This window comes from Humulus lupulus, chromosome 1 (genome assembly GCF_963169125.1).
Source record: "Humulus lupulus chromosome 1, drHumLupu1.1, whole genome shotgun sequence".
Lineage (NCBI taxonomy): Eukaryota > Viridiplantae > Streptophyta > Magnoliopsida > Rosales > Cannabaceae > Humulus > Humulus lupulus.
Window position 1 is genome coordinate 269117019 of NC_084793.1, and position 72089 is coordinate 269189107.

Below are 72089 nucleotides of genomic sequence, written 5' to 3' on the forward strand. Positions count from 1 at the left end.
CTTAAAAACTGCTAACTGGGAGTATTGATAATGCTTCTGAAAATGCTAACATAGCTCGTATTATTAAAAGTCCTGTCTTTTCTATAACAGTATTCAAATGTTATGTTCGATGTTATCTTAAACTATTCAATAACACATTTTTAGTTGCTATAATATTAAAATAATAACATTTAGTTAGAGTATTTGGTTATAAATTTGAAGTTTAATCTTATACTTTATGCATAACACTTTCCAACTGTTATGAAAATTGTAATATTTGATCATTTTATAACATTTTTAGTTCATTCTATTATATAAATCATAAGTTTTTTTCCCAATTATAATATATTATACAAAACAACCATAATTATTGTAAATTCTCCCAGTAATAACATTTTGTTATTTTGTAGTATGCATTTTTAATTGTTGTAAAAAGTTTTTATTATTGTATTTTGATTAAAAAAATCACAATTGATCACAAGTGTAATATTAAATAGATCAAAAAATCTAAAATATTCAATATATATGATAAATCATGAGTATTTTTACATTTCAAGACGAACTACTTCAAACCATGACACTGTCCACTTCAAAAGTTCTTAGTTCTAACTTGAGTTTGAAAGAATACATAATAAAATTCTATAGTGTTGTACATCTTTTGCTTCAAAAGTAAAAAATAGAAACATAACAAGATACACAAAAAGTAAACCATGAAGCTTGCTCCACCCTCCAATTCATCATCCATTCCATTGTGCACTTGTCTTTGTTGTGAGGTTGATTTGCTTAGCTGCAAAAGAGTTTAAATAATTAATAGTAAACTAAAAGTACAAAAAGAAAGAAAGTTAATAACCTCATTACGACTTTATAAGCTGGCCATGCAATTACACTAACTACAGCACATAGGCATGAAAGATTGAAGATTTATGCTTGGTAAAATATTCATTAGAAAAGTTAGCTCAAACACTTTATGATTATGAAATGAAAATGCAAATGATACACCAACAAAACATATACATATATATATATACAATAAAACAACTAATTTATAAAGAAAACCCAATAGCATAGACACATGAACTAGAATTAGATCAAATATAAAGTTCCAAATAACAAGAGTAATGGATTTGCCATTTTTATTGTAGATTTCACTACTGGACAATTAAAGGTTTCTCAAAATCCTGCAGACCTAGTTTCCATAAGCTAATCAACTACATTAAAATGTCACAATAGAGTGGAGGTATTGTTCTGTTGAGATTATATCTGAAACACCACAAATAGTACAAAGCATAAACTAAGCACAAAGATAGAAGTCAAAGATAAATGTATTTCTAAGAATGAGACAAATTAAAAGCATTTAACAAGATGGTATTTAAAAGAAAAGGAAAGAGACTTGACAAGATGCTCATCCAAATAATCATAGATTCTTTACACATGGTTAAGAAACTAAAAGGCATCATGTATTAAGATCAAAAATTGAGAACATGGAAGGATTCTAAGGCATCAAGGCACATAGAATGCAATCAGGTATCATCTAAGCACCTACACATCTGATATACCTGAATAAGGTGCCAAATCTTCTTAAAATGAATGGCTTTTCCACCAGATGCATCCAGACCTAAACTTTCATAAGCACCCTTGACAGCTGTCGCAGGCTAACAACAAAAACAAGCCATTAGATAGGTACTTATCTCACTCAGCATAAACAAAACTTGACAACAATCTCTAAAGCATCACTCCCTTAAGGTGTCTTTTTCATAAAGTTAAAATAGAATTTAAAGCAGCAACTTAGTAATTTGTCAAAAAACTAAAACTCCACAATTCAAAGCTGCAACTCAGCCATTTGTCAAAAAACTAAAATTAACAATCCACTAAAGATTAAATGCCTTTCATATAATGGTAGGAATCAAATATATAATAAGATCGATTATATACAGGGAAAAATTGTTTCAACTTAGTTTAAATGGTAAGCCACGTTCTGTTGTATCATTCAGATTCTTTACTGTAATGCCCCGAATTCTCCGGTATGGTTTAAAGGCGGGATTAGTAGGTCGGGAGGGCCATACTTGTTTAATTGTGCCATTAAATGATAATATGCATGTATATGTGAATTATATTATGATACGATGTTATATGCGTGCATGTGGGTCCACATTTGAATATTATGCTGTTTTAGTAATTTTGCCCATTGAGGGTGAATATGTGTATTTGGGGTGCATATTGTGAATTATGAATGAGATTACATTATTAAGGAGATTTATTCGAGCTATTCGGCATGAGACGGTCATATATAATGGATTAGCGGTTTTATCATAACGGGTCAATTATGGGGTAATAGAAATGTTTATTTGATGATAAATTGGGAATATTTGAGATCAAGTGGAAATTTCGGAGGTTTTGACTATAATGTCCTCAGGGGTATTTTCGGGACCCCGAGCACTAGGTTTTATTTGAGGTTACTTAAGCATGAAGTAGCTTATCACATAGAACGTACGTTAGAAAACCTCTCGTTCTCCCTTTCGTTAGTTCATTTTACCGTTTGAGACTTTTTGAAGAAATCTCGAGTTCTAGGAGTCAGAATCAAGCGAGGATTGAGGCATAGCGATCCTAGGAAAGATTAGAAGCTTCTTAACAGAAGGATTTGACGGAAAACAACCCAATCGAAGGTAATCGAAGTTTAAGTTTTGAGTTTTTCGAGTTTCTAAGCTTTGAATTAGATTTTGTAATTGTTGAGTTTTTGGTTGGTTTGAACCTTGGGTTTTGAGGGTTTTGGAGCTTTGGGAAGCTTGGGAACTTTGATTTGATGATTGGGGAATGTTTAGGTATGATTTTGGAGTGTTAAAAACACGTTTGGGAATGGCCCAGAGTTGAGGGCCGCAGCCCTGTTCTTGGGGGTGCCGCAACCCTGTTCTTGGGGTGCCGCAGCCCTGCCTTGAAGAAGCAGGTGGGAGTTCTGAACCTGCTGGGTGCCGCGGCCCTTGATGGAGGGTGTCATGGCCCTTTCTTCAGAAATTTTTGGGGGCCGCGGCCCAAGGTGCTAGAGCCGCAGCCCTTGCCCAGTTTTCACCCTGTTTGCATGTTTTGACCCCGGGAACTTGGTTATAGGCCTCGGGAGTGTTCCTACTACTTGGATTAGTTTGGATTGATCTTCCAGAGGCTAGATATTGGTTTGGGGAACCTATGTTGATCAATATTATTAATGATGTCCTGTGTTTGGTTATGATTAGGTGACCGCTAAAGGACTAAAGGTTGATCGTTCTCAAGGGTCGTTCTTTTTATCATTCTAGCTCGAATCTGAGGTAAGAAAACAGTGTATGAATACAATTATACCCTGTATATGTATATGACATGCGTGATTGTTGTTGAGGCATGTTGGTTGATAAATGTGGACATGGATTGCATATTATATGCTAGCGAATGTGGTATACTTGTGTATGTACTGACTAGTCAGGGATGCTGACCTAAGAGTCAGAAATGGCATAGCGTTATGAACGCCGGGCCAAATGAAGATTAGATCTAATCGATATCAGCATTGAATGGCTCTATGGAATTAATGCTGGACCGACCCTAAGGTCGATGAACTTATAAGCGCTTGGCTAGTCTAAGACTGGTTACTCAGAGCCAGGGCATAAGGCCTCGGTGACTGTTGTCACATGGCTAGGGAACGATGTTCCAGGGTTATGACTCTATGGTCACGAGGAAGGTTATGTTGGTGACTAGACACCATACACCTATCCTGTTCAAACTTATGAAAGGTTCACTTATCTATTAAGCCCGAGTGACCCTATCGTCACAAGGCTAGAGGGGGCTGTACCCACTTTTGTGACTTTTGCGACTGTCACCTATCTTTTTTGGACTGATAGTCCTAAATGATTATTATGATCATTGTTGATATTATATCATGCCATATTGTGTTTTCTTGCTGGGCCTTGGCTCATGGGTGCTATGTGGTGTAGGTAAAGGGAAAGAAAAGCTTACTCAGCCTTGAGTGGAGAGCTTAGGTGGTGATGTGTACATATGCGGCCGCTTGACCACCACGGCCAAGGTGTTCTCAGAGGAACTAGGGGGTTCACCCTATTTTTGCCGCTTAGGTCGGCGGGATTGTAAATTTGAAACGGTAATGACCATTTTGTACTGAGAACAACTTATAAATGTTTTGATTAGCTCTGCAGAGCAGTTTGTAACGAAAAATATCCTTTCTTTTTTTATTGGTTTTTCCACCTTAACTTATTAATCACATTTAGAGCACGTTTTTAACCAAAGGACTCGGGTAGCGGGTCAAATTTCTGGTTCACTGTTCACCATAACTATTCTGGGATAACCATGGCGTTACAACTTGGTATCAGAGCAATGCCAAGGTTAGGGTTCCTGTAGACTGGCTGGGCATGTACACACATCACTGAAGTCAAGCTTGACTCATGGTTTGGTAACTATTTATGTAGTTATATGTATGACTGCTTAAATACAGTATATATGCTTTACTTGTATGCATAAGGCACTATGTTAAACCGGTGCCCTGAAATATTATATCCTCAGCAACTGTGTGCTTATTAGTACTGAAATTGCTGGAACATACTTATAAGTATGATTGATTGGGAACTATTATGTGATACATGTTGAGTCCTAAATGCTATAGGCATGTATCTGCCTGTATATGTGTATGACTGTGGAATGTGATAATTGTCTGCTTGTTCTTGGACCGTAAGGCGGCAAGAGGTTTAGTTATTACTACCTGACTGGCCGTATTGATCATTATTTCAGCAAGGTATCAGTGATAGAATTATGAATCCAGGGTAGACAGACACTTCAGCTGGCCAGAGTGATCAGGGCCAGAATAAAAATAATAACAGTCAGGGTCAAGAGAATGACCAGTCATAGATTCCACAGCCATCTCCTGTAAACTGGCAGCAGATAGTCAGTGATCTGCAGGCTACAATATTAAGACAGGGGGAAGAGCTTCGTCTCTTGAAACAACAGCAAGTGCTTGCAGTGGCTAGTGTATCAGAGGCACCTCCTGTGTCGGTGCCAGTAGCTGGGAAACTGCCTGAGGTTGGAAATAAATGGGAGCCTCTCTATGAAAGGTTCAGGAAGCAGCAACCTCCAGTATTTGAGGGCAGTGCAGATCCTGCCAAGGCTGAACAGTGGATGAGCATGATTACCACTATCCTTGACTTTATGAGGGTAACTGGTAATGAGAGGGTGGCCTGTGCCACTTATATGTTTCAGAAGGATGCCCGGATTTGGTGGGAAGTGATTACCCAGACCAAGAATGTTAATGCTTTGACTTGGGAAGAGTTTCAGACTCTATTCAATGAAAAATATTATAATGATGCTATTAGAGCGGCGAAGGCCGAGGAGTTCATTAGGCTACTGCAGGGGAACTTATCAGTCACTGAGTATGCCTAGTGCCCACTGATGGGACCAGGAGAGAGAGATTCTTACAGGGGCTACAACCCAGATTAGCCCGAGATGTACGTATCACCACTGTGGCAGGGGTTACTACCTATGCACAGGTGGTTGAGAAGGCACTCACAGCTGAGAGTGCAGAGAACAGAATCTGGCATGATAGTGCAGGCAGAAAGGAATTCATGAGGCCAGGTCCTCCATTTGTGGGTTCAGGTAGGGGTGTTGGCCCCAGTGATCAGAAGAGGAAGGTACTTGACACCTTCCCAGTTCCAGGTCCTGATAGACGGCCCCGTGGTATTTCTATGGGTCGTCCAGGTGGGGGTGAAGCCTGGAAGTCTTATCCTGAGTGCCCCAGATGCAAGAGGCATCACTTGGGAGAGTGTAGGGCAAAGGCCTGCTTCTCATGTGGAGCAGTGGGTCATCTTAAAAAGGATTGCCCTAAGGTAAGAAAAGAAGAACCCAGAAAAGCGGACAGCTCGGCCCCAGCTCGAGTGTTCGCATTGACTCAAGTAGAAGCTGAGGCTTCTCCCTCAGTTGTTACAGGTCAGCTTCTTAGTGCTGGAACCCCTTATAATATGTTGATTGATTCTGGTGCTACACATTCTTTTGTTGCTAGTAGTGTTATTGATAGACTGTGTAGACCTTGTGATTTTTATGCTGTGGGGTTTGGTACCTTGTTACCCACTGAAGAGTTAGTGGTATCCAGGAGGTGGGTCAGATCTTTGCCAGTGTCAGTAGAGGGCAGAGAGTTATTGGTGGATTTAATAGAGTTGGTTATGACTGACTTCGATATGATATTGGGTATGGATTGGTTGGCAAAGTATGGGGCAACCATTGATTGCAGAAGGAAGATGGTCACCTTTGAGCCTGAAGGTGAGGATCCTTTTGTGTTTGTTGGTGCTGTGCATGGACCTCGCATTCCTATGATTTGTGTATTGAGGGCTAGGGATCTATTGTAAGGAGGTTGCATTGGATTCTTGGCCAGTGTGGTTGATACCACTCAGGTCGTGCCAGTGAGACCAGAGGATACCAGGTTAGTTTGTGAGTTTCTGGATGTATTTCCAGAGGATTTGCCAGGGTTGCCACCACATAGAGAAATTGAGTTCATTATAGAACTGGCACCAGGGACAGAGCCAGTGTCTAGAGTGCCTTACAGAATGGCCCCAGCTTAGTTGAAAGAATTAAAAGTGCAGTTGCAAGAACTGTTGGATTTAGGTTTTATCAGACCTAGCTTCTCACCTTGGGGTGTGCCAGTTCTGTTTGTAAAGAAGAAGGATGGTTCTCTGAGAATGTGTATTGATTACAGAGAACTGAATAAGCTGACAATTAAGAATAAGTATCCTTTGCCAAGGATAGATGATCTGTTCGATCAGTTGCAAGGTAAAAAGGTATTCTCGAAGATAGACCTTCGTTCTGGTTATCATCAGTTGAGGGTCAAGGAAGGAGATATACCCAAGACTGCTTTTCGTACCAGGATTGGGCATTATGAGTTCTTAGTTATGTCATTTGGACTGACTAATGCCACTGCTGCTTTTATGGATCTGATGAACAGAGTGTTCAAGGATTATCTAGAACAGTTTGTGATTGTCTTCATTAATGATATTCTGGTATATTCTCAGTCAGATTCAGAACATGAGTATCACTTGAGATTGGTTCTACAGAGACTAAGGGAACACAAGTTGTTTGCTAAATTCAAGAAATGTGAGTTCTGGTTATCTCAGGTATCCTTTCTTGGACACATTGTCAGTAAGGAGGGGATTATGTTAGATCCAGCAAAGATCGAAGCGGTCAGAGATCGGCCAAGGCCAAAGAATGCTTCTGAGGTTAGAAGTTTCCTTGGATTGGCAGGTTACTATAGGCGTTTTGTGGAAGGGTTCTCAAAGATAGCTATTGCATTGACTGAACTGACACGCAAGAGCCAGAAATTTGTGTGGTCAGATAAATGTGAGAACAGCTTCCAGGAACTGAAGCAGAGGTTGATTACAGCTCCGATTCTGAGTCTTTCAATAGATCAGGAGAAGTTTGTGATTTACTGTGATGCTTCTCATCAGGGAATTTCCTATGCTTCTCATCAGTTGAAGGAGTATGAAAAGAGGTATCCTACTCATGATTTAGAGTTGGCGGCTGTGGTTTTTGCTTTAAAGATATGGAGGCACTATCTCTATGGAGAGAAGTGTGAGATTTATACAGACCACAAGAGCCTAAAATACTTCTTCAGCCAGAAAGACTTGAATATGAGGCAAAGGCCTTGGCTGGAGTTAGTAAAGGATTATGACTGTGAGATTTTGTATCATCCAGGAAAAACCAACGTGGTAGCTAATGCTTTAAGCCAGAAGGGTCCGGGACAGATTTATGGTATGAGGTTGATAGCCAGGCAGTTAGCTAATGACATGACCAGAGCTGGTATAGAGTTGCTGGTGGGCCAGTTGGCTAATATTACGCTACAGTCTACACTGTTAGAGAGAATTAAGGAGGGTTAGCTGAGTGATCCACAGCTGATCAAGATCAGAGAGGATGTTCTGGCTGGAGCATCTAAAGATTATACAGTGTCTGGGATGGGCTTGTTGAGATACAAGGGGTGGATATGTGTTCCGTTAGACACTGCATTGAGGCGAGAGATTATGGATGAATCTCATACTACACCTTACTCTTTGCATCCAGGCACCACAAAGATGTATCAGGATGTGAGATCGATGTATTGGTGGCCAGGGATGAAGAGAGATGTAGTAGAGTATGTGGCTAAGTGCTTAACATGTCAACAGGTCAAGGCTGAGCATCAGAGGCCGACAGGTTTGTTGCAGCCTCCGGATATCCCAGAGTGGAAGTGGGAAGACATCACAATGGATTTTGTGGTGGGCTTACCCAGGACTGTTGGTCAGCATGATTCTATTTGGGTGATAGTGGATCGCTACACCAAGTTAGCTCACTTTCTGCCAGTGAGGACTACTTATACAGTTGACCAGTATGCAGATCTCTATGTGAGAGAGATCGTGCGACTCCATGGTGCGCCTAGGTCGATCGTGTCAGATCGGGACCCTACTTTTACTTCCAAGTTCTGGAAGAGTTTGCAGAAGGCCATGGGGACACAGTTGAAGTTCAGTACTGCTTATCATCCTCAGACAGATGGGAAATCTGAGAGGACGATCCAGATATGGGAAGACATGCTGCGAGCATGTGTGCTGGACTTTGGTGGATCTTGGAGTAAGTATCTACCTTTGATAGAGTTCTCCTACAATAACAGTTATCAGTCTACCATTGGAGTTGCACCTTATGAGATGCTGTATGGTAGGAAGTGTAGATCTCCCATTCATTGGGATGAGACAGGTGAAAGGAGATACTTAGGTCCTGAGGCAGTTCAGAGGACCAATGAGGCCATTGAGAAGATTAGAGCTAGAATGCTTACTTCTCAGAGTGGACAGAAGAGCTATGCATATCCCAAACGCAGGAACGTGGAGTTCCAGGTAGGAGACTATGTCTTCCTTAGAGTCTCACCATGGAAAGGGGTGAGAAGGTTTGGGAAGAAGGGCAAGCTGAGCCCCAGATATGTAGGTCCATTTGAGATCCTGGAGAAGATTGGTCAGGTGGCTTACAGGTTGGCTTTGCCTCCGGCGTTATCGGCCGTGCATAATGTATTTCATGTTTCAGCTCTTTGGAGGTATATGCCTGATGTTAATCATATTTTGAGCTATGAAGATCTGGAGCTCGAGGCAGATCTCTCCTATGAGGAACAGCCTGTACAGATACTTGATAGAGAGGATAAAGTCCTCAGGAATAAGATGATACCTTTGGTTAAGGTATTGTGGAGGAACAGCAAGGTCAAGGAAGCGACCTGGGAGCTGGAGTCAGATATGCAGAATCAGTATCCCGAGCTGTTCAGGTAAATTTCGAGGACGAAATTTCTGTAAGGAGAGGATAGTTGTAATGCCCCGAATTCTCCGGTACGGTTTAATGGCGGGATTAGTAGGCTAGGAGGGCCATACTTGTTTAATTGTGCCATTAAATGATAATATGCATGTATATGTGAATTATATTATGATACGATGTTATATGCGTGCATGTGGGTCCACATTTGAATATTATGCTGTTTTGATAATTTGGCCCATTGAGGGTGAATATGTGTATTTGGGTGCATATTGTGAATTGTGAATGAGATTCCATTAATATGGAGATATATTCGAGCTATTCGGCATGAGACGGTCATATATAATGGATTAGCGGTTTTATCATAACGAGGTCAATTATGGGGTAATAGAAATGTTTATTTGATGATAAATTGGGAATATTTGAGATCAGGAGGAAATTTAAGAGGTTTTGACTATAATGTCCTCGGGGGTGTTTTTGGGACCCCGAGCACTAGGTTTTATTTGAGGTTACTTAAGCATGAAGTAGCTTATCACATAGAACGTACGTTAGAAAACCTCTCGTTCTCCCTTTCGTTAGTTCGTTTTACAGTTTGAGACTTTTTGAAGAAATCTCGAGTTCTAGGAGTCGAAATCAAGCAAGGATCGAGGCATAGCGATCCTAGGAAAGATTAGAAGCTTCTTAACCGAAGGATTTGACGGAGAATAACCCAATCGAAGGTAATCAAAGTTTAAGTTTTGAGTTTTTCGAGTTTCTAAGCTTTAAATTAGATTTTGTAATTGTTGAGTTTTTGGTTGGTTTGAACCTTGGGTTTTGAGGGTTTTGGAGCTTTGGGAAGCTTGGGAACTTTGATTTGATGATTGGGGAATGTTTAGGTATGATTTTGGAGTGTTAAAAACACATTTGGGAATGGCCCAGAGTTGAGGGTCGCGGCCCTGCCTTGAAGAAGCAGGTGGGAGTTCTGAACCTGCTGGGTGCCGCGGCCCTTGATGGAGGGTGCCACGGCCCTTGGTTCATGAAGTTCTGGGGGCCGCGGCCCTAGCACCCCTTGCCCAGTTTTCACCCCGTTTGCATGTTTTGACCCCGGGAACTTGGTTATAGGCCTCGGGAGTGTTCCTACTACTTGGATTAGTTTGGATTGATCTTCCAGAGGCTAGATATTGGTTTGGGGAACCTATGTTGATCATTATTATTAATGATGTCCCGTGTTTGGTTATGATTAGGTGACCGCTAAAGGACTAAAGGTTGATCGTTCTCAAGGGTCGTTCTTTTTATCATTCTAGCTCGAATCTAAGGTAAGAAAACAGTGTATGAATACAATTGCACCCTGTATATGTATATGACATGCGTGATTGTTGTTGAGGCATGTTGATTGATAAATGTGGACATGGATTGCATATTATATGCTAGCGAATGTGGTATACTTGTGTATGTACTGACTAGTCAGGGATGCTGACCTAAGAGTCAGAAATGGCATAGCGTCGTGAATGCCGGGCCAAATGAAGATTAGATCTAATCGATATCAGCATGGAATGGCTCTATGGAATTAATGTTGGACCGACCCTAAGGTCGATGAACTTATAAGCGCTTGGCTAGTCTAAGACTGGTTACTCAGAGCCAGGGCATAAGGCCTCGGTGACTGTTGTCACATGGCTAGGGAACGATGTTCCAGGGTTATGACTCTATGGTCACGAGGAAGGTTATGTTGGTGACTAGACACCATACACCTATCCTGTTCAAACTTATGAAAGGTTCACTTATCTATTAAGCCCGAGTGACCCTATCGTCACAAGGCTAGAGGGGGTTGTACCCACTTTTGTGACTGTCACCTATCTGTTTTGGACTGATAGTCCTGAATGATTATTATGATCATTGTTGATATTATATCATGCCATATTATGTTTTCTTGCTGGGCCTTGGCTCATGGGTGCTATGTGGTGTAGGTAAAGGGAAAGAAAAGCTCACCCAACCTTGAGTGGAGAGCTTAGGTGGTGATGTGTACATATGCGGCCGCTTGACCACCACGGCCAAGGTGTTCTCAGAGGAACTAGGGGGTTCACCCTATTTTTGCCGCTTAGGTCGGCGGGATTGTAAATTTGAAACAGTAATGACCATTTTGTACTGAGAACAACTTGTAAATGTTTTGATTAGCTCTGCAGAGCAGTTTGTAATGAAAAATATCCTTTCTTTTTTTATTGGTTTTTCCACCTTAACCTGTTAATCACATTTAGAGCACGTTTTTAACCAAAGGACTCGGGTAGCGGGTCTAATTTCCGGTTCACCGTAACTGTTCTGGGGTAACCAGGGCGTTACATTTACAACTTCAGCATAGACAGCTGCCTTTTTCTCAAGGACAGGCTTGTTAGCAATAGGTACAAGCTGCATTCTAGATGCACCAGATGAAGCTTGAGGGCTAGAAGTCATCGACACTATCTGTCCAGAGCATTAAAATTTAAAAACCATCAGGATTCAAAGCTCAACAACAATGATAATCACTGCATAGCATATATTTATGCACACATAATCTGTCTATAATTTGTTCATTATTCAGCTCAATGATATAAACACCTTATAAAACTTAAACTTTTTTTGAAGTATATTAGATTAATAACCAAATATTATTCATCACGTATGCGCTCACAATATCATTGATTGATTAGGGTAACATTCTTCATATCTCGTGTGTCATACTAACCTCCAACACTTCCAACATGTAATCATTAAAACTTCTAAGGTTATCCTTTTGAGCTTCTTGGACAGCTGAAATAATAGCCATTTCATGGACCTGGTGCATAGGTATGATTAAGAAATCCTTATCAGTCACAAACATGGCCAAAGTATATCAAGTTGTTAGAAGAACAACTATTTTCTCATAATCAATTAAATTTTCAGTCTTGCTTGCGGCTATATATTGAATGATTCTCTCTTCTTAACAAAATATAAATATATATTATAAAGGAGAGAGAGAGAGAGAAAAGAGACTATATAAATAAGAGGCCAAAAATTGAATGAAAGTTAATAGAAGAATTAATAAACAGATCAACAAATAGCTATGTATGAAGATATCACGCCTCCATTATAGAAAGAGAATAAAGAAGATTGACAACATAAGTACAATCAAATTCCAAGGGAAGATAGTTTTAGTTTCTCAAGTCAGCATACTCAATTGCAATCATATACTGAAATATCATTTCATTGATAGCTCAATCTTTCTTGTACTGGCTTTAGCTGCATTGTAAATTTAAATTGTATGTAGGTTAGTTTAGTGAATCTAATAGACTGTATTTTATCTTTGACATAACTTCTTCTTTATTAGATAGCTCATACTCAACCTACAAATTTGCACACCTGTACATATATCAATAGTGGAAAAAATTTGTTAGACATATGACAAATAAAAAAAATAAGAAAACATGATCAAAGCTTCTGAGTGGTGCTTTTTGCATAATATCACTTAATATCTGAGTGGTGCTTCCACAACAAGCAGCAATAATTATATACAGCAACAGAACAATCAAGCAATGGCTACTAGGTTCAATGTTATTCATAAAATAAAACTACATTTTAAAGTAAAGAAATTAGGAAAAAAAGTTTTATCAATCGTTTTTTTTTTAGTTTAATCAAGAACCATTCAGGAACTACAGAACTAGCATACACCTTTATATATAACATATACCTATATTATATATTTTTATAAATATATATGCATTAAATTAGAAAGTAGAATAAACGAAAGATAACAAAGGAAAAAATCTGTATAGAATAAAGATAAAATAACAAAGAATTATAGCTACCATGTGTAAGTGTAGCCTGTTGTGAGTTGTCTTCTGAAAGCTAAGTGCTAACTCTGAAGAAATTTCTGGATCTCATCATGAGATGATTGTATCTTCCAAACAAAAGGGAAGCAAACATATAATTAAATACAAATTCATGTTGGCGCAATGGAAGTTATCGCAGAGGAAGAAAAAACACACTGACCAGGACACAAATACCTTCTTGCTTTCAAAAAATGCCATCTGCACTAATACAATGCAAAAGTAATGCCATCACAAAAAAATAAACCAAGCTCTTCTCTTTGTTGTGTAATAATGACTAAATGATATTCACATTCAGTCATAATACAAACAATATATAGCAACCACCAAAAAAGTCTATTTGAAAGGGTTTGTAAAATTCTTTAACACTAAATGTGCATAAGGATGGATCAAGGAAAAGAACTATCCTCCAAATTGTCAAATGAACATATGTATACACAGTATATTCAAACGAATTTATATATATATAAAACTAAAAATAAAACTCCACCTGAGAATGCGACACGCATGGAGAGGAAGATAGAGAAAAAGAGAGAACCACATATGGGCTCTTGTTCTTGCTTGTCACCTGAGGGCTGAGGCGGAGAGAAAGAAAAAGGGATGGTATCGTGGTGTGCTTCAAGGGATTATCCTTCAGCCATCAATGGTCTGATGACTCAAAATTGTTGTAATATGTCTAAACATTCACAAAGTTTTTTAACAAAAAAGCATGCTCATATGAAATGAAAGATACAAGAGCTCAAAAGGATAAAATACGACTGAGTTGAAGGGAAACATCAAAAACATCAAAGAGAAACAATAGCTCCACCACTTGAACCTCATACATGAAAAAGTTCTTTTATTGTATATGCATTTAATGCTAAATGAAAAATAGAACCCAGTGCCAATAGAATTGGCCTAATATACTCAATTGGGGAAAGCAAGTAATCACTAGAGTACCCTTGTACCAATGACAATTATTTTATAGTTATTATGTGAAGAAACAGTTACTTAAAGACACCATGACTAGTCCACAAATTCAATAAAAAAAAAATAAAGCAATGGAAAGGGCAAGAGGAGGAAATTGAGAAAAAGCAATAAAAGTGCCCAATAACTTGATATATTAAGCTTCGACGGCTCAATAATAATATAAGAGTGCCAACTTTCATTTATTTTTTATTTTTTATTTTTTTGGAAAAGAGAGTGTGTTAGCACTTATTTATATATAACTACCATGCTATTGGATAAACATAATACACAATAGGATTATATAAAAGACCACAATTCTTAATTTATGAAGTGATCCTCAATTCAAGGAATGAAGTGAAGTGGAGCCGAAAATTGACACTTTTGTCAACTAGTGAATTGCATATATAATTGCTAATCACTTTCTAGTTTCCATTATTTTGTTTGAACAAACCAGCCATTTATTCTAAGAAGCCATTAGGTGAAAATATATAAAAATCTTAAGCGAATGAGACAACAGATGGGGCACGTGACCCACCTGGTGTCTTCTGTAGAGTGAATATTGTCTAGATCTTAGATCAAATCTTGCAAATATTATACATATAAAAGTATATCTCAGAAACAATATTACATGTATATACCTGAGCGAATATAGAGTTGACTTCAGAAATTTATTAAAAAAAAAATCTTAATAAATGAAGACCTCATGCCGTGAGATACTGAGGTGTTGTGCCTACTGCTTGCGGCCATCTGGCTTTTGTGAAGCTTTGAGGTGTCCTCCCGAATTGGTGCCATGACTAGTGAGGTGAGTTGCCATGAAGACCTGGTGTCGTGAGGTTATGTGCATTGCGTGAAAGATAAGAGTTGTAGTGCATGAAAGATGAGAATGCCTCTTGCTTTTTTTCTTTCATAAACCGAAAATGTTGGACTCTTGGAATATTTCTGTACACAACAAAAATAGCATAGAAAATAACACTAATATTATTGCAAACTCGCATCATTTTCAAAATACTTGTACACAACCAAAAGAGAAATTTTGATAGAAGAGAAAAACCCAAATGAAACTCAAACTTCATGCCAAATGCCTCTCCCAATTCAAAGAGAATCAAGTCGAAAGTGACTTTCTCAAAAGCTATTATGAAAATTACAGAGTATATAAATTCCAAGATCATAGTCAAGGATTCAATGCCCAAAAAGAAAAGGCAAAAGAAAAAAAAAACGTAGACCTTGAGATAAATATTGGAACAATTGACGAGATAGGGATTGAACTTGGGGTCTCTGAATATCCTTCTATTTTCTAGTTCCATGATTTGCGACTTCTACTCTTAGAGCTTCTTTTTCCTCCAAAGCCCATCTCTGCTTCACATTTCCATTCTCTTTGTTTGTCTCCCTCCTCTGTCTCGCTCTCTGCCAACGAACCCAGTCCCACGCTCGACCCCGCACACTGCCAAACATTCAATGATTATAGCGGAGATAGAAATTGTCAAGCTCTTGCGCAGTCGAACCCCCGTCACCACCTCTGTCGAGTTTCGCACACCAGCCACTTGCAGGAGAGAATGTGAAAAAATTATGGAGTTGAGAGGTTAGAAATTAGATAGATGTGAGGGAGATAGAGCGTTGAGAAGAAAAAGGGTACGGCGATGAGAGAAGAGAGAGAGAGATTAATGAAATAATAAAATAAGAAAGTATTTGGCGGTATTAATTCATTTGCTCAAAAATTTGTGCGCCTTTTTTTATTTCCATAAAGTATTAATGACACTTCTTAAAATCTGTTATATTTCAACGTGATATTTGGTCAAAAATGTTGTAGTGCTGGAGGCGAGGTGTACATTGCTAGCTGCTCGGTCGCCACGGTTGAGGGTTTGTACAGGGACGGGGGCCTAAAATATGTATTTTGCCATTATAGTGGCTTTGATTGTTTATAACATTTGGAAATTCTGTAATTATGTCATTTAAACCCTGATTTGGGATCCCATGTACCAAACATTTATTTTAATGAAAATTATTCATTTATAACCAAAATATTTTAAACCTAACCTATTTATCTCTTTAGATTCATGTTTTTATTTAAATGACTTGATTAGCAAGTCTTGCACTATTTCAAACACAGTGCAATGGTCTTGGTTATACAGGGCATTACAACTTGGTATCAGAGCGGTCTAGGTTTAAGGGTTCCTGAAGATAGGCTGGACATGTACACTCGCCGCTGAAGACAAGCTCGACTCAGGATTTTGTAATTGAATACATGAAATTCTGTGCTTAAGTTCTTAATTGAGATGTGGATGTATTATGTTGTATGATTATAGGAAGCATGAGAAACTGATAGGGCCTGGCCCTTGACTATTGTGTGATGAGATTGAGGCGTGTTGGTCAGCATTGCAATTGTATGTGAATGAATATTTGGGCAATGGTTTGTATACTGATTGTATATGGTTAACTGACTGAACTAAATTTATATGTTATACTTGTTTATTGGCTTGGAGGAAGCATGATAAAGTGTGAGTATACTTGGTTGTAATGAAATTTGGTAGCTAAATGTATAGAATTGTGGATTAGTGTTTATTATGATTTTGTGTGCATGATTACTGTGGTTATTTGGACTTGGTTGTGGATTGGTTCGGAGTGTGAACCTCATGGTTGAAGGGTTTAGTCAGCAAAGGTGGATGAATTCAAATTGTTTGCGTCCAGAATGGTTAAGTGGATTCGGTGTTGTTATGGAGGGGGTTGCAGATGATAGTCGGGGTTGGAAACCTCCATCTACCCCTGAAAGTCGCAGCAGATGTTCGCTAGTATGTGAGTAAGCTGCGGGTTCTAATAGTTGAGACCAGATGAAGGAATAGCAGACTTCTTTGGGGGAATGTTTGGGTTTTCTTAAGAGTTGGTCAGTGGATGGGTAAAGCTAATTCCATCCTTGGTTATATGAAGGTGAGAGGTCATAACTAAGGGGTTGTGCTAAGTATTTGTGGCAGAAGGATGCCTGGAAATGGTACTCAGACTGAGATATTGGTATGATGGGTTGGAAATAACTCAGATGGTAACTTTATATAAGAGGTTATAAAGACATAGTTTGAGTTGCAGAGACTAATAGGCTTATGAGTTTGATTTGGAATGGTAAGGTAATGACAATGTATGTCAATGAGTGTTGTGAGTTGGATAATTCATTTTGGAAATTGATATAAGCAGATATGGCTGGAAATGATGACCCATTTAAGGATTAAACTCTGGAATGGTCCAGGCTGAGGATTAAACTCAGCCTCTACCACCATCACATGTAACATCTCCTGCTCGGTCTCCATCTTTACCACAACCAGGAGCTCCCGCTCCACCTCCTGATGTGTATAAGGTAATAATATTTTCTTTATTAATTAATTAGTTAACCTAAATGATTATAATAAATTTAATAATCACTTGCATGATTAAAGCCCAAAATTCCAAAACTAAGAACACCAAGAATTGAGATTAATACTTGAGGACAAAATAAACATTACCTCTTTAGATTCGAATCCTTAGCTGAAAATAGATATCCTTAATTGGCAGCTTTAGGTCTCTTGAATATTCAATTTCTCCTAAGAATCCCTCCAATTCCTTGATCTAACTTAGATGCCCCTTGAATTTTGGTGTCCTTGAATGTGTTCTTGAGAATGACCAAAAAGGAGAGTAAGTGTCCAAAACATGAATTGCAGCTGAATTCTAGGCTTACCCATAATCCTCACCAATTGGTCAAATGACCATTATACCCATTCCCCTAATTAACCTCAAAGCTAAACCTTAAGGGCATTTTAGTCATTTGGCATTAAATTTCTCACTAAACCTCAAATTACACCTATAATTCCCAATTAATTCCCTAATATTCCAAACACCAATATTTTCCCAAAAAATATCTCATATTACATTAATTCCCAAAATATGTAAAATTACCAAAATACTCCTTAGCTCACCCCGAGCCGGGTATAAGTCCCTATTGTGGCCTTTCCACTAAATTTATCAAAAGGATAGACTCGTGCCTAATATCACAATTATATACACATAATAACGTGGTCTCAAGTACATATCATATAAAATTACAATTATACCCTCAACGAGTCAAAATTTCAAAAATGCTCATTTTTAACAAAATCGGGCATTTAAACACATTTAGCACACATGATCATGTATACTAAATCATATAAGCATATAAATGTATCCAAAAATCACCAATAAGACTTAAGGGCCTTGATTAGCGCCGGGAGGGCATAATTGGTATATGTGTGATTTAATGGTTTAAAGCATAATTTTGTGGCATGCATGATTAATATGATTATATGAATGTGACATGCATGTTTGTGAGTATTAGATATGCATGTGGGCCCTTTATAGCTTATAAGAACATATTTGTAATTTTGGCCCGTTGTGGGCATAAATGTGATTATATGTGATAAATTGTTGAGACCACATTATTATGTGGATATATTTGCAGCATATGGCTCGAGACGGTCCTAGTGAGCGGATTAGCAAAATAGTCACAACGAGGATTAATACTCGGCTCGGGGTAAGCCTGGGAGTATTTATGGGAATTTAGAGAATATTTTGGGAATTATTAGATATTGAACAAATAAATGTTAATTAATGGGATGACGAAATTGATTGGTAAATATTAGGAACATTTAAGGAATTAGCGGGAACTGGGGGAAAATGACCATTTTACCCCTTGGGACAATTTGAGGACTAGCTAACTTAGAAGGGTAGATTGGTCATTGTGTGTGGTTAAGGGTAGGATCGACCAAACTCTTTGGGAATTTAGAATATACTAGAAATATGAGGAAGACTCCAATTTTAATTACCCTCTATCACACTTTCACTCTTGAAGAACTTGAAAGAGTTGAAGCTAAGGAAGAAAAAGGGAAGTAAGCTTAGGCTTGAGCTAGAGTTCATTGAAGGAAAACAGAAGGAAAGCTATGGGGAATTCAAGCTGGGAATTTGAACTGGAAAATAAAGAAGAATTCAGTCATAATTGAGGTAAGAACTCTAGTTTTAATCTCTGAATTTTGTTGGGTTTGTTTAGGTAGAATTCTAGGTCTTGATTGAATTTAGGTTCATGGAGTTCATTGTTTGAGGTTTCTATGAGATGAATTGTAAGCAATTTCAGTGGAGTTTACTAGGTTATTTTGTACCTTTAATATGTGAATTAAGGTCTTAATTCATGGCTAGCTTGGCTTGGTTGGGGAGGTTTATTCAAGTGGAATTTTGGGGAAATTCTAGGGAAAATTGGTTGGGAAATGTGTGGAAGGAACCCAGAATTTCTGGGCTCGAAGGGGTGCGACGCGGCGCGTGTGGCCATTTGGCCCTGGGATGCTCTCTGAGATGGGGATGCACCGCGACCCACTAAGCCAAGTCGTGGCCCGCCTCCCCTTTGGCTTAAGGTTCTCCTCTCTGACTTGGGGGCAAGTCGCGACCCATTAAGCCAAGTCATGACCCGCTTAGGGATTTTAGCCTTGGGGGTTCGAACTTAGGCGTTCAGGACAATTTCTACTACCCGGTTTAGTAGAAATTGAGGTCCCGGAGGCTAGTTTCTGTTTCCTAAGTTTTTATTTGGATTGGAAGTTAACAATTACCCATTATACACTGTGACTAGGTCTATCGCCAAGGCTCGGGGCTAAGGATCGTGCTCAGGTCCATTCTATTATCTCTGTTCGGAATTAAAGGTAAGAAAACTGCACCCTTGTGTGGCTATGTTGGGACTGAGATTCCCTGTATTTGAATACATATGCTGTATAACTATGATAATGCCATGTGAGCATGAAATGAACGACCTAAGAGAGCCGAGACTGAAAATTTATGCACAGGACGCAGCTTGGCCACTGTGAGCCAGGGTCAGCTAAATAAACACTGGACTTGACCTGCGAGCCAGAGTCAGTGGATTAAACAGAGGGTGCGGCCTAAGGGCGTCAACCCTGAGTATTGCGTGTTGATTGAGATGAATTGTTGAATATAAATGCTTACTGTTGCTAGCTTGATGCTATGGCTTGTTGAATATCTGGTTAACTATCTGGTGAATTAATTGATTATCATCAATGAATATTTGTTATTGCTATGGTTTTCTTGTGGTTGAATACGTGGTGCAGGTAAAGGCAAGGGTAAGCTAGACCAACCATGAGTTGGAGAGCTCTAGGGGTGAGGTGTACATTGTTAGCTACTCATCCACCAAGGCCGATGGAAAGTACAGGGACAGAAGCCTAAAACTTATATTTTGCCACTAGAGTGGCCACTGATTGTATATAACTTTTGAGAGTTTGTAAATTGTCTTTTAAACCCTGTTTTTGGGATCCCATGTACCAAACTTTTATTTTAATGAAAATTAACCCTTTATGATCAAAATCTTTTAACCCTAACCTGATTATGACTTTAGGATCACATTTTTATTCAAATGACTTGATTAGTAAGTCTTGCACCATTTCAAATACACAGTGTAACGGTCTTGGTTATCCAGGGAATTACAATAAATCACATAATTCAATTAATTAGAACATAATCATCCCACGTGTCCTCCCAGCACGCTAATCCATACACTTAATTTTATTAGAGATTTTAGGGCATTACAACTATCCCATCCTAATAGAAATTTCATCCTCGAAATTTACCTAAACAACTCAGGATACTAATCCCGCATATCGGACTCTAACTCCTAAGTCTCTTCCTCGACCTTAATGTTCCTCCACAATTCCTTAACCAGAGGAATAGTCTTGTTCCTCAAGACCTTGTCTTTCCTATCCAGGATCTTGACCGACTGCACTTCATAGGAAAAATCTGTCTGTGGCTCCAGAGCTTCATAACTCAACACATGAGTCGTATCTCATACATACTTCCGAAGCATCGAGACATGGAATACATCATGAACTCCTGAAAGTGATTTGGGTAAGGTCAACTTGTAGGCCACCTATTCAATCCTCTCCAGGTTCTCAAAAGGCCCAACAAATCCAGGGCTCAACTTGCCCTTCTTCCCAATTCGTTTAACTCATCTCAATGGTTAAACTCGAAGAAAAACATAGTCCCCAACTTGGAACTCTATGTTCCTAAGCTTAGGAACAACGTAGCTCTTCTATAAACTCTGGGAGGCGAGCATTCAAGTTATAATCTTTTCAATGGCCTCATAGGTTCTCTGAACTGCTTCAGGACCTAGATACTTCCTCTCGCCCATTTCATCCCAATGAATGGGTGATCTACACTTCCTACCATACAACATTTCATATGGAGCCACTAAAATCATCGATTGACAACTGTTGTTGTATGAAAATTCAATCAAAGGTAGATATTTACTCCAGGACCCTTTAAATTCCAATACACATGCCCGAAGCATATCCTCCAGTATCTAAATTGTCCTCTCAGACTATCCACCTGTCTGAGGATGATAACCAGTCCTAAATTTCAATTTAGTACCCATCGCCTTCTGCATGCTTCCCTAGAACTTGAAATAAAAAATGAGGTCCTGATTTGACATTATAGACTTCGGAGCCCCATGGAGACGTATAATCTCCCTGACATATGACTCAACATACTTATCCACAGTGAAATTTGTTCTTACAGGAAAGAAGTGAGTTGACTTGGTATATTGGTCCACTATCACCCAAATCGATTCATGCTGACCCACCATCCTAGGCAACCCAACAACAAAATCCATGGTGATGTCCTCCCATTTCCACTCAGGGACACCTAAAGACTGTAATAGCTTTGCTGACCTCTGTTGTTCAACTTTCACTTGCTGACAAGTCAGACACTTAGCCACATACTCAACATAACATCCTTGTTCATCCCAGGCCACCAATACAAAGATTTCAGATCTTGATATATCTTTGTGGTACCCGAATCCAATGAGTACGAAGTAGTATGAGACTCGTCCAGAATCTCCCGTTTGATGCCAACCTCCATTGGAACATATATCTGAATCCTTTCACCTCAGTATATCCATCTCGGAAACGTAAATTCCTTAGCAACCCCAACTAGGACATCCTCTCTGTGCCTCACCAACTAGGAATCACCAAGCTGACCCTCATTTATCCTCTCCAGGAGTGTAGATTGCAAAGTAATATTGGCTAATTGGTCCACCATAAATTCTATCCCCACAGTACTCATATCCTCTGCCAATTCTCTCGATATCTGCTTTAGGCTATACGACAGTCCTGGGCCTCTCCGACTCAGAGCATCTGCTACCACGCTAGCTTTCCCTGGATGATAAAGGATCTCACAATCACAGTCCTTCATCAATTCCAGCCAATTCCTTTGTCTCATATTGAAATCCTTCTGTGTGAAAAAATACTTCAAACTTTTATGGTCGATGTAGATCTCACACTTCTCCCCATATATATAATATCACCACAACTTCAAAGCGAACACCATTGCCACCAACTCTAAGTCATGAGTAGGGTACCGCTGCTCATACTCCTTTAACTGTATTGAGGCATAAGCAATAACTTTACCTGCCTGCATAAGAACACAACCTAATCCTTGCCTCAAAGCATCACAATAAACCACAAAATTTTCCTGATCTGATGGAAGATTGAGCACTGAAGCAGTAATCAATCATCGCTTCAACTCCTAAAAATTGTTCTCACATCTATCAGACCAAACAAACTTCAAATTCTTACGTGGTAGCATCATCAATGGTGTTGCAATCCTTGATAATCCTCCCACAAATTGTCAATAATACCCAGCCAAAACAAGAAAACTCCTGATCTCTGAGACACTCTTTGGCCTTGGCCAATCTCTCACCGTTTCTATCTTGGCCGGATCCACCATAATCTCATCCTTACTAACAATGTGACCAAGAAATGTCACTTTAGGAAACCAGGACTCACACTTCTTAAACTTGGAATATAACTCGTGTTCCCTCAACCTATGCAATACCAAACAAAGATGATGCTCATGTTCTGTTTATGGCTAAGAGTAAACCAGTATGTCATCAATGAAGACACTCACAAATTTTTCCAAGTAATCTTTGAACACCCTGTTCATTAGATCCATAAATGTTGTCAGGGCATTGATCAAACAAAAGGACGTGACTAGAAACTCATAATGCCTATACCTTGTGCAAAAGGTTGTGTTCGTGATATCCTTATCTTCAAACCTCAGTTGTTGATAACCAAATCAAAGATCAATCTTTGAGAACACCGTCCTACCCTCCAACTGGTCAAATAAATCATCAATCCTCAGCAGTGGATGCTTGTTCCTGATAGTGAGCTTGTTCAACTCTCTGTAGTCAATGCACATCCTTAATGTCCCTTCCTTATTCTTAACAAACAACACTGGCGCACCCCACGGTGAGAAGCTAGGTCTACTGAATTCCAAGTCAAGTAACTCCTATAACTGCACCTTTAATTCTTTCAGTTCTGTCGGAGCCATTCTATATGGTGCCCTGGATACTGGTTCTGTCCTTGGTGCCAACTCTATAATGAACTCAATTTCCTGGTGCGGCGGTAACCCCGGTAAATCTTCTGGGAATACTTCCAAGAACTCATAGATCAACGCAGTCTCTTCAGGTCCAACTGGTACGACCTTAGTGGTATCCACCACACTAGCTAGGATTCCTATGCAATCTCATTGCAATAGGTCTCTAGCCCTCAATGTTGACATCATAGGAATGCGAGTCCCACTCACACTACCAACAAATATAAATGGGTCATCTTCCTTAGGTTCAAAGGTCACCAACTTCCTTTTGCAATCTATAGTCGCCCCATACTTAGCCAACCATTCCATGCCTAAGATAATATCAAAATCTTCCATTGCCAACTTAATCAGATCTACAGATAGTTCCATACTATCAACCTCTACGGGTAATAACCTGACCCATCTCCTAAAGACTACCAATTCCCCGGTAAGTAACAAAGTCCCAAACCCCATAGCATAAAAATCATTCTACTGGGTACAAAAAAATGCGTAGCACCAGAGTCAATTAACACAGTATAAGGAAAACCAGCACTAGAAATTTGACTTGTCATTACTGAGGGACTAGCCTTAGCCTCTCACTATGTCAAGGTGAACACTCAAGCTAGAGTCAAGCTGTCTGCCTTCTTCTATATCGGGCAATCCTTCTTGAGATGCCCAACCACCCCACACAAAAAGCATGCATTTTCTTGGAATTCTCCCAAATGGCGCCTCCTGCACCTGGTACACTCAGGATAACTCCTCCAAAGCTCATTTCCACCCTGACAGCCACCCTGAGCACCCTGAACCCTTCTATCTAGGCCAACAGTAGTAGAAGTGTCTGGGGTCTTCCTCTTCTGATCACTAAGTACTCCGCCCCTACTAAATCCTGCGAATGAAGATAATATCCTCTTGGCATCTCGCCTAGCGGTGCTCTCGCACCAAATCCTGTCCTCTACGCCTTCATCAGTCTTCTCGACTACCTGAGCATATGTAGTAACTCCAAGAATTGAGGTAATCCTGACATTTTTTGTAATAATGGGGTTCAATCCCTAAACAAACCTCTCACTTCTAGCAGTGTTGGTTGGCACCAAGTTAGATTAAAACTTGACCAACCTATCAAACTTCAGGGCATATTTAGTCACGGTCATATTACCCTGAACTAGTATGGCAAACTCATCTGCCTTTGCAGTTCCAACTGCATCATTGTAATACTTCTTATTGAATAATCCCCTGAATTCCTCCCAATTCATTGTAGCTACATCCTGAGTCTAGGATACCACCTCCCACCAGATCCGGGCATCATCCTGTAACATGTACGTGGCGTAGGCCACTCTATCATTGCGTACTACCCTCATGAAGTCTAGGATAGAGGTGATCATACTCATTCACTGCTCAGTTCGCAGTGGGTCTGACCATCCCTCAAAAGTTGGAGGGTGTTGTTTTCTGAATCGTTCGTAAGGAGGCTCCCATTTGTTCTCAATTTCTGGTTGTTCCAGAACAGGTACTATCACTGGTGGCGGGGGCAGGGTAGGGTTCCCTGGTGGACCCTCCTGCCTAAGTTGTCTAATCTCTTATTCCTGTCTTTATAACCTGTCTTACATTTCAGCAAACATCTGTTGCCAGTTCTCAGGGGGTGACGGAGGTTTCTTGCCCTAGTTATCATCTATAGCCTTGATCTCAGGGCCGGCTAGTCTATTTGATCGCCTTTGAGGCATTGCTCTCCAAGTATATTTGCAATTAATGACTTGACTTATCACGAAATGATAACAATATTAGGGTACCACCCCATGGTCCAAAACCAAACAAATAAGCATACACACGCAATAACAATGCTAATAAGCATTTCAATAACTTTCACATGCATCAGGAATGCTAATAAGCATTTCTTTTCACATTCATATAGTAGTCAAAGGCCATACCCTATTAGCATAGCTCATGCTTCCTACTCAAGCACACAGATATGACGTATATATATTATAGTTAAGTAGTTAAACACATCCCATTCATTGGTTATCGAATTGTGAGTCAAGCTTATCTTTAGCGACGAGTGTACATGCCCAGCCAACCTTTAGGAAACATTAAACCTTGGTGGCTCTGATACAAAGTTGTAACGCCCTACTAATTCAAGACTGTTACGCTGTGTGTTTAAAATAGTGCTTAACTTGTTAAGCAAGTCATTTGAACTTAAACGTGTAATTAAAGTTAGCTAATGTCTTATGTATTAAAATTTTTAGTCAAACGTGTAATTTTTGGTCAAAGGAGTATTAAAAAGTTTGAGTTCATACACGGGGTCCCAAAAAGAGTTTATAAGTTAAATAAAAATACAAAAAAAAAAAAGCAGCCAGCCTAAGCGGCAAAACATGGCATAACCCTAGTCCTTCAAAAGTAATCTCAGCCATGGTGGTCGAGCAAGCTGCATATGTACACACTGCCTCTAGAGCTCTCCAACTCATGGCTGATCCAGCTTTTCTTTGCCCTTACCTATACCACGTAGTACCTATGAGCCAAGGCCCAATAAGAAAACCCAATTAATAGAACCAAATAATCAAGGAAATGCAAATAAAAAATAGCATGCTTCACAATTATAATCAAAATCAAGCAAGCATATAATTCATTTATACGACCTCTATGTAGAATGAGCGCATATCACACTCCTAGAATGGCCTTGCCATACAGCCAACATTACACATGCTTATTGTCGATTATGAATCTATACCCAAACAATCTAGACAATTACAAATAGATATGAACCACCAATACAACACAATTAGACATATTCCAAAGACGTTCACATTTAAACAAATATAAAAAGCATCGTTATAACCACGTTCGTTAACCGGGGCCAATGCCCTAATCTTGGTGCAAGTGCTAGTTCTCTTACCCCAGGTCTTGTGCGGAAGGCAAAACTACCCTAAGGGGTTGTTTGTTTTGAGTAGTTGAGTTGCCTTTGAAAGTGTAGAGGGACTGAGGATGGAGGTAATATTAAACTCTTGTGTACAAAAGGGTTCACTTTACCCTTAAAATACATGTGGGGCTCACATAAATTATTAACATTACCCCCTTAAAATTTAAACCAAACATAGGAAGGGATTTAGATTCTCATTCCCACCTTTACTTTACCCCATACCAAACACCCCCTAAGTGCGATCCCTGTCCCGAGCCTCGCAAAAATCCTAGTCACAACTAGAGTATACACTTATCATAAATCAAATCTAGATTCTGAGTTCCAATTCAAACCCTAACTCTTAAAACCACTATTGCTAGCTAATGGGGTACTAGAAACATCCCCCAAGCCCCTAAGTGGGCCTCCAAAAATTATTCTCGAGACTCGAGACTTAATCCCAAAATTCATAAAACTAATGTTTTGGGGCACTTGGTGCAGTCGCACCTGCCTCTGTCGCTGTCGTGCCCACATAAATTTTGGGATTTTTGGGGCGCTGGTGCAATCGTGCCCCTAGTCTCAAAACCCAAAATCCCATTCAAAATTCCCTGGTTTATGGGACACTAGCGTGGTCGCACTAGGTCGCTAGAAACCTAAAATTGCCCAGAAATCATTGTGTTCTTCCCCAATTCAAGAACTACGACTTCTCCTGCATAACCAGACCCAAAATTGACCCCAAACAGGCATTTCTAGCAGATTTTTTTACCATACAACGCTTCATACAACTTGAATAACTTATACCCAACATCAAATCACCACAAAACGCACCCAAACCCCACAAATAACCAACTGGCCAAAATTCAAGTTTTGAGCTTGAACTTACCCCAAATCCGAGAATCACCCCTACGTTTATGAATTCAGTAGAATATCAAAGCCTAAGGAATTTACAAAACTTGATTCTAACCCTTATCTAACCTCTAGAACAACACAACACCATCACTTGCAAGATTAAAGCCCAAAATATTCAAAACTAAGAACACCAAGAATTGAGCTTAATACTTGAAGACAAAAGAAACATTACCTCTCTTGTTGACGGTGAAATCTCGTCAACGAAATTAGATCAGAAAACTTGAAGGTAAGTGTGGCGATGTTTAGATAAGAACTTAGAATGAACTTATGGAAGGATAAACACAGATCAACAATGGAGTAAAAAATGTATATTTCTTAACAGCCTCTGCATACAATGAATTTTCCAACCCCCTTTCTGGAGGGGTGATCATCTATTTATATTGGAGCTCTAATGGCTCCTTTGTACATAGTGGTCCCTCAGGAAAAAATAGTACGTGAGTACACTGTCAGGATAACAGTACAAGTGGTAGTGGTGTTGGAAGAGTGGTGGTCTGCTCTAGTACGTGTCAGGGGCCTGCAAAAGTGCTCTTGTCTTGGTACCATATTATGCCTCCACTACTTGTCGGGTACTGACCTCATAAGAGTGCTGAGGAAGTCCTGACCATGTACCATTCTTGTACTGCCACTACCCATCTAGCGTGGACGATGTATCCGTACTCTAACTCTTCTTGGTTTGTTGGCTCCTTTCGTATCTCTCCTGACTTCATGTCAAATCATTGTGAGGCCTCTTCTGACCTTCCCCGACTGCATGTCCGAGGGACCCTTGACTCCTCATCTCATGTGACCCATAGGGGGAGTGGTGCCCCATTTGTGGCACTTACCTCTGGAAGAGAGGTAAGGCCTCTTCAATGAGGCCTGCTGCGTGTGTGATGAGACATGATGCCTATGAATGAGATTAGGATCTCATCTTACGAGACCATCACTTTGCATCCCCCACATCGCGAGGCCCTTGGTATGTGGCCGAGGGGTGTTTAGTGGAGGCTATGTCTTGCGAGGCCCTTAAGGATGCGACTGGTGTGAGAGGTGAAGCTTCGAGGCTCTTGGCGTGGCCGGTGCGCGAGGTGAGGCCAATAGGCCCTTAGCATGGCTGGTGCGCGAGGCGAGGCCACGAGGCCCTTGTCGTGGCTGGTGCGCGAGGCGAGACCACGAGGCCCTTGTCGTGGCTGGTGCACGGGACGAGGCCACTAGGCCCTTAGCATGGCTGGTGCGCGAGGCGAGGCCACGAGGCCCTTGTCGTGGCTGGTGCGCGAGGCGAGACCACGAGGCCCTTATCGTGGCTGGTGCGCAGGGTGAGGCCACTAGGCCCTTTGCATGGCTGGTGCACGAGGTGAGGCCACGAGGCCCTTGTCATGGCTGGTGCGCGAGGCGGTACCTGAGCGAGGCAGAGGTCGTGGCTGCGTGAGGCGCGAGGCCTTCTGGAGCGCCTGTGTGAGACATCACCCACACGAAGCCCCTAGGCGCGCGAGACGGTGCGTGGGCGAGGCAGGGGCCGCAGCTGTGTGGGGCACGAGGCCGTGGGTACGCCTGCGTGAGATGGCACCCGCGCGAGGCCAGTAGGTCCGTGGGCAGCTTCACGAGGCGTGGTGCATTTGCATGAGATGGGCATGTCTAGGATGTAGCCAATATTGTAGGGATCAAAGGTTCCATCATTTGACCCGGGGACTCTTGGGACTACCTTGGGTTTGTTTTCTTTTGGTTTTCACAAAGGTCATTTTGCGCAACGTGGCCTATCCTCATGTGAGCATTTAGGCCTTAGGCACTAGGCTTGCCCAATCTCTATAACTTTTCTTATGTTGCTCGTTGGGTCAATTTCTTCATGTTCGCAAACCCTTACCCATCTCAATGCGGGATCGTGTATGTATTTTATTTATTATTATTTTTAAATGTGGATTTTTGGTATCCACACTTGCCCCCCAGTCTATAAGGAGGCCTTTAGGTGTCTTTGTAGACTCTTCTTTTTTTATTTTTTATTTTTTATTATTATATACATATATATTTTTATGATCGAGGTCCTTTGGAGCCCACGTGAAAGGGGGGTCCGATAGGTTTGTCTTTGGTGCACCATGATTGTATTTATAAGGATATATTGACCCCTTGGTTTCTGGTTATCCTTTTGCACACGCTTATTATTTCTTGCGAGAAGCGTCCTTCTCGTCATTAGGCATAGTACTATTTTTGTAAGCGTCTTCTTTGAGACCCTTTTTGTAAGCGTCTTCTTTGAGACCCTTTTCGAAAGCGTTTACTTTGAGACCCTTTTTGCTAGCGTCTACTTTTGAGACCCTTTTTGCAAGCGTCTACTTTGGAGACCCTTTTTGCAGGCGTCTACTTTTGAGACCCTTTTTTCTAGCGTCTACTTTGGAGACCCTTTTTTCAGGCGTCTACTTTTGAGACCCTTTTTGCAGGCGTCTACTTTTGAGACCCTTTTTGCAAGCGTCTACTTTGGAGACCCTTTTTGCAGGTGTCTACTTTGGAGACCCTTTTTGCAATTTTTGAGGTGATCTCCCCTCGGGTCAGGACTTTCATGGCTAGATGGTCTTCGTTCAATCTCAAACTTGGTCAGCGACCCCTCTAGCACGACGCCCCCTTCTATATGGAATCTTCGAATGTATTGGTAGTAGGGCGACTGGGGGAAGGTTCGCTTTCTTCAACAAGGGAGTTCTTATGGCCCTCTTCCACACGTATGTACTTCTATGCTCTCTCTCAAAGTCATCCAAATTCGAAACTTCTCTTTTGAGCATGTTACCCCATAACTTTCTTCCTGGTCGTACTCCGGCTGTAATAGCCATCTTGAGCTCTGCTTTGGTTAAACTTCCCACCTTCGTTGCTTCCATATTGAACCTATGGATATAGTTCTTCAGACTTTCATCCTCGCCTTGTTTTATGTTAGCGAGGCTGGTAATTGGTACGATGTAATCACAGGTTGCATGGTGTTGCTGAAGAAATTCATCAGAGAATTACTGCCATGATTTGATTGTTCCTGGCCTTAACCTCTTGAACCACTTGTACGCCACTCCTTTAAGCGTAATGACAAAGCAATGGGACTTTGCCCTGTTGTTGACCCCTCTTAACCTCATCAAGTTATTGAAGGAGTCTAAGTGATATTTTGGGTCTGTAGTACCCTCGTACGGAGTCATGCGAGGCTCTCTGAAGTCAGTAGGCATTTTCTCAACCTGGATCTCCCTTGTGAAGGGCGAATCATGGTCAAATTCTTCGTCATCTTTGTGCCCCCCAAGTGCAATGATAATCTTGTCCCGAGGGCTTCGCATTTTAGTGTCTAGTCCCCTCCTCTTTTTGCTTGAGGAGTCTCGCGGGTCCTCAGACTGAACCCTTGCTTTGGTTGTGCTCCTCGGGGGAACTGCGGGGGGCGCTTCTTTTGAGGTGACTTCTGCTTCATTCTTGTGACCATCGTCTTCCTTCCACCTTCGCTCCTGGGGGCATTTCGTCGGCCTAGGTTTCCCATGGGACCTTGTCGGGAGACTTTTATTCGTGGAGAGTCGGGTTCCCCCATCATCTATGGGGACAGTGTTTCCCCCTTTTTTATGCTCCTTCTCTTTACGCTTAGGAAGGGGTGTGCTCGATTTTCCTTGCAGTAGGCCATTTAAGACCTCCTGGATGTTCTCTATTGTGGTTTCCAGCCTTCGAGTCTTTTTATGTAACTCTTGAATCTTACCCTTGTAGAAGTGAGTCCTTGAGCTGGAACTTACCTAGCGTACCCCGGGACCCTTGCTTGGCCCATGCGTCGATGGACCTGGGTCTTGGTGGCCTAAGCGTGGTTCCACCGAGGGCCGGTGAAGTGGATGCACTTGCGGCTCTAAATGACCTCCGCCAGGCCGGATGGCTGGGGATGATGCTTCCTTCTCCTCCCTTGGGGGAAGAGGCTCTTCCGGTCCACCTCCATGCTTGGGCGAATGGGGGTCTTTCTTGGAAGCCCTCCGCTCTACTACGTCCCGACGAACCTCATCCTCTTGTATTTGTCGTAGGTGTTTTGAACGTCTTAGCATCTTTCTTTGTTGGAAGTGAGGGAAGAAAACTGGCTTGATGCTTGTTCTTCCCACATACGGCGCCAAACTGTTGACGGTGAAATCTCGTCAACGAAATTAGATCGGAAAACTCGAAGGTAAGTGTGGCGATATTTAGATAAGAACTTATAATGAACTTATGGAAGGATAAACACAGATCAACAATGGAGTAAAAAATGTATATTTCTTAATAGCCTCTGCATACAATGAATTTTCCAACCCCCTTTCTGGAGGGGTGATCATCTATTTATATTGGAGCTCTAATGGCTCCTTTGTACATAGTGGTCCCTCAGGAAAAAATAGTACATGAGTACACTGTCAGGATAACAGTACAAGTGGTAGTGGTGTTGGAAGAGTGGTGGTCTGCTCTAGTACGTGTCAGGGGCCTGCAAAAGTGCTCTTGTCTTGGTACCATATTATGCCTCCATTACTTGTCAGGTACTAACCTCATAAGCGTGCTGAGGGAGTCCTGACCATGTACCATTCTTGTACTGCCACTACCCATCTAGCGTGGAAACTGTATTCGTACTCTAACTCTTCTTGGTCTATTGGCTCATTCCGTATCTCTCCTGACTTCATGTCAAATCATTGTGAGGCATCTTTTGACCTTCCTCGACTTCATGTCCGAGGGACCCTTGACTCCTCATCTCATGTGACTCATAGGGGGAGTGGTGCCCCGTTGGTGGCACTTACCTCTGGAAGAGAGGTAAGGCCTCTTCAACGAGGCTTGCTGTGTGTGTGATAAGACATGACACTTATGAATGAGATTAGAATCTCATCTTGCGAGACCATCACTTTGCATCCCCCACATCGCGAGGCCCTCGGCATGTGGCCGAGGGGTGTTTAGCTATGTCTTGCGAGGGCCTTAAGGATGCGGCAGGTGTGAGAGGCGAAGCTTCGAGGCTCTTGGCGTGGCCAGCGCGCGAGGCGAGGCCACTAGGCCCTTAGCATGGCTGGTGCGCGAGGTGAGGCAACGAGGCCCTTGTCGTGGCTGGTGCGCGAGGCGAGACCATGAGGCCCTTGTCGTGGCTGGTGCGTAGGGCGAGGCCACTAGGCCCTTAGCATGCCTGGTGCACGAGGCGAGGCCACGAGGCCCTTGTCGTGGCTGGTGCGCGAGGCGAGACCACGAGGCCCTTGTCGTGGCTGGTGCGCGGGGCAAGGCCCATAGGCCCTTAGCATGGCTGGTGCGAGGCGAGGCCACGAGGCCCTTATCGTGGCTGGTGCACGAGGCGGCACCTGGGCGAGGCAGGGGCCGTGGCTGTGTGAGGCACAAGGCCTACTGGAGCGTCTGTAAGAGACGTCACCCACGTGAGGCCCATAGGCGCGCGAGACAGTGTCTGGGCGAGGCAGGGGCCGCAGCTGTGTGGGGCGCGAGGCCGTGGGTGCGCCTGCATGAGATGGCACCCACGTGAGGCCAGTAGGTCCTTGGGCGGCTTCGCGAGGCGTGGTGCATTTGCACAAGATAGGCATGTCTAGGATGTAGCCAATATTGTAGGGATCGAAGGTTCCATCATTTGACCCAGGGCCTCTTGGGACTACCTTGGGTTTGTTTTCTTTTGGCTTCCACAAAGGTCATTTTGCGCAACATGGCCTATCCTCATGTGAGCATTTAGGCCTTAGGCACTAGGCTTGCCCGATCTCTATAACTTTGCTTGTGTTGCTCGTTGGGTCAATTTCTTCATGTTCGCAAACCCTTACTCATCTCAATGCGGGATCGTGTATGTATTTTATTTATTATTATTACTTTTTAAATGTGGATTTTTGGTATCCACATCTCTAGATTTGAATCCTTAGCTGAAAATAGATATCCTTGGAAGCTTTAGGTCTCTTGAATCTTCAATTTCTCCTAAGAATCCCTCCAATTCCTTGATCTAACTTAAATGCCCCGTGAATTTTGGTGTCCTTGAATGTGTTCTTGAGAGAGACCAAAAAGGAGAGTAAGTGTCCAAAACGTGAATTGTAGCTAAATTCTATACTTAGCCATAGTCCTCACCAATTGGTCAAATGACCATTATACCCCTTCCCCTAATTAACCTTAAAGGTAAACCCCAAGGGCATTTCAGTCATTTGGCATTAAATTTCCCACTAAATCGCAAATTACACCTCTAATTCCCAATTAGTCCCTTAATCTTCAAAACAACAATATTTCCCAAAAAATACCTCATATTCCATTAATTCCCAAAAACATGTAAAATTACCAAAATACCCCTTGGCTCACCCCAAGCCGGGTATAAATATCCATTGTGACTTTTCACTAAATTGCTCAGAAGGATCAACTCGTGTCGAATATCATAATTGTATCCACATAATAATGTGCTCTCAAGCACATATCATATAAAATTACAATTTTACCCTCAACGAGTCAAAATTATGAAAATTCCAATTTTTAAAAAAAGTGGGCCTTTAAGCACATTTGATACACATAATCATGCATACTCAATCTTATAAGCATATAAATCACATAATTCAAATAATTAGCACATAATCATCCCACGTGTCTTCCTGGCATGCTAATCCATACAATTAATTCTATTAGAGATTTCGGGGCGTTACACTTATGGTCTTTGAGAGATAGAGAGAGAGGTTAGAGAGAGAGAGAGAGAGTTGAAAAGTGTGATCAAGATTTTTCAACTCTAATAACCCTTATTTATGGTGTAGGCGTCACCTGCTGGGGGGTTTTCCTCCTAGGCACTTTTAGGATATGTGTCGCCTCCCATAGGCGATGCAATGCATAAGCCTTTGTTTTAACTCCCCGAGCATGACCCAAAAATGTCTTCAAATGCCTCCAAACATTTTGGGAATGTTTAGATATCTCATTGTAGCACTTTAGACCCATAAAAGTCCCTTAAGTGAAAACCGTTAATTGTTTTGCACCTCAACATGTAAACATGTAAACATCTTAACCATTATATTTTACCAATCTTAACATTCCCCCACTTGGTTAAATATAATCCTCTCTTCTTACCTCATACAGTATTGGTGCATAAAATAAAGTATCTTTCAATTTGAACTTACCTTAGTGAAAGTATTACAAAGTCTTATCGAAGAAATTGGTGTCTTAAAGATTGAACCAAGTACTTCTTAGTGATATGACTGGTAACACCTCACACACCTCCCTTTGACCATTCATCTTCCTACTATGCGCGCTTAGCACTTTTCATGGCTTTGTGCTCATCCATTTCATGAACTTTCCAGGGAGAAACTCCAACTCCTATAAGAGGCGGCACCACCTCTAAGTTCACAAAGGTGAAGTTCTTACAACATCTTTGCTCCCTTTAGAGATGCTTGTTGCACACAACTAAACTTCATTAAAAGCCCTAGGCTTAACCCTCACTCGATAGCAACCAACCCTAACCATTCTTGGATGGAACTCACAACTATGTTAGTTTTGAAACTATTCACCAATGACTTGTTCTTACCCATTGAACTTGTGCCCTTGATGTTCACAATTTTGGAGTTGGGTTGCTATCATTGGTGAATATATTATTCTAGGAGTTTCAGTCCCATCCATTTCGAAGTAAAACTTACTAACCTCTTCGCAAGAGGTTTTGTAAATGGATATGCTAAGTTCTCACTTGTCTTAACATATGAGATTGATATGATTCCTCTTCAAATCAATTGTCTCACATACTCATGTCTTAGACTTATATTTCTAGACTTCCCATTATATATGACATTATAAGCTCTAGCTAGTGTGGCTTGACTATCACAATATATCGAGATCATTGATACCTCATCTGCGAAAATTGAGATATCCAACATGAGATTTCTAAGCCACTCGGCCTCTTTGACGGTTACCGATAAAGCGATAAAATCAGCCTCCATGGTTAAGTGTAAAATACATGTTTGTTTCTTGGAACCCCAAGAAACCGCTCCTCCTTCGAGCATAAACACCTAACCAGTTGTGGAGAGATTATCTCCTACACTTGATATCCAACTTGCATCGGAATATCCTTCAAGTATCTTCGGGAACTTTGAATATTGGAGGCCTAGCTTCTTGGTCCTCTTAAGGTACCCTAGAACTCTCTCAATTTCCTTCTAATGTTCCATACTTGGATTTCTAGTAAACCTACCTAGTTCACTAATCGCACATGCAATATCCGCTCTTGTACAGTGAGTGGTGTACATTAAACTCCCTAATGCAATTGCATACTCAAGTTGAGCCACCGCTCTACCATTATTCTTTTCAAGAATTATGCTTGAATCAAATGGTGTATTTGCCTCTTTGATTTTGACATGACTAAACTTGTCAAGAAATTTCTCAACATAGTGTTCTTGACTTAAGGCATAATCCCCACTATTTCTTCTCACTTTTATACCCAAGATGGTATCAACCTCTCCAAGGTCCTTCATCTTGAAAGTGAAGGATATAAACCTCTTATTTTCTATTATGCTTTTCATCTCATTACTCAAAATAAATATATCATCAACACATAGACACACCAAGATGGCATAGCCATCACAAGTCTTAGAGTATAAGCACTTGTCCACATTATTGTGTCTAAACCCATCCAAAATTATGGCTTTATCAAACTTCACATGCCATTTTTTTGGTGCTTATTTTAAACTAGATAATGATTTAACAAGTCTACACACTTTATGTTCATTTCCTCTTAGAATAAAACCCTCCAGTTGTTCCATATATATCTCCTCATCGAGATCTCCATATAGGAATGTCATTTTGACATCTATTTGATGAAATTGAAGGTTATATATTGATGACAAGGCAAATAAAACTCTTACTGTGGTTGTCCTAGCAACCAATGTATACGTGTCAAAATAATCGATTCCTTCCTTTTGTCTAAACCTTTTGGCTACTAATCTAGCCTTGAATTTTTTTAATGTGCCATTGGTATGAAATTTCCTCCAAAATACCCATTTGTACCCACTTGGTTTTGAACCTTGTGGAAGGTCTAACAATTCCCATGCGTGGTTAAACATAATTGAATCCATCTCATAATTTATTGCATCCTTCCAAAAAGTGGAGTCTATCGAAGACATTGCTTCTTGGAATATTTTGGGATCATCCTCAGCTTGAAGAATCATATGAAATTTCCATGTGACTTCTTCAAGGTTTCCCTATACTAGGTAGAGTGTCTCCACTTGAGAACATTTCTCATTTGATCCCAACTCTTTAAGCCTTTGGCTTCTCCAAGGCAATATAGGTTGCTGATCAACCTTTGGATCTTTCCCTTTAAGAGATTCTCCAGTACTTGTGGGTTCTTGAGAGTTGCTATTGCAATATAACATACTTTCAAAGAACTCCACTTCTCTTGATTTAATTATCACATTAGAATCCAAGTCTAATATCCTATAGGCCTTGCTATTTGAGGTATATCCTACAAAGGCACACTTAACGACCCTTGGACCCCACTTGGTCCTTTTAGGCTTCGTGCCCTTGCAATAAGCAAGGCACCCCGACACTTTAAGATAGCCTAGATTATTCTTCTTTCCTCTCCATAGCTCATATGGAGACACATTGTTCTTTTTCATAGGAATTTGATTCAATATATGACATGCAGCAAGAAAAGCTTCACCCCACAAAATATAACACAATTTATCATGTAAAAGCATAGAGTTAATCATCTCAAGATAAGTCATATTCTTTCTTTTAGCTATCCCATTTTTGTTGTGGAGTGCATGGTGTAGTGCATTCATGTATAATGCCATGTTGTTCACAAAACACATTAAAATCATTTGAAAAATATCCACCACCTTTTTCACTTCAAAGAGTCTTTATTTTCCTTTCCAATTGATTTTTTACTTTAGATTTTGTAATGACCCAACTTATTCTAGACTCTGGACCATTAATAACTACTATTCATAGATACTAATCTTACGAAAACTTACATACAAAATAGTCGCAACTTTATTAAAAACTATAAAACCAAGGTTAAAATACATAAAATTTCGGTTAGGATATGGGATCCCATTGTTTTGAAAATAAAACAAAACATAACTTAAATAAATTGGTTACAAAATTTAGTGCGGAAAATACATAGAAATCATAACTAAAAGACTTAAACAACTTCATCCTCAAATCGTTCACGCAGTCCACTGATTCCATTCTCCCTCAATACACAATCCCAAGCTGCCAAGAATCTTCCCGCCGCCATACTATTTTCCTGCACATATAAAACAAAGGAATGAGCCTAATGCCCAGCAAGATAAATCTACTACAAGCATGAAACATATACATATACATAAACTATAAACTATAATCATATGACTATATAAATACAACATCTATTACAATGGCCATCATACTTCTTGGGACTTGCTAGCTAAGCAATCATATGCCCATAAATTTACGGGGCTAGTTATCTAAACAAGTCATATAAATTTATGGGGCTCGTTATCTAAACAATCATATGCCCAAGGAATCTACTATTGGGACTTGTTATCTAAACAAGTTATATATTTGTTATCTAAACAAATTATGTGATTGTTATCTAAACAATTCATATACTAAAACAACTAAAAACATATCATACTTATAACATATACATATATCAACAACATAAAAGCATACAAATCTACCCTATTTTCCTTACCAAAAATTGGAATGTGAGAACAAGATCTGGACTTTGGAACACTCCTAAAAACCATAATAGAGAGGTGAGTATACTAAAGAAAAGAGATGAAAAGAATGAACTACACCATCGAAAAGATACTTACCAACAAGAACCTCATGTTCAAGAACTTAGATGCCTAACCAATAATAAAGAATACTGAGTTAGGATTTGAGTAGAGAAAAACTATAAGAACAATATAGATAGGAACTAGAATTAGGAATACCTTGAATGCTTCTATGACCGAACTACACCTCGAAACCGAAATACACTATAAACCTTACTTCCCACGTGTTTATTAAGCTTATATCCCGAACCCAAGTGTTTAACACTCTAAAGTAATCCTAGCAGCTTATAGGCTCTGAACTCAGCTTGATGAATGAAGAAATGGCTGGGTACTAGGTCTTATTTACAGAGTTCAAGAATGAAAAGATCTTTATTTAACTTGAATAAAATAACGACTTTTTAATTGAAAAACATTTGAATAATCGTTCAGCAGAGGTTGAAGACTCGGTCAAAAAGATTATGGACTTATCAAGAGGCTAAGGATTAAAATGAGCTCGGTTTCAAAATCGTTTGAAAATACAGCCCTAGAGCCGATATATCACTTACCATAGGCGATATATCACCTGGGCTCATATACATGAGGCTCATCGAAATGGTCGTGCGAAGTTATGTGTTTTTTGTATCCCTGTGTGGCGATATATCGCCCCCTAGAGCTGCGATATATCAGCATACGCTGAAATATTATACACGTAATTACACTTTTTCAGCCTAATTTGAATTGAGTAAACAGCCTTGACTAAGTCCTTTAATGGTTTCAAAGCTGTTGGCAGACTCTAGGATTTTCAAATATTACTCTTAATAAACTTATTCCTCAAAAATACTTAATTTCTCATTAAACATACACATGACAAGTGTTATTATCTTATTGGGTCTATCTAAATCTTATAGTACTAAATATCACCTTCATAATCAGTCATGTTAATCAAACCTTAGGTTATAATTAATATTCTTAAACTATAGGTTAAACTTATAAAATCGACAAGTGTTGCTATGAGTGTCCAACTAAGTCCCGGCTTGAACCAAAATCCATAGTAAATAACATACTATAACTATTACTAGCTATTACTATTACTACTACTTCTATTTAACTAGCTAAGTAAAGTTCTTAGACTCTACATATTTATAGATTTTAAATGCATTAAATACCTCATCCTTACTCTTAAGTAAATACACGTAAGTATAACTAGATCAATCATCTATAAAAGTTATGAATTATCTATTTCCTCCTCTATTCAACATAACATTTATTTCACACAAATCATTATGTATTAAATCTAGGAAGTTTTAACATCTATCAACACTTGGAAAGTATTTCTTTACCATCTTAAATTTAATACATAATTCATATTTATCATGCTCATTCACATCACAATTAATTAATCCACATTTAACAACTCTTTTAATTGTGTTATAACATTTATGAGTAAGTCTATTATGCCACAAAGTAATAGAACTAGAATTAATTACATTACAAGATTTGGATGCCATATTATTATTGTCATTATCAACGGTATAAAGTTTTATCATCCCATCGCATGAATAACCCTTTTCCCCCAAAAATGTCCAATTTAGTCAAAATGAGTTTAGCATATTCGAACTCCATTTTGATACTAGATTTTCTCAATAGACTTCCACTCATAATGTTTCTGGTCATATCAAGAACATATAAAACATTAGTTAGGGTCACTTTCTTTCCATTACTAAAGAGCACATCAATACAGCCCCTTCCAAGTACCTTGGATCTCTTTTCATTTCCCATTTGGACTTCAAGTCCTTCCTTTGCACTTTCAAAGGTTTTGAAAAGAGTTTTATCATACCACCATCCTTGCACCTTTCCTTGGGTTGCATTAACTTCATTCAAGGTTGCAATGATCTCAACATCAATTGCATTCACATGTTTACCTTCTCTTAAGGTTGCATTAGCCCGATCACTACATGCATAAACTATGTCAATTTCCTTTAGACTTATCATACATTTCTCTTTGAATGTATTGTATTCAATTAGGGTTACCATTTGTTCCTCATTGACTGCATAAAATTTCATTAAGGTCACAAAGATCTCATCATTAATTAAAGTGACCCAATTAAATTCATTTAGAATGGCAAGTGATCTCAATATTAATTGCCTTAACTTTAATCTCATTATGGTTAATTTTACAATTACCATATCTCACATGATTATCAATAACTTTACAAAAAAAACCAGTATAACAATAACCCTTGAATTGTTCATTAACATTCACCATTATACTCTCAATATAATTGTGAGCATGGAAAAATGACAAAAGAAGCCAAACAAGAAGCAAACACCCAAGAAGTGATTTGGAAAGAAGGAGAAGACCAGATGACTAAGCTCACACCCCCTAGGACCCCAGGGGCGAGATCGGGGGCGAGCTCTCCTAGGGGGCGACCTGGGGGAGCGAGCTCAGGGCGCCCTAAAGCCTAAATACTGGTTTGACCTTCCCCAAAACACTCTAGATGCTAAGGATATGGTTCAGAGGGCCTCAACAACATTGGAATACCAACTGAAGACCATCACTAAACTTGAAAGGAAAAAAACTCAGAGAGTCCCTATAGCCTAGAGGCAAAGTACCTCGAGCTATAAATGCCTTGCACTCAAGCTCTTAAGGGCTTATCAAGATACGGGGAAAGAGGAGGTACAAAAAAAAAAGATTGAGTAGTACAAAGTACGAACTAGAATCGACCATCTGAAGAGTAGTGGTCGTACTAAGTCAAAAGAGTAGTGGTCGTACATATTCAGACAAGTAGTGGTCGTACATCCTCCCACGCCTCTGAAAATTGTCAGGTCGACACCACTAATGTGTGCTCCATGATTCTCTGAGGTGCCACCTAGTACTACCACCCTTTTGTCCCCTTAGGACCATTTTTGTACTAAGAGCCATTAGAGCTCCCTTATAATTAGGGCCTTCCTTGATCATTTAGGGGAGGTTGAAAAACTCATTATACCCAAAGGCAATTGTGCAATACAAACACTATTTCTCTACAACTTCATTTTATGTTCTAAGTTCTTTTCACATTATACTAAGTTCATTTATTGTTTACTAAACTTTGAATTTTTGTTATCTAAGTTCGTTGAAGAGGTCTCATAGTCAACAGGTTGGCTCCGTCTGTGGGAAGAACAAGTATAAAACTACTGTTATTCCATAGTTTTTTATTAAGAAAAGATGCCTAGGTGATCAAGATGCCTATGTGAGTCGCAAGATGTGGAGGTTCACATAGATGGAGACCAATTGAGGGCCTCCCTTACAGACCCTCCGTTGCCTCAAAACGGGGGTGTGCCTGAGGTGGACCTAGCCCCCAATGAAGAAAGAGAGGCTTTATTCTTGGTCGTCCAACCCAGCGAGAATCCTTCGACAGTGTCGATCGTCCTCGCGGGTGGCTTAGGTACACATCCCCTCCTTAACCACCAACGACACCGCCTCCCAGCCACCAGGACCCCGATCCCCTACGCATAGGCCCAACGAAAGTCCTCGGGTATACTCAGTGAGATCAAGCTCCCAAACCCGTTTCTACAAGGACGAGATACACGAGTTGCACAACAAGAATCAAAGGTTGGAGACCATGTTATAGAATATGGAAGAAGTGTTGAACGACCTGCTACAAGGGAAGTCAGACATGCCTATTCCCAAGCACAAGGATAAGATGAGAGGAGAGACCACTCTACCTATGGATGACAGAAGGACCTGAAATTCCACCAGTAACACCCCTCAATCAAGGCATCGCGAGAACTCTACACCAATGAGGCAACCTCAAGAGCAAAGGTGAAGAGGCGATGCTAATCAGAGGAAAAAGGCCAAGGTCACATCTAAGGAGGCACCACTGACCTAAGGGAAAATCTCAATATAAGAAGGTCAGAGGTAAGGAAGACACCCTCTATGGCACTTCCCAAGGACACGAGAAAGGAGAAAGTCAATCCCTCTTAACTTAGAGACTCCTTGAATAAAAAGAGGCAGGAGCTAGACACCGAAATGAGGAGCCCTAGAAGCAAGATAGTCATCGCGTCTGGAGGATACATGGTTGATGAAGATTTCGATTATGAATCACCCTTCACAAGGGAAATCCAAGTGGAATGACTCCCATCCAACTTCAAGGAACCTCACATGATCCCATATGAGGGTACTACAGACCCTAAGTATCACTTAAATGCCTTCAACGACTTGCCAAAGTTAAGGGGGGTCAAAAGTAGAGCAAGATGTCACTGTTTTGATGTAACACTAAAATGAATTGCATACAAATGGTTCAAGTGGCTAAGGCCGAAAACCATCAGCTCATGGCAACAATTTTCTTACGAATTTCTCCAGCAAAACCATGTCGTGCACGATTATCCCATGCCAGGTACTAGCCTCAGTAACATAAAGCAAGGCGGAGGGGAAAGCCTAAAAATATATGTCCATAGGTTCATAATGGAAGCAGCCAAGGTAGGAGGCTTGAGTCGAGGGGAACTCAAGATGGAAATCATGACCGGGGTACGCCCAGAAGAAAATTATGGGATAACATGCTCAAAAGGGAAGTCGTAGACTTAGATGACTTCTTCGAAAGAGCGCAGAAGTATATCTGAGTAGAAGAAGGGCATTATAATCTAGGGGCAGGAAGAAGCAAGCTTCCTCTAGAGCCCTCTGCTCGCGACAACTTGAATGATGCCAAAAGGAAAAAAGCCTATGAAGGAGTAAACAACAACCATCAAAGGAAGCAAAAATGCAAAGGTGAACCCAATACAAACCTGACGGGTACAAGGGAACACATTTTTCCTCACGAACGAAAATTGGGTCCCATTCAAGAGACCTCCGCCAATGAAGAAGGACTGATCCTAAGGAGACCCTTACAAATATTGTCAGTACCACAAGGATATAGGCCCCACCATGGCATTGTGTACCCATTTGAAAGTAGAAATTGAGGTGCTCATACGCAGGGGCCACCTAGGCAGGTATTTTAGAAGGGAGGACCCAAGACCAGAGGAGAGACCAGCCTCGCTACAAACTCCACGACGGGCCCTGAAGGTGCTAGAGGAAGTCAGAGCAATATTCGGAGGCCCTGGGTTTGGAGGAGATTCGAGAAAAGGAAGAGACAGATATGCCTAAGAGGCTAGGCGAAGCCCACCCCATTGCACAATGAGCTTAGAAGAACGTCCCCCAAAGAACTTTAAAGGGAAAAAATATTCGATAAATTTCACAAAGGAAGACTCTGGGGCGTTCATATTTCCCCCACATTGATCCCCTGGTGTTAATTGTCCAACTAGCCAATATGAGAATACACTGAGTTCTAGTGAACAATGATAGTTCCATAAATATCTTATATCGCCCAACATTAGAGAAGATGGGACTGGGCATCAGAAATCTAAAACCATCCAACACATCCCGATATGGGTTCATTGGGGACTTGGTATAGCCATTGGGAACGATCGAATTGGCTCTCACCCTAGGAGAGAAACCTAGAAAAACTATTGCTATGTCAAAGTTCATCGTAGTTGATTGTGCCTCAACTTTCAATTCAGTATTTCAGAGACCTTCCCTGAGAGAATCGAAAGTAGTGACCTCCGTCTATCACCTAGCGGTTAGGTTCCCCATCCCGAGAGGATTAGCATACTTGAAAGGAGAGCAAGGAGAAGCCAGGGTGTGTTACAACACCTCCCTCAGGATAGCTGCCAAACCACGAAAACCCATGACTGTAATGACCCAACTATTTCTAAGACCTTGGACCATTAAAACTACTAGACATAGCTACTACTTTGAAGAAAAATACATAAGAAATACTCAAAACTTTATTAAAACTTCAAAATAAATATTTTGAAAATTTCAATATAAAATATAAAATGTGGTATGGGTACCCATTGTTTAATAAAACATAAAAACATAGCTTTAAATCAATTGTTCAAAAACTAAATGCGAAATTACAAAAGAAACATAATTCAAAAGACTAAAATAAATGTCATCCTCGATCAACACGCAGCCCATCCATTCCATTCATCCTCAATACACAAGCCAAGCCACCAAGAATCCTTCTGCCTCCATATCTATTTTCCTGCATCACACTAAAAAATAAAGGAGTGAGCCTAATGCCCAGTAAGGAAAATCTACTAACAGCATATAACATAAGACTATATCATAAATGTATACCATAAAACCTATATCATATAAAACTACAATGGCCATCATACTTCTTGGGGCTTGTTAACTAAGCAAGTCATATGCCCATAAATATGTGGGGCTTGCTATCTAAGCAAGTCATATGCCCATAAATTATTGGGGCTTGCTAGCTAGACAAGTCATATGCCCAAGGACAATAAAACATACTATACATATACTTATCATAACATAAGCATAACATAGCATAAGCATAACATAACATGTCATGTAAACATATAAAATCTATCCTATTTTCCTTACCAAAACCAGAATATTTGAGAACAAGAGCGGGACTAGAACACTCCTAAAACCAAAAGTAAGAATGGTGAGTTTCTAAAGAAAAGAGATGAAAAGAAACTAAACCATCAAAGAAGAAACTTACCAATAAGAACCTTAAATCAAAGAACTTAAACACCTAACCACAAAACAATAGACAGAAGTTAGGATTTGAAAGAGACTTAAGGAAAACTAAAGAATTGTAAAGAATAGAACTTATGAATAATATTACCTTGGATGAACTAGAACCGATATACACCTCAATATTGAAAACACACTTTATCTCACCACCCAAGTGTTTATAAAGCTTAAGATGATAAAGCTTTTGTCCCAAAACCCAAGTGTATCTCTCTATAGAAATCCTAGCAGCTTGAAAGCTCTGAACACAGTTTGAAGAATGAAGAAAATGACTGAGTACTAGGTCTTATTTATAGAGTTCAAGGAATGAAAATACCTCCTTTTTGGATTGACTAAAATAATGAATTTTAAATAAAAAATATTGGAATATTTGGTCAACAGATGCTTAGGACTCGGTCAAAAATGTTCAGAGGCAAGTCAAGAGGTTAAGGGATGAATCAAGCTCGGATTCCTCGGAGTTCAAAAAACTACACCTAGGGCCGATATATCTCCCACCCTAGGAGATATATCACTTGACCCTATATCCCGAGTGTTCGTGGTTTCATTCGTGCGAAGTCAACGTATTTTTCGTATCTCTCGTGCTGCGATATATCGCAGCTTCAGCATATGTAGATATTTTAAATGTGTTTTTGCACAAATTTAGGATAATTAGAGTTTATTAATCAGCTTTGACTGAGTAATACGTGATTCCAGTAGGTTCTGGAAGGTTCTAGAGCTTCTAGATACTTCTATTATTGAATTATCCATTTAAAATGCTTAAATCCTAAAATAAACAAGATTGTGACAAGTGTCATGCTCTTAAAATTCTATCTAAACCTTATATTATAATAAATAATATATCTACGACCAACAATATTAATCAAACCTTATGTTATAATTAATATTTCTTAACTATAGGTTAAACTTATAAAATCAATAACTATTGCTATGAGTGTCCTACTAAGTCCCGGTTTGAACCAAAATCCACGAAATCTAAAATACTACAAACTACTACTAACTATCTAGCTAGCTAAGAAAAAATTATGGGACTCTATAATGACAATGGTGATTCAAGGGAACCAAACCCACAAGAATTAGACCCCCGAGTCACCGAGGAGGTCATAACTCAAACCAACGAGAGATAGATAGATGGGTTACGCCTTAAAAACCAGAAGTTAGAAGAAACAGTGCAGAAAATAATAGAAGTGCTCAAATGCATGGCACAAGCAAAGTTTGACGTACCTTTCACCATGTACGTAGGGGAAGAACAGGGAAGGAAGGAAAAAACCTTGTTTGTCAGCGGTGGAAGGATCCAACTTCCAATGAGCAGTTCCCCACGTCTAAAGCACCATGGAGGTTCCTTGCCAAAGACACGGCGAAGAGATTGGGAGAAAATGCATGGTGTGAACACCTCCGCCTCCAAGAAGGCGCCGATGGATGAGAGAAATATGTCCCAAAAAAGAGAAGATGGAGTGAAAGGAAAGAAGGTCCTCACTACTTCTCTCATGAAGAAGAGAAAAACACAAGCTCCACCCACCAATGACCTTCCGAACTTGATAAATAGGAGGAGGAATGGGCTAGACAACATAATGAAGGATGTTAGAAGCAAGATAGCAGTTGCGCAAAAGGGGAAGCTAGGAGCCAATAAGTTCGAGGAAGAATCCCCACTATCGATGGAGATCAAGCAGAACCTCTCCCATCTCACCCCAAAGAACTACATGTGACGCCTTATGAAGGGGAATTGCTCCAGCAACACCGTGCCTTCCATGGCTACACGACACCCACTAGGAGCCATGTCTATGTAAAACAAGGTGAAAATGAAAGTCTGAGAAAGTACATTCAACACTTCAACGCAGAGGTAGCTAAAGTGGGAAGGTTGTCTAAGGACGAGTTGAAAATGGCCATGACAGCAGGGGTACATCCGAAGAGCAGAATGTGAGGGAGTATGCTCAAGAGAGAAATAGAGGACATAGGCGACTTTTATGAAAGATTTCTGAATTACATCCGTGTGGAGGATGATCGTGACCACTTGAGGATAGGTAAACCGGAGCTTTGCTTCAAGCCACCCTTGATAAATACCCACAAACACTCTGGGAAACTAAAGAGCGCTACAACATCCTGCTATGAATATTCACCAAGCCTTGAAGGCTCGTGATGATGGTGGTTGCGAGGGTGAAGAGACCTACAATACAACCCAAGTAGTCCATCCAACACATGCACCTGGGAGGGAATATCTGGTAAAGTTTTACGTTCAATACGATGAATCAAAGAGGTTACCCTAGTTAACCTCCCAACGTAGTAGCAAGTCCTCCCTGCAGAGGTAGTTATGAATTAAAGAGGTCACCCAATTGCCCTCGTGATGTAGTAGATGCATTTTTGCCGCGCATACCTTTGTACTCCACCCATCCTTAATGAATATGTTTCTTATTTGCATACCACATTTCTCATTTATGCAAGCACATATCTGACTCTTGTACACCCATTGCCAATTGAAATTGTCAAAGTGCATAGAAGAGAAAAATGATCAAAGTGCCCGATGAGATAAATCTCGCCAACCACTTGGGGGGTAGGGTATATAACAAAAAAGAAAAAAGAAAACCTTGCAAGGCATATCTAAAATTCATGAGGATTAGCTACCCTTATGGATATCAAGGGAGCCAAAAGATTCTACAAGGATAACCTCACAATGAAGGCTAATACCTCCACGAGGGTAAGGACATCCATGGAAAAGCCTAGAGCATCTCTTGAATTCATGAGGATTAGCTACCCTTATGGATTTCAAGGGAGCCAAAAGTTTCTACAAGGACAACCTCGTAATAAAGGTTAATACCTCCATGAGGGGTAAGGCCTCAAGGGGGATGTCCATTGATAATCCTAGAGCGGCCACCAAGTCATCTACCCAAAATAAAAGGGTCCTAAAAGAGGCGCTTGTGAAAAGAAGTCAAAAGGTTTCAGGAGGATAACCTCATAATAAAGACTAATACCTCCATGATGGGTAAGGCCTCAAGGAGAACGATCACCAATAAGCCTAGAGCGGACACTAAGCTGTCTGGCCAAAAAGGGTCCTAAAAGAGACCCTTGTAAAAATAATACTATGCATAATGATGAGAAGGACACTTCTCACACAAAATAACAAACCCACGCAAAGATTATAAAGGATGCCAAAATCCCAAAGGGTTAATATGTCCTTACAAAAGAAAATATAGTCAAGGTGCACAAAAAAGACTATCGTCATCATGTCAAATAAGACATAAAGAATTCCTCACAAAAGAAGGACTTATCAAAGCCTCATAAGTACAATGTCAAAAGAGGATGACAAAGGCTTAGGAGGCCAATAAATCCTCACAACCACTATCAAAATAAAAAGGAGTGGCCAAAGCCCAAAGGGCTAACACACCCTTAATGAAGACAATCAGCCACACAAAAGTTGTCACCAAAACAAGAGAAATCGTGTAAGTTCCTTACAAAAGAACTTATATAAATTTTCTCACCTAAAAAAAGGACCCATAAAATTTCTCACAAAAAAAAGGACTTACAAAAGTTCCTCACTAAACATAAAAGCCCTGGAGAAACCTCTTAGATCAAATGACATGAACGATAATATAACCAAATCAAAAGACTAAATAAAAGCATGAGGAATTGAAACATGAAGGAACAATCAATCCGCTCTTAGACCACCACGCCTAGGAGGGGGCGAGTTCCTATTGGAAGCGCATTCAGGATAAAGCTGGACCGTGTCTTCTCTAAAGTGAGAGAAATCAAAGTTATGTTCGACACCGTAAAAAGAAGATTCTTTGTGGCCTCATCCTCAATCTTCATCTAAGTGGCCTCCAGCCAGCCAACCTTTGCTTCTAACAAAGAATTACGGCATTCAAAGAACCAACTTCCTCATTCCGAGCTCGAGAAATTACTTCTAGGGAAGCCAGTTTGGTAATGAGAAGCTCTTTCTCCTCAATGATAGTAGAAAGCTTGACCTTAGCAATGTTTTTCTCACGAACTAGCCCAACAAGCTCACCCTCATGGTCTTGAACCTGAAGTTCAAGCCTATCCATATATGCTTTGGCCCGAATGAGGTCACCCCACAAAGTTTTGAGCTCTGACCTCAGGCAGGACACTTCAGTCTCAGAAGAAGCTAGACGGTGAGCAACAATGAAAATCTGGACGATTAGAAAGGGAAGACACAAGTAATGGTAAAAGAGGGTTAGTGAAAATAAAAAAAAAGGTAACCAAATACACAAAAGGACAAGTATTAAAAGGCGCACCTGAGTGGTCGACTTCAAGAAAACCTCGCTTAGGTCATCCTCAATCGAGTTCAAAATGCCCATCCACTCGTTCTTGGAAAATACCTTTGCCTTGCAAATGAATGCATCCCCATGTTGAGTAGCCAAAGAATGTATCATGAGTGGGAGTTCCTCCCCTTTTCCGCTGACCCGGAAAAGTGATCAGGACCACTCGCTGAATGCGAGGGATAAGGAGTAGATCTAAAATCCCTCTCCTCAGGTGGAAAGTGGACTCGTGAGTGAAGCTCCATAAGAGTTGGCAGACTAGCTTCAATAGGCTGAGAAGAACCAGTAAACACTGGATCTTGTGATGAAGCCGAGAGAAGACCAGTACGAGAGAGGGAAAGCAAAGAAAAATGCCTCTTCAATTGAGCAGGAGGCGATGGCTTAGGAAGCATAGTAGGAGACATGTTTTTAGCATAGGTTGATGTTGGAATACGAATAATGCAGGATGATGAAAGACCACCGTTGTCCTTCGAAATAGCCTCGGGGCTTCCAGCCTCACCTCGCAAATCTTCCCATCAGGAAGTGGCAGGAGAAAAACAGACTGGCTAGTTAAAAGTAGGCCATACTTGCAAAGTTTAGCCTTGGTAAATAGGATCTTAGCTCGCTTATCCAAATTAGGAAATTTAGTGATGCCCCTAATACGATTGAGAGCTTCCCCTTCAATCTTAGGAGAATTCCAAACACCTGAAAAAGAAAAGGGTAGGAACGTGGTGAAAATGTGTATATGGTAAGTTACTCAAGTAAGAAGGGAAATTCATAACCAAAAGAGTAACACGAAAAGCAAGGTAGATGTAGCTAACATGTGGAAATCTCCATGGGAAGTGGAGACGCTCTCAGTAAAGAAGAAACTTTTCTTCCAGCTCCCTGGGTTGGAGATGGACCCAACTACGAACTCCTTCTCCTCAAAGGCTTTCCTAAGAAAATAAAAACCAAGACTACTAGGGACCTTATTGAGATTGTACATGTAGTTTATCTCCTGAGACGAGGGTGCTCGTGCGAACTTTTTTCAATACAAGATGAAAAAGCAACATAAAGCGATCCAGACATTAGGAGCAACTGGAAAAGATCAATGTTGAAGTAGTTCAACACATCAACAAAAAAAGAATGCAGCGGGAGAGCTCCCTAGACCTAAGGATAAACTTGCTGAAAGCCACTGCCTCAAGAGGAGGAATATGAGCGCGACATCGCTCGGTAGGAGAGATGCAACGAATGGGAGGCACACACTTGTAATTCTGCACCACGTCAGCTAGCTTCAGTGCATCCATATGGGAGTTGATAGATGCGGTAGCAAAGGGAGGAGCTAACTGGTGGGTGAGAGTTCACCTTCTTCTGCTTCTTAGACATATCTGAAATACAAGAAGATAAACGAGAAGTTAGTTTAGAACTAGTTATTTTCCAATGCCACTTTCTTTTGCCCGCTTGAGTCTTCTTTCGAATAGAACAGAGGGCGACGGCAGTGGAGCATCCATCATAATAATATATAGGCTTAGGGGGCAAACCCCACTTCAAGTGAGCAATCTCGACTTTGCTGAGAAACACGACATCCCATAATTGGGCGACGGAGGCCTTCAAAAAGGAAAGGGCGTCCGAAAACTCACCGCAAAGGATGGAGTCAATCTTTCTCTCTAGGTTCCAAACTTTGCTCCTAAGACGCGCTAATGGCCCTAGAGTTCCATGTCCTCATATTTCATGCTCATAATATCCTAAAAGATCCACTCGAGGCCATGAATAAAAGGCTCAACAAGTACATATGTACATATGAGTATGTATATATATACAAATGGAAAACAAAAACTCTATGCCTAAGCAAAAAAAAGGCGCTCTAAACAAGAAAGCGTAACTTGTGGGCCTAGACATGGTTTGGTGCAAGACAAATTAATAGTTCTCCACAAGAACACAAAACAATACATATATAAGTGAAATAAGGAGGCCAACCTATCTTACATAGGCACAAGAGAGTGAGAATAAAAAGCGTACTTGGAAGAAGAAGAACTTGAGGGCACAATTGCAAAGTAAGGGGTGACCTCAAACATGAGCGACCTTGGAGGGCAAGCTCACCAGGAGGGAGAACTTAGGGGGCGACCTCACCTAGGGGGTGAGCTCAGGGGGGACCTCAAGTGATGGGAGAACCCCTAGTGGTGGCTTAGATGGAAAAATTGGCCACATATAAAAAAAAAATGAAAGTACAAAAGAAATAAAAGGAAATTTACCTAAAGACGTACCCACTAAGGATTGAACCTCCAACCTCTTGGGAAAGGGGAATAGCTACCAACCACTAAGCCAAGTAAAAGTAAAAATGATGTGTGGGTAAAATGTGAAAAATAGGGGGTTTATATAGGGAAAGCCAATCACTCCTAACCACTGGATTAAGATACAATCCAAGGGTACAAAAAGAGAGAGAATGTGACTACCTTTCTTGAAAAGGTACATAGGGATGCGTGCCACCCTATAAAGGATTTTCATTGACTAATTTAGTGTTATACCAAAAAGTGTATAATTTCAAACTAATGAACGAAAAGAACCATGAAACTTCCCATCTCCAACTTAGTCCAATCCAAAGTACCACACCAAGGAGCACAAGACTCCACCTCCACTGGCTAGCATTTTCCCCACAACAAAGCATCACCATCAATCTTGAAGAAGATGTGGGACACCTCCTCATATATTAGAGGGCAAGTGTGAGCATGGAAAAATGACATGAGAAGCCAAAAAAAAAAACCAAGCACCCAATAAGTGATTTGGAAAGAAGGAGAAGACCATATGACTAAGCTTATGCCCCCAGGACCCTAGGGGTGAGCTCACCCAAAGGGGCGATCTGGGGGGCGAGCTCAGGGCCCCCTGAAGTCCAAATACTGGTTTGACCTTCCCCAAAACACCCTAGAAGCTAAGGATATGGTTCAGAGGACCTCAACAACCATGGAATACCAACTTAAGAACATCACTAAGCTTGAAAGGAAACAAGCTCAAAGAGTCCCTATAGCCTGGAGGCAAAGTAACCCCTCAATCTTAAGCTATAAACTCATTGCACTCAAGCTCTCAAGGGCTTAACAAGATACCAGCAAAGAGGAGGTACGAAAAAGGCTTGAGTAGTACAAAGTACGAACTAGACACGACCATCAAAACAGCAGTGGTCGTACATATTCAGATAGGTAGTTGATGTACATCCTCCCACGCCTCTGAAAAATGTCAGGTCCGACAGGCCTGAAGCTCGTCATCACTAATGCATGCTCCATGATCCTATGAGGTGCCACCTAGTACTACCACCTATTTGTCCCCTTAGGACCGTTTTATATTGAGATCCATTAGAGCTTCCCTATAAATAGGGTATTCCATGATCATTTAGGGGATGTTGAAAAATTCATTGTACCCAAAGGCAATTGAGCAATACAAACAATATTTCTCGGCAACTTCATTTTATATTCTAAGTTCTTTTCACATTCTACTAAGTTCACTGATTGTTTGTTAAACTTTGAGTTTTTCTTTGTCTAAGATCATTAACGAATTCTCACCATCAACAATAAGCAGTAAACGCAAACTCACAAAAATATGGAAACAAACACATTTAATTTAAATTCTTGATATCTACATATTTAGAAATAATGAATTTGATGATCCAATCTCCTTGAGTATGTAATCCCATTGAGTTGTCTCACCATTTGTTGATGAAGACTTTGAATCCATATCCATTCATCTAGTCCATGTCCAAATAGAACTTTCTTTGATCTCTCATGGTTATGTGTTCAACACAAACTAAATCTTGAAACAAGGACTTGAAGGTTGTAGAAGATGAACCAATTTCCCTCATTGTTGAGAATTTATGGCTTTACACTTTCTTAATCAACAATGCATAATAGGAATAGTTCAATATTACAAACCCTAGATCCTAATCGAGAACCTTATTCAAAGTATGAATGCGAATCTTGATAATCAAAGAGGCATATTCATGGTATGAATGTCAATCTTGATAATAAGGTACTAGGTGATTAAATGATGATAAGATGAACTTAGAAATATTTAATCATCAATAATAACACTGTAAACACAATATAGTAACACAAATACAAAGTTAGGGTTTAGAGAGATACAACCTTTGATTTTGAGTAACTTGAATCTTCAAACTTGGGGAACATCTAAGGCTTATACACAATAAGTACATTGTTGTCCAAAATCTTTATTCCAAGCTTTCTCTTTGTTTCTTGAAGCTTCTCAAAAGTAGAATGAGATTTGAGATTTAACAAGCCTTGAAACTCATGCAAGTCAAGCAATGCTTGATGAGTATCTTGGAGAAAACTTATGGTCTTTGAGAGCTAGAGAGTGAGAGAGAGAGAGTTGAAAAGTGTGATAAGGTCTTTTCAACTCTAATAACCTATATTCATAATGTAGGCGCCGTCATTAAGTCCAACCAATAGGATTAGAGCTTTAAAACACATCATTTGAAGCTAATTCATGCATTTGTACGGTCCTGTATAGACTGCCCAGACAATGTGTCGCCTGTTGGGTGGCGATGCATCGCGTGCTAGGGGTTTTTCTTTCTAGGAACTTTTAGGTGATACGTTGCCTCCCACATGCGATGCAACACAAATGCCTCTGTTTTAACGCCCCGAGCATGACCCCAAAATGTCTCCAAATACCTCCAATTTTTTTTGGGAATGTGTTAGATACCTCATTGTATCACTTTAGACCCATAGAAGTCACTTTTAGATGCTTACTACACAATCTCTTGTTTTCACTTCAACTTAAGTGAAAATCGTTAAGTATTTTGTACCTCAACATGTAAGCACTTTAACTATTATATTTAACCAATCTAAAAAAAAATTAGAATGGAAAGGTTCATTTGTGTATGAAAGTTTCTAAGAATTCATGTTTTATGTTAATGAAATTTATTATGTATTTGAAATAATAAGAATTTTTTTTCAATTGATTTAATTTTTACTCTTTATTTAATTTTTAGGTTGTGTAATTATCTTGGAGCATTGGATGATCAATACTTGATTGAATATCTTAATTGGAGCTAGTTAATTGCAAGAGGTATGTTCTCTTAATTTTTTATTTTTTTACAAACAAAACTATATACAAATGTTATAGGAGTTTAAATATCTTAAATATTCATCCGTAGTGAAGTAGGTTCTTGGAATTTTGTGTGTTGCGGTGATAATAGAAGGTTGATAACTTGTGTGTTTTAGTGAAGTAGGTTCCGAGAATTTTGTGTGCTGCGGTGATATAAGGATGAAAACTTGTATGCTGTTTAAATGTATTGAATTTTTAGAATGGATATTAAGATATAGTTAGGTTACTAAAGTAGGAAAATGATGTTCAATTTTTAAATTTTTTTGTTTGAATGTTTAAATTGATTGGGTTGATAAATAAGGAAAAAAAATACAGAATAGGTAATAGTTTAATTGTGGCTCAATCAATTTCAATTGTCAAGTGATAGAAGTTGGATTCAAATTAGAGATGGTCATAGGGATGACTACATGAATTGTGCTAAGGAATTTATTGGACATCAATGAGACTTATTATGTTGTTGGCGACCATTGCGAGAAGTTCACCCATCATATTGGTAATATTATTAGGAAAACTATCCTACCAAATTATAAGTCATGGAAAAGTGTGCCTGAATCAATTAGGTAGTCTATTCTCCCCCAGATAGAGGTAAAAAAATGTTCTATTATTTTACTTATGCATACCCTGTTGTATTTAAACACTATGTTGTAATATTTTACTTATGTAGGCCCTGTTTGATATTGGGATGGATTGTTATCCAATTGATGAATTGCACATTATTCTTTTGGGCATTGAACACAATTGTGCTGGTAGATACAGTGAGTATAAGAATGATTTACATGTGTTTTTGGAAGATCATGGTGAAGAAGTCAAACCTGACACTGTATTTGTTGATGATTGGAAAAAATATGTCGAGTACGCCAAAGATCCAGATGTCATTGTAAGTCTCATATTAATTATTTGTTCACATATTTCATTAATATTTATTTGTTTATAATTGATTTTTGAAATGATAGAGACGTTCATAAATAAATTCAGCAAATAGACGTAAACAACAATATGTTAGTCGTCATGGGACTAGTAGCTTAGCAAATTACCATGTGAAAAAGGTAATTATTATTAATTTGGTAAATTAAATTAATATTTCTATTTATATATATGTGTGTGTGTGTGTGTGTGTGTGTTTGTTTCTATTTAGGTTGATCCTACTAAAGGAGAAAAATTAAGTGTAATTCAACCTTGGCATGATACACATACCAGGCCAGGAATAGGTTGGATTCATGGGGATGCGAAAAAAAATGTTATGTAAGTTTTTAATATAAAAAGTGTAAATTTTAGTTGTATTTACTCTTTTAATAGTAATTAGTACACTTTATTATTAATTACTTGTAGAATTAAATGGTAGAGTTGAAGGAGACTCAAACTATTAGATGTCTAATTTTGTTGGCTCTTCTCATGGACGTACCATGATAGATGAGTGAGCGATTGCAGATGTTGTCTTAGGTGTTCATATTGGTCATTGAAAAGAAGTTGGAAGAGTACTTAAAGACAAAGGAAAAGATGTTGGTAGTTCTTTCACATCAACTACACAACCTTCAACTCAAGCCGCGTCTCTTTTACCTCCAGAGGTACAACAGTATTTATCAACACTTGCTAATGCAACAAAAAATGTGTTTATTGAATATAATACTGAGCTTAATAAATTTAGAGCAAATTGGTCAGCATCCCTTGGACAAGATTTGCCTCTTATTAATTTACCTCAATTTCAACCTCTGACCTTCCCATTTTCATTTCCAACACAAACACCAAATCCAAATGGAGATGGAGATGGAGATGAAGGAAAAGAAGAAGAAGATGAAGACCTATTTAGAGTCCCAAAATGTTTACTTAGTTAGCTAGATAGTTAGTAGTAGTTATAATATTTTAGATTTCGTGGATTTTGGTTTAAACCGGGACTTAGTTGGAAACTCATAGCAACAATTATGGATTTTATAAGTTTAACCTATAGTTTAGGAATATTAATTATAACATAAGGTTTGATTAATATGGTTGGTCCTAGATATATTATTTATTATAACCTAAAGTTTAGATAGAGCCAATAAGAACATGACACTTGTCATAAACATGATTATTAAGGAATTAAGTATTTTAATGATAAAATAAAGAAATAGAAGCTTTAGTACCTACCAGAAATTGTTAGGGTCATATTATGACTCAGTCAAAGTAGTTATCCCATTCAAATATGTTGAAAAAGTGCAATTACATGTTTAAAATATTCATGTATGCCGATATATCGCAGCATGGGAGCCAATATATCGCCTAACAGAGGATACATAAAATATGTTGGCGTTGCAGGAACGTACGAACGGAGGCTCGGGACTAAGGCAGAGCCGATATATCACCATATAGGGGCGATATATCGCCCTTAGTGTGATTATTCTTGAAACTTTTGTTTTTAAATTTTTAAAATAAGCCTTAACTACTTAGACCTACCTCTGAACGTTTTGACCGAGTCTTAAGCCTCTGATTGACGAATATTCAAATATTTTTAATTAATATTCATTATTTTTATTCAAATCAAAAAGTGGTTAGTTTCACTCCTTACCTCTATAAATAGGACCTAGTACCCACCCATTCCTCTCATTCTTCAAGATGTGATCAGGGCCTCCAATGTGCTAGTGTTACCATAGAGTGATAAACACTTGGGTTGGGAAAAAGCTTTTTCATTCTTAAGCTTTATAAAATACTTGGAAAGTGAGGTTTAGTGTATTTCAGTATTGAAGTTAGACCAATCCATAAGGTCAACTAAGGTATTCCTATTCTTTAAGTCCAGTTCTTTAAAATTCTTTAGTTTTCTTAGTAACTTTTATTCAGATCCTAACTTTTGTTATTGGTTATTGAAACTTAAAGATCTTTCTTGGTAAGTTTCTTCTTGAAGGTTTAGGTTCCACATTTATTCTTTACTCTTTAGAAATACTCACCATTCTTATTGTTGGTTTTAGGAGTGTTCCAAGTCCCGCATTTGTTCTCAAATATCCCGGTTTTGGTAAGGAAAATAGGATAGTTTTTATATGCTTATATGTTATGATTATGCTATAATATGTTATGTTATGATATATATGTTTTTGGGGCTTATAGTTGCTTAAATAGCAAACCCCAATACTTTTATGTTTCTTGGGGCTTATAGTTGCTTAGCTAGCAAACCTCAATGTATTTTGAGGCTTATAGTTGCTTAGCTAGCAAACCTCAATGTTTACCATGTACATGGGTTAGAATTATGATATATGTTTTATAGTATATGTTTTTGTTATAGTCGTATGTTTATGTTTTATGTTATATGTGTTATTATATTTTCCTTGCTGAGCATTAGGCTCACTCCTTTCTTTTTCTTTAAGTGTGATGCAGGAAACTAGACACGAAGGCGGGAGGATTCTTGGTGGCTTTACTTGTGTATTGAGGACGAATGGAATGAATGGGCTGCGAGTCGATCGAGGATGACGTTATTTTTAGCTTTTTTTAATTATATCTCTATGTATTTTCCGCATTTAGTTTTGTAAACAATCTTCTTTAGTTTAAAATTATGTTTTATGTCTTAAACAATGGGTACACATACCAAAATTATATTTTACTTTGTAATTTCCACAATATTATGTTGAAGTTTTAATAAAGTTATAATTATTTCTTATGTATATGTTCTTCAAAGTAATAGCTATGTTTAGTAGTTCTAATGGTCCAAGGTCTTAGAATAGTTGGGTCATTACAACCTAGGAGGTGCATAATTTTTTTCATATTTTAAAATTTACATTAGTTTAATTAATTTAGAAGACAATTAACTTTTAATATTTTAGAAGACACATAACATAAGTGTTTAGATATTCTATTTATAATCGTGTCATTTAATTTTTAGTTTTTTTTTATTAATAATCATGTCATATAATTTTTAATTATTCATCATATATAATTTCATATAAAATTGAAATTACATTACATAAATAAACATGAATTAAATAAAAATAAGTAAGGCATCATATTATTTCATATAAAAATTGAAATTAAATTAAATAAATAAAAATAAATAAGGCATTAGCGAGGATATTATCCTCACTAAAAAGCATCACGACAAATTATGCGATAAAATATTAGTGACATAATATTTTAATTAGCGAGAACAAATGTCCTCATTGTTGTCTAGTATTAACGAGGATTCTTATAATCCTCGCTACTTCTTTGCATTAGCGAGAAAATTTAGCATCGATAAAATTCTCCCAAAGAGCAATATCAATGATTTTTCCTCTAGTAGCGAGGAAACTAATTATCAGTAATAACATACTTTGTTGTAGTGAAAGAATATAATAGCGAGAAATACCTCATCATATTGTACAAAGTACAATTTTTATTAAATAAATAAATAAAATCCAAAATTATGAATTAGGCCTTTTTCAGTCAAACATTAAATATAAAAATGATTGACGTTAAAATTTCTATTTTTGTATGTATGGATTCTAAGTGATTTATATATATATATAGGGGCGACTGTTGGGATTAGTGTCCTTTAAAGCATATGTTTTCAACAATATTTTATGAAATAAATAATTGAAATGAATTTTTGCATATATTATTATTAGAATAATATTATATGAATATCAGAAAATTCTCAAATTCGTTATTGTGACCACATTCTTGTATTATTACGAGACGATTAAGATTGTAGGGAACAAATTTAAACAGTTCGCTGTAAAACAAAGTTACATGGAATCTTTGGATTAAATACAGTAAGTACGATTCACTAGTATTATATACATGTAATCTAGATCTGATTACTGATGTAGTATGACATCTTAGTTGAGGTACTTTGTATAAAGTAGTTATACATGAATGAGACTCGATATGTTATTAATACTTAATAATACCGTTTACTTTATAAGTATTATTTAAACATATCAATAAGATGATCATATAAAAATTCTTCTTAATCCTGAAGTTATTATAAACTCCTGTTTATGTCATATTAGTTCTATGATTCACTCGTTATGATTTTTCAGAATGATTAGGCTGAAAACTTTTGTTTTGAGAACTCATTGATGTAAATGTTTGGGGACATAATATACATATATGAAATCTATATCTTTCTGAGAGTGATTGAATAATGGTTTTCTTAAGGTTTGACTTTTGGAACTGAAAGGTTATTAAGCTCAAATTCATAAATCAATCTATGAATTAACCTTCACTAGTAAACTTGATGGTATTTAAGGAAACAAGATATAATTAAAGAGGTTAAACAGTGATTGATTCCTACTTTAATTATGAACCATTAATAGAGGATTGAATTGTATGTAGTGATTAAATCAATTGACACTTTTTATATGTTTAAAAGTACTCAATAAATAAATGTCTATAATTACAAGAGTGCAATCTCATATTTTTAGTGGAATAATATTGAGATTAATAAATTAAGGTTATTATATTAAAGATTTTAATTAATAATCTAAATTTATTAGAGCTGAAATTATAGGTCCATAGCTCCCCGATATGGCTCTATCAACACTATTCAAGGTAAAAGTTGAAATTGGGAAGAATCAGGAAAATTACATATTTAGAAGAAATTTGTTCTTTGGGATCAAATATGTAATTGACACAAATTCATTTTAATTTTCAAAATAAATAACTTAATTAATATATTATTCAAAATTATTTTTTTAAATAAAATGGTATTTTCAAAAATAGAATTTAAATAATTAAGATAACTAATTTTGAATTTATTACTTTTATAATTTAAATAATGTGAAAAGATATTTCGTATAATTCAAATTGAATTTGAATTTGGAATAATATTTATTCTTTAATTAATCTGATAAGATAAGTTATCGAGTTTAGATATTTTTTAATAAATGATTATTAAATAATAATTAAAAGAAAATTTTTGGAACAGATCCCTCAAATAAGGGATGTGTTACACGGCAACTACAGTGCATGCACTATAGTTGGTGTGTAACAAGGTCCAAGAATTTGTTTGGGATATTTCTTTTATTTATTTAATTATTTAATAATTGATTTATAATTTGAATTTTAAATTTTGAAATTTAATTAATTCTTTTATAAATTGTAGAGTCCCAGAATGTTTACTTAGTTAGCTAGTTAGTAGTAGTTGTAGTATTTTAGATTTCGTGGATTTTTGGTTCAAACCGAGACTTAGTTGGAAACTCCTAGCAATAGTTATGGATTTTATAAGTTTAACCTATAGTTTAAGAATATTAATTATAACATAATGTTTGATTAATATTGCTGATCCTAAATATATTTCTTATTATAACCTAAGGTTTAGATGTAGCCAATAAGAATATGACACTTGTCATAAGCATAATTATTAAGGACTTAGTATTTTAATGATAAAATAAGGAAATATAAGCTTTAATCTTCACCAGAAACTGTTAGGGTCATAGTTTGACTCAGTCAAAGCAGTTATCCAACCTTAATTATGCTGAAAAAGTGCAATTACGTGTTTAAAATATTCACGTATGCCGATATATCGCAGCTGGGAGCTGATATCTCGCCTGACGAAGAATACGGAAAACACATTGACGTTGCACGATCGTAAGAACGGAGGCTCGGGAATAGGGCAGAGCCGGTATATTGCCACATAGGGGCGATATATCGCCATTAGTAGATTTTTTTTTTAATTTTTGTTTTTAATTTTTAAAATAAACTTTGACTCCTTAGATATCTCACCTGACGAAGAATACGGAAAACACATTGACGTTGCACGATCGTAAGAACGGAGGCTCGGGAATAGGGCAGAGCCGGTACATTGCCACATAGGGGCGATATATCGCCATTAGTAGATTTTTTTTTTAATTTTTTTTTTTAATTTTTAAAATAAACTTTGACTCCTTAGACCTGCCCCTAGATAGTTTTGACCGAGTCTTCAGCCTTTGATTGACGAATATTCAAATATTTTCAATTATTATTCATTATTTTATTCAAGCCAAAAAGAAGATATTTTGTTCCTAGAACTCTATAAATAGGACTTAGTACCCAACCCTTCCACTCACTCTTCAAGTTATGATCAGAGACTCCAAGGTGCTAGTGATTCCATAGAGTGATAAACGCTTGGGTTGGGAAAAAGCTTTGCCATTCTTAAGCTTTATAAAATACTTGGGAAGTGAGGTTTAGTGTATTTCGGTATTGAAGATAGACCAATCCTTAAGGTCAACTAAGGTACTCTTATTCTTTAAGTCTAGTTCTTTAAAGTACTTTAGTTTTTCTTTAGTTCATTTTATTCAGATCCTAACTTTTGATATTGGTTTTTGATTAGGTTCTTGAAACTTAAATATCTTCCTTGGTAAGTTTTGTTTTGAAGGTTTAGTTTCCACAATTATTCTTTACCCTTTAGAAATACTCACCATTTTTATTGCTAGTTTTAGGAGTGCTCCAAGTCCCGCATTTGTTCTCAAAAATCCCGGTTTTGGTAAGGAAAATAGGATAGTTATTATATGCTTATATGTTATGATTATGCTATAATATGTTATGTTATGATATGTTATTATGTGTTATGATATATATGTTTTGGGGCTTATAGTTGCTTAAATAGCAAACCCCAACACTTTTATGTTCTTGGGGCTTATAGTTGTTTAGTTAGCAAACCTCATTGTATTTTGAGGCTTATAGTTGCTTAGCTAGCATACCCCAATATTTACCATGTACATGGGTTATAGTTGAGATATATGTTTTATAGTGTATGTTTTGTTATGATCTTATGTTTACGTTTGATGTTATATATATATGTATATGTTGGTAGATTTTTCCTTGCTGGGCATTAGGCTCATTTCTTTTTCTTTTTAGTGTGATGCAGGAAAATAGATACAAAGGCAGAATGATTCTTGGAAGCTTGGCATGCGTGTTGAGGTGAATGGAGTGGATGGGCTGCGTGTTGATTCGAGGACAACGTTATTTTCTTTAGTCTCTTAAAATTACATTTTTATGTATTTTCTGCATTTAGCTTTGTAAAAAATTTCATTAAAAGTTATGTTTTATTTTTAAAACAATGAGCTCATTTATGTATTACAAATATCATTTTAAAGTTTTCAATAAAGTTATGAATTTTTCTCATGTATGTCTCTTCAAAGTAGTAGTTATGTCTAGTAGGTTTAATGATCTTAGTCTTAGAAATAGGTTGGTCATTACATAAATCTATCAGATGGAAATAGTTTCATAGGGCTTTTGACAAAGAGAAAAATATATCGTAATATTTTTCTTTCCCTGAAACCTCTCTCAGACCTAATATTCCAAGATCTCATGTGTTGCGAATATCTTGTGAATCAGAAATTTTCCTACCATTACTCTACGGGCCTACACACGTCATGAGGTGTAGAAATACATCTTGGAAGATCTTGGTCTTAGTATTTCAAAGACTGCTTTGGATTGGATGTCCGTTGGAGATACAAAAAGATAGCGAGGATTCTTTATAGTTCTTCAAATGGTAAATCCTTTTTTTTTTTATTTCTCTATGACTAATGTTTTGCATGTTAATGGATCTCGATTATTTAAAATTTGTTTCAATAAAAAAAATTTAAATCTTTGGGCGCAACACCATGTGCTTTCCGCTGCGGACATGGTAAACTAGTTACCAGGAATTGGTACCAAAGCGGTCATTAATCTTTGCATACATTAAATTTTGTGTGGGTATAATATGCATTCTTATATTATTGTAATATGTGATGAATAGATGGATGTTTATTTTGATGAATGTATGTTCTTAAGAGTCATTAATTATATGGTGTTTTGGGTATAGGAATTGTTCTTATTTTCTAGATCTACAAAATTGTAAGCCATATGGGGCCTAGCATATTTTGTATTTTAATTTTCTGCAATAGTCTATTTGTAACGTCCTCCTAATCCAGGACCGTTACACTGTGTACTTTAAATAGTGTCAGACTTGCTAATATCAAGGGTTAGGGTTCAAAATTTTGGTCAAAGGAAACGTTGACTTTTCATTTAAAAGTTTAATAAATACATGGGATCCCAAAATGTTACAACCAAGTGTTGAAGAAGGTATATACAAGTCAAAAGTTACAACCAGCCAGCCTAAGCGGCAAAATAAGGGATACAACCCTAGTTCCTCTAAGATATCATCGGTCGTGGTGGATGAGCAGCCGCATATGTACACGCCACCACTGAAGCTCTCCAACTCATGGCTAGTCTGGCTTTCCTTTCCACTTACCTGCACCACATAGCACCCGTGAGCCAAGGCTCAGCAAGAAAACTTAAACATGTGCATGAATAGTAAATACAAATTCCAGATACATATCTAGCATGCCCAGCAGTAATAAGCTACTCATGCATGCATACAATTACAAATAAATGATCATTGGATGATTTTGGGGCCCGCTACCCTAAATAGATGACCATAGAGTCAACCTGGGGCCCTATGCCCTAGCTATGTGACCGTAGAGTCACTTGGGGCCCTTGCCCTTAGCTTTGAGTAACTAGCCATAGAGCTAGCCAAGCAGTTTGTTATCCAACGACCATAGGGTCGGCCAACGTAATAGTACATCCCTGATTGGGCCTAAGCCTCTCGACCAGCGCGCAACGCACTATTGCTGCCCCTGACTAATAAGTCAAGGCTTTAATCAGGCATTCTGAAAACCATACAAACAGATACAGATAAGCATACTTCAGACAATACAAGTATTCATACTTATAAATCATGGTATCTTAACTAATCAAATACAAACACAGTATTATCCATGTTTCTTAACGGGGCCGAGCCCTACCTATGCAAACAAGGCAAGCAATCATTAAACAATTATCCATACATAGAACATTCAAACATAACCTAAATCACATTCATTCTCAGGGGCCAAGCCCTATTCATAGTTATAATCAACCATCGGTCCAAGCCCTAATCACATATATCACGTATTGGGTGCAATTTTCTTATCTTAGGTCCGAGTACAACATGTAGTAAGAACGACCCTCGAGCACGATCTCAGTTCCGAGCCCCTATCAATAACCTAGTCACAATCAATAGCGAATCTCACCAAAACAAGCGAATAAAGGCTTTCGGACCGAGTACTAGCCTTTGAGAAGTCGAATTATACTAAACTGGGTAGTGGGATCGATCTCGAGCCCTTAGGTTTGAGTTCTCGCACTCAAAACCTTCATGGAGCTCAAAAATCCTTCAAGCACCGCAGCTCAAAACCAAAGAGTCGCAGCCCGCCCCAGGTCAGGGAGCCCAATGCTCTCCTCTGTTTTGACACGCACTGCGGCGTGCCCCTACTTGCATCGCGGCTCAAATGGAGGTTCGACACCTCCTTCTACTTCTCGTTCATGAGAGTTGCGACGCCCCAAGCATAGGGCTGCAGCTCGCCATGAAAACTAAAAAATTTCCCCATTTTCTCCAAGCCAAAACCCACCAACAACCTATCTAAACATAGCTAAATCCCCAAGGTAAAGTACATAATCAACTCAACACCTCAAAACACACAAAACCCAAGCCTAAACTTGTCCAAAACCTCATCAAATCCAAAAATTCATAACTAAGTTTCTAAACTCCAAAACTTTGGTAAAAACCAGAAACAAAGAGATTCAAGGCTAGAGTTCGTTACCTCAGTTTCCCCAAGTGATGCTAAGCTTCTCCCCAAGCAATCCCGAGCCTAAGCTAGCCTCAATTCCTCCTAGATCGCAAGACTTCCCAAGGAATTTGAGAGAGTGTGTGTGTAAACGAGAGAAAGAAAGAGAACGTGTTTTACTTTCGTTTGAGGGTTTTGGAGGTTTACTTAGACTCTAAGTTACCTTAAGCAAATCTCGAGGCTCGGGGTACCAAAATCGTCCCCGAGGGAAAAATGGTCAAAATCCCCAATGTCCCCTTTTAATCTCACTAACTCCAACTATATCCTCGAACATTTATTCCCACTATCTGATAACCTGGTAATGTACTAGATACCCAAAAATACCCATTGACTCACCCCGAGTCGGGTATTCAGTCCCGCTATGACTTTCTTGCTAATTTGCTCCCTAGGATTGTCTCGTGCCGAGTAACCAAAATATATCCACATAATAATGTGGTCTTACACATATACCACACATATGCACATATATTCCAATATACCCGTAACTGGGCCAAATTACAAAAATTTCCCTTCTAATAAGAAACTGACCCACATGCATATTTAGTACACCTAAACATGTATATCTAGTCATATTATAATATAACTCGCATAATCATATAATTACACACATATATGTCGCATAAACACATAACTTTCCATAAACTACCATTTTGGCCCCCTAATCAAGGTCTTAAGCCTTATTAGGTAATTTGGGACGTTACACTATTATTTGCAAAAGTGTAAAATCTCGAGCCCCATAGCACAAAGGGTGTCGAGATCCACTCAGAAACCCCCTGTGCATGGCATGTGCCTGCCTAGTCGAGCACCAGCGTGCCCCGAGCCCATGCTGCATCCCTTGTGCAGCTCCCGCACCTGCCTGAGGGGCCTACTCACCTTCCCACGAGCCTTCTCGCCTGTGCGCGCACCTACCCACACCTACTCGCCTACCTAGATGTGCATGTCGCATCGTGCGAACTTGGAGCTAGGCTCTTGGGTGCCTTAAGTGACGTGCTGCGATATGACACACCTCTAGGGGGCCATTTTGTATGTATGATCATGCCTTGGTGCTTGATCATTAGTAAAGTCTTGCACCAAGTAACCTCAGGTGTGTAGGGGATGACACTTTTGTAATTATATATATGTCTCCCAGGAGAAAATCATATATGTTTCTGGGAAGACTTTATTTCCTTAGAATGCTCCTCAGGGGGAGGTGATCTAGTGACTTAGGGAAGCACCATGGCCACCAGTAGATAGGGGCTTAAGCTGTGTACTCCCTTGCCCTATCAAGGCCATATATGAATAAAACGATGTTTATCCATGTCTTGTTGTGTATGCTTTCTTTATGGTCTATGTGTTGCTTGTTTGTTACCTTTTTTTGGCCATCGCTTGCCACTTGCCTATGTTGTATGTTCTAGTTGTCGTATAGAATGTTGGCTTTAAATGGCTTGCTTTGTGCTTGCACATGCTTCTTCATTTCCTTTACATGTACGAGACTTTTATCATGGCTAACCGTTGGGTTTGTTTGCTGTAGGTGTGAATTTTAGGCTTACTTGCTAGCAGAGTATGCTAAGAAGTGCCTTACATTCCGTCAATTCAAGGAGTCAAGCTGGCGACCCATGACATTTAGTATCAGAGCTAGGTTAGAGAAATCTTGGTGACCCTGCTCGATGGTGAGCAACACTCAAAGGATCAAAGCACTAGAGAGGCGCGTTGGAGAGCTAGGTGACCTGGTTGAGAAGGTCGGGGATCTTAGCTCTGTCAGGCTAGAACTAGAGTCGGACAACACACAAAACTATGTGGCTATGTTAGAGTGGGATATAACCAATTTACTAGCTCGCATAACTGTAATCGAGTGAAGGGAGAACCTTTCAAGTATATCCAATAGTCCTTAGAGGGAGGAATGTATTAAGGCAGTGGAACGATTGGTGAAAGACCTACAAGATACACTAAATGACCTTGTAGAGAGTTGCAGGGGGTCAGTTGAGGCGTTTAAGGACGAGATGTTGGAGATGTACACTAAGCTAAACCATACCATGAGGGCGGTCAGGAATTAGCCTGTAGCTGGACCCAATGGCATTGAATACGGAAGAGTAAAAGTGCTTGAGTCGAGGCCTTATGGCGGGGCTAGAGACGTAAAGGACTTAGAGAACTTCCTCTTTGACATGGAGCATTACTTCAGAGTCATGAGAGCTGAATCAGAAGATGGCAAGGTTGCCATGGCAACAATGTACTTGTCTGCGGATGCCAAAGTGTGGTGGAGGACGAAGTACGATGACATTCAAAATGGAAGATGCACCATAGCAACATGGGAGGATATAAAGAGAGAATTGAAGACACAGTTTCTCCCTGAAAATGTTGCTTGCATAGCTCGATGCCAATTGAGAGAGCTAAAGCACACTGAAACAATCCAAGAATACGTGAATAAATTCTCTGGGTTGATGGTTGATTCAAAGACATGTCTGAAGTTGACAAGCTCTTTGCCTTTTTGGAAGATTTGAAGCCTTGGGCAAAGCAAGAGCTCAAGAGACAGTGAGTGGCTAACTTGGCCACTGCACAAGCTGCTGCCGAATGACTAACTGATTACTCATCAAGGAACATTCAATCGAAGAAGACTAATCCTTCACCTAGCGGAAGCAGGGTAAGAAGTTGGTAAAGTCTTGGCAGAGCAAGAGTGGGGGAGGAGAGAAGAGGAGCGTGGAGTATAACTCTCCTAACAAAGGTAGTAGCTCCCCATTCAAGAAGCCTCTTACATGTAGAATTTGTACTAAACCGCATAATTCGACAGAATATCCTCACAAACCCAAGATGAGTGCCCTCCAGGCATTATTTGCCCAAGGGGAGCAAGCCAACGAAGAGAAGGATGAGGAATATATGCACATGGGTTCCTTCTGGATGCTAAATGCTCTCAAGAAACATGGTGAAAAGGACTAATGTATGTGGATGCAACTCTAAACGGTAAAATGTCTGAAAGCATGATGATCGACACAGGCGCCACTCACAATGTAATTCCCTAAATTTCCTAATAAGGTTTAGGACCTTGATTAGGAGGCCGGAGGGCCATAATTGATTTATTATGTTATTAAATGATAATATGCATGTTTAGGTGTATTAAATATGCATGTGAACTCATTTTTGAGTAATTGGGTGATTTTCATATTTTTCCCATTTTTGGCATTTATGTGGTATGTGTGTGGTGCTTTATTATTATTAGGTTATGCCAGGGTTACTCAGCACAAGACGATCCTAGGAGGTAAGCTAGTGGGAAAGTCACAACGAGATTTATTCTTGACTCGGAGTGAGTCAAGGGGTATTTAGAGCATTATCGGGTTACTGGGTAATGGGAATAAATATTTGGTGATAAATTGGGAGTTAGTAAGATCAAGGGGAAATTCTGGAGGTTTTGACTATTTTGTCCCCGGGAGTGTTTTCGGGACCACGAGCGTTAGGATTTGGTTGAGGCTACTTAAGCTTGAAGTAACCTTTTAAAATAATAAAAAGAACGTTCTGTACATTCTCTCTCCCTCTAAGTTCCATTTTTATCTCCCGATCGCATTTTCGAAGATAACTTGAGTTCTAGGAGTCAGAATCAAGCGAGGATCAAAGCATAGCGATCCTAGGAAAGATTAGAAGCTTATAAGCCAAATGATTTAGTTGGAAACAACTCAATTGGAGGTAATTCAAGTTTTAAGTTTTAAAGTTTTAAAGCTTGAATTTGACTTTGTATTTTGATGAGTTTTTGATTGAATTGAAGCTTGGGTTTTATGGGTTTTGGATCATGGGGATGTTTGGGAACTTTGATTTTTGGATTTGGAGGTGTTTAGGTATGTTTTTGGGAGGTTTTAAAAGGTTAAAATCGGGCTTATGGCTGGTACTGGGTGGGGGGTCGCGACCCTAGTTCGAAGAAGCTGGTGGAGGCACTTTGGCCTTGCTGGGCACCACGGACCTGGTTATGGGGTGCTGCGGCCCTCGCTCCTGATGTGGCTGGGGGCCGCGGCTCAAGGTGTTAGGGTCGTGGCTCAGGCAGGGTGTTGAGCTCGTTTGGGTGTTTTGACCTCGGGAACTTGGTTTTAGGCCTCGGGATCATTCCTACTACCCGGATTAGTGGGGTTTGATGTCTTGGAGGCTAGGTTTTGGTTCCGAGATTGGTTTTAGAACTTGAACTCATCGAATCACCATTTGTGGTTGTGACTAGGTTATCACTAGAGGCTTGGAGTAAGGATTGTGCATGTGGCTCGTTTATTGGTAACCTATGCTTGGACCAAAGGTAAGAAAATTGCACCCTGTATATATATGACATGCATGGTTATTCTTGATGCATGTTGGATGTTTAAATGTGACATGCATGGTTATTGTTGAGGCATGTCAAGTGATTAAATGTGATGAATGTGATGCACGAGAAACATGTGATTAGGGCATGCCGTGAATATTGAATATGAGATTGGTTAGAGCTTGAGCCTCTGTGTTTATGCATGATCCTAATTGTGATAGTAATTATTGAGTAAGCAATCTGAATGCCCTATATTCGGATATTTGACATATGATATATGTTTGGTAGCATTACTTACTTGTGTGTGGCACTGACTTACTAGTCAGAATCGGCAATGGTGTCAGATTTGTCTGTGAAGCTGTGACTTACTAGTCTAGTTCACAATGGGTTGAACACTGGTCGTGTTTTACTGACCTAAGAGTCAGAAACAGCATAAGCATCCTGAATGCAGGGCCGATTAAAGATTATATCTAATCTATATCAGTGTTGAATGGCTCTAGGAGCATTAATGCTAGACCGACCCGAAGGTCGATGAAAATCATAAGCGATTAGCTAGTCTAGGACTAGTTACTCAGAGTCAGGGCCTAAGGCATAGGTGACTGATTGTCACATGGCTTGGGAACAGTGTTCCATAGTTATGACTCTAGGGTCACGAGGAAGGTTATGTTGGTGACTAATCATCATGCACCTATCCTATTTAAGCTAGTGAAAGGATCACTTATCTACTCAATAGGTTTATGCTGGTGACTATTTCACCAGATACCTATCTTGTTTAAGCTAGTGAAAGGATCACTTATTTATAAATGGAACGGAACCCACCTTAGTGACTTGTACCACTGTCACTCTTTTATTTAGGGCTATCAGCCCGGTATGGTTACCGGAAGCACCAATGTTAAATCACTTATCTGATTGAGATTGACTTGATAGTCATTCACTCAGGAGGGCAGGATTCCTTATCCTGGATACCCATCATTATGTGAACTCATTTGCCTGCTTGAATAGGGCTATATCTGCTAGGTGTGTGCCTTATGATTTGATGACATGTTATTATTCTTCATGAGCATATTGAGTTTTCTTGCTGGGCTTCGGCTCACGGGTGTTATGTGGTGTAGGTAAAGGCAAAAGAAAGTTGGACCATCCTTGAGTTGGAGAGCTCAGGTGGCGATGTGTACATATGCAACTGCTCGACCACCACGACCGAGGTTTGAAGGAGAGGAGCTAGGGTTAAACCCTGTTTTGCCGCTTAGACCGGCTGGTTGTAAATATTTTCTTGTAATAGACCTTTAAGTTATATTTTTGGGATCCCAATGTATACAGTAAATTTTCTAATGAAACGTTACATCTTAACCAAAAAATTTAATCCCTAAACCGCTAATCATACCTAGTTACACGATTTTGGCCAAATGACTCGATTAGCGAGTTTAGCACTGTTTATAAGGCACACCGTAACGGTCTCTGGAGATTAGGGCATTACAACTTGGTATAAGAGCGAGCCAAGGTTTATGGTTCCTGAAGAAAAGATGGGCATGTACACTCGTCACTGAAAATAGCTTCACTCAGGGAATGGTAACTATTTCTATAGTTATGTTGTTAACTGCATAAATATAATGTAAATGCTTTACCTGTACATTGTATTAGGGAGCATGAGATTCTGATAGAGTCTGGCTCTTGATTATATGATTATATGCTCCGTGAATATATGTATGATTGTGATCATCTGATTACCTTCTCTATGATTATATAATTATGATATCTGCATGCTGAAGTTGGAGGCATGGTATGAATGTTGGAAGAGCAGGGATTATGATTGAAGTATGAATGCCATGGGCATGTTTTTAGCACTGCAAGTGGTTTTTGATTGTGGTGTTGTAAGATTGTTCATGTTGGGAAAGCTCTTGATATGCTCGTCATGATTAATGGATTAAGTTATTGACTACATATTCAATCAGCAGGTTTATAGCCAAGGCAGATAATGAGGCCTGGTGGTGGTTATACAGAGACTGGGAATTACAGCCAGGGTATCAGTTCTTTATCTGCTCCTATGAATTTTCAGCACATGATCACAGATTCGCAATCAAGATTGAAGAGGAATGAGGAAGAGATTAGTTGTCTGAAGCAACATCAAAATCTGTTGGGGAGCACCTCTTCCTTTGTTGTGCCAAGGGTGGCACCAGCTTTGGCTCAGCCTAGGGTTGAGAATAGATGGGAATTTCTCTGTGGAAGATTCCAGGATTACTACCCTCCAGTCTTCGAGGGAGGTCTAGATCCATTCATAGTTGAGCAATGGATGGGCATGATCAGTTCCATTCTTGATAGTATGGGACTAGTGGGTCACGATAGGGTGATCTATGCTACATGTGTACTGCGGGATGATGCCCGGACGTGGTGGGAGGTAGTATCCCAGGCACGAGACACAGCTGTGAGGGACTGGAAAGAATTCAGGCAACTGTTTAATGAGAAGTATTATTGTGATGTAGCCAAGACTGCTAAGATGAATGAATTTCTGAATCTTGTTCAGGGTAAAGCAATAGTAGCCGAGTATGTTAATAGATTTGATGGGTTGGCCAAATTTTCTTTTGACATGGTACCCACAGATGTGGCCCAGAAGGAAAGGTTTGTTCAAGGATTGAATCCTGGAGTAGCTTAGGGCATTAGAGTTGCCCCAGTGCATGAATTCTCTACCTATGCTCAGGTGGTAGGGAAGGCTCTTGCCGTTGAGAGCATAAGAGTGCATGGAGCTCAGATAATGGTACATCCACTTATTGGAGCAAGTAAAAAGGAAAGTCAGAAGATATATCCAATATGCACTCGGTGTAAAAGGCATCATCTAGGAGAATGCCGAGCAAGGGCATGTTTCTCATGTAATATGTTTGGACATCGTAAGAAGGATTGCCCAATGCGAAGGAAGGATGAGCAAAAGGGGATGGACAGCTCGACCCTAGCTCAAGTGTTCATTCCGATGCAGTCGGAATTTAAGAGTGAGACTAGTTCCTCAAGGGTGACAGGTCAGTTTTCTAGTTTCGAGTTTTGAGTTATGCTGACTTGTTTTGGTGCCATGCTGTTTCTTTATTTGTTGCATATAGAGAAGCATAGAGTTGTTATGGAGATCACATGATTATGTTGTGATGGGAAGGCAATACCGTATTGGTGACTTAAGAGATGATTTGGGTTATGATAAAAAGGACTCATCAGTGGTTTTGTTAAAGCTGGTTATGGCTAGCTTGGTTTGATTCTGGGTTTGGATTGGTTAAGTAATTATGGGGCAATGCTAAATGGTAAGGAAAGTATAGTAACTCTTGAGCTTGAGAGTGGAAAGCTTTGTAACAGTTGGCACTGTGCATGGTTCTGTATGCTGATGACATCTGTATTGAAAGCTAGAGTTTTATTGCAAGGAGGTGCATAGAACTCTTAGCTAGTGTGGTGGATACCACTTAGATTGTGCCAGTGGGATTAGAACAGACTGGATTAGTCTATAAGTTTCTGGATGTGCTTCCAGGTGACTTGCCAGGGTTTCTTTTATATGAAGAGATAGAATGGTGATTG